Below are 54,592 nucleotides of genomic sequence, written 5' to 3'. Positions count from 1 at the left end.
TTCTTTTCTGTAATGCAAAGGGTCCGTTTCTTTTTTTGTTTTTCTTCGTCTTCCCCCCCCCCCCCGGATTTTGTAGAATATTAAAAGAAATTCTCTCTCATTCAATAAAAAAAAGAAAGAAAGAGAATAATATTCTCTGGGTTTTGGTCCATTTGTTTAATAAAATTGGGCTCAATCCCAATTTACAAGGCATGGTTTCCATCATTTTCTCGGACTTTCTGTTTTTCTTTTATGGAGCCAACAAGAAGAAGCTTTTGTTTAACATTTTTGGGTTCAGAGCCTATTCTGTCACTGATTGATATTTAAAGTGTTATTTCAATACAGTAAACGAGTAAATTATTTGAAAAAGATAGGGTAAGTATAAGTTTATTTTCAGACGTACAATAATTTGTTTACAGTGTTCATGTAATTTGTTAGGTTGAGATGATGAATTTTAATAAAAAAGTTATTTAAATTCGACGACGAATTATAATAAAATATATTCTTTATTAAAATTTATCACATCGAAATATTTTTTCATGTGATTTTCAGTTCTTGTATTAGGTATAGTTTTATCTTTTGGTTAATGTAGAGGTTGTATTGAACTTTCGGCAAATCCTAATGTTGTATTGGCATTCTAAGGTGATTGAATGGCCCCGTCACTATACTGAGTATATTTTGTACATGGAGTCGACCATTGATTCCTGATGAACTTCTTCAAACGTCCCTTGGTACCTTGAACACAGTTAGGGCCATTTAATGATATCGCTTGTAACCCTGGTATAATGATAATCTGGTTTGGTGGCTATAAGCCATCTTTTCTGCAGCTTGTTAAACTTCCTCGATCGCCAAATGTTGATGATATTTTGACAAGGTACCTTGAATACAGGTCCAAGAAGGATGGCACGTAAGTTTACTTTTAAATTCGTTAACACCTTCAAACGGTCGTGATTAATTATAGGGTAAACTAGGCATTTAGTACCTAAACTATAAATTTTGGTCCGTTTTAGTACCTAAACTTTTATTTTTTTCTAAATCATATCTAATGTTTAGTTTTTTTTTCATTTTAGTACCCGCCATTAAAAATTTGACGCGTTTAGTACCTAAACTATCAGTTTTGTACATTTTAGAACTTAAACTTTTCATTTTTTCTAAATCATATCTTTGTGAATGTTATCTTTTTGGCTTTGCAGTTAAGTTTCCTGAGCTATTGGCTTAGGTGAAAATTGAATTGGAAACATTAACCCACCTGCAACAGAAGTTGATGGATTTTCACAAGTATCAACCTCTCCTCCTTGAATTCATCTTATACTATTTATGGACCATTTAATCTTTTAAACTCTGGTTCAAAATCAATGAACGATAGGTCGAAGTTTGCATCATTATCATCAACTATTTTAGTCGAAAGCATATAATGTTAGTCGAATAACTGCATCTCGAGCCAAGATCACATAGATTGTATAATCATCACCATAAATCTTGTTGGAATATGTAACAATAATTGTTGTTTAGAACACCCATTTTGTTTCAGTTTATATATATAGAATTGATTCAGAGCGTTTCTTATATGGAATGCAGGTTTCTACAGAAGAATGAGAGCATATTTTTTCTACCCACCTATGTCCCATCTATGGGATCGAAAGGTAAAGGGAACTACGACCGGATATCCAAAATTCGATTGATGATCGATCGGCTTTCAAGCTTGAATATGTTAGATTCTTTTCTCTCCCCAATTTGTTGATGGAAAAAATGATTTCAATGAGATTCGAAACATAAACTTTTAGGGAATTAAAACTAAACACCCAACCACCAAACTAGTTTAATAACTTGTTAAAAACTTAACAAAATATTATAAATCTTAAATAACATTTTGAATTTTTAATTTTTATAACACGTATTAATAGTCATCTCCTACCTTTCTTCCTCAACAAAACCCTAAAAATGGAAGCTTCCTCCCACCATCATCTTCTCCATTCTTCTGTTCCCTTACATCCACAACGACAAAAACTCAAACTTTCTCAGTTCATTCCAACGTCATTGTGATAAATGTTTGTATATATCTGTTTGCTATAGATACAGTTGTGTTTCTTGCGATTTCTAACTTGATTTTGCTTGTGCTTCTTCGACCAGTGGTGAGCTTCCTAAAGATGAAGAGCAGCTGAGGTTTAAAAATGGGAAGAAAAATACAATCCAGCATTATAGCCACGTTCACAAGCTAAGCTTCGTCAAATATAGGAAGATACATGGAGAATTCTTGGATTGTTTCTGGTGTGAAAAACATCTATCGGGAGTGTGCTACGGTTGTTTCGAAAAAAAGATTCAAGTTCTATCTTCATATTGAATGCAATGATAAGATACCAATGACACTTGCTCATCCTTTTCATCCTGGCCACACTCTTCGCTTGAAATATACCTACGCGGGTGAAAGATTTGCTAAACTTGGGTATATGTGCAGCTTTCACATTGGTATTGACTGTGCTAAACTCTTTCCCACCCTAAAACTTGCCAGCCACCCTCACCTTCTCACATTGGTATTGACTATGTTCTTTAGTTTCTCTGCAAAGCTTCCATTTTTTAACAATGACGTTGAAATAAACTGGGAAATTTTGAGTTTTTGTGGTTGTTGATGTAAGGAAAGGAAGAATGGAGAAGATGATGATGGGAGGAAGCTTCCATTTTTAGGGTTTTTGTTGAAGAAGAAATGAAGGAGACGACAATTAAGCTGTGTTTATAAAAATTCAAAATTCAAAATTATTATTTAAGTTTTATAATAGTTTTGTTAAGTTTTTAACAAGTTATTAAGCTAACTTGGTGGTTGGGTGTTTAACTTTTATTTTTAGAGGTCTATGGTTTGAATCTCATTGAAATCATTTTTTATATAAAAAAACGACGTTGTTTTGAGCATCAAAACGGCTGTGTCAAAATGACATCATTTTAGTGAGGGTGTACGTCATCGTCGTCATGGAATGGAGATGTCATGTCATCGTCCCGTTAATGGATTAACGACGGGGTGGTATAATTGTAATTAAACATAAACGTCAGTGTTAAAATTAACGAAATTGAAACGTTAATGGCATAAATGAGTCCGAGCTTAAACGTGAGTGATATTTCAAGTAGTTAACCCTAAAATTTTTATATGGGATTAACACAAATAAAATAGGTAAATAACCGATAAAAAATTAAATTGTCATATTATAACATCATTAAAAAATAAATTAACGGTTGAGTGACAAAAAACTCACATATAAATTTGAATCATTAAATTAAAAAAATAAATGTATAATAACTGAAATAAAAAATAATAAAATTCAATAAATAAATTTAATGCGTACTTATTCGAATCAAGTAGGGTGTACTTATTCGAATCAAGTAGGGTCGAATTTTAAATGTTATAAAAGGCAAGAGGATTGGATTAAAAGAATCTGTGGTTTAAGTTCCTTGTGCACAATTTGGTCTTCTTCACCATCATAGAACAAGCTTTATGCCCTATCAAACCCTCTAGTATCATATATTGGGTGTATATAATAAATATTTTAATGACGAAGAGGTTAAAGAAGAGATGGAGATTTAATGTTAATACGAAAAATAATTAATTAATTAAAAGTTTAAGATTACATTTAGTTATGATTAATAAAAAAAATTGCTGATATGTTTTGATATTATTAGTTGGGTTTATATCCTACGCGATGAGAATAGTTCATATCATAATTTCTTCTATTTTACAAATATTTACATAATTTAAGATTTGATAATTCAAATAAAAAGAGATTTGATATTTATTTTTGAGGGTAAACGCTTTGACTCTCTTCTATGTATTTGACGCATACGATGTCAAATTCAAAAGTTCAAAACGTGGAATCTCAGGTGGCCACAGGAGTTCCCACTTTACGTGTTTGACGACTGTTTGAACAGTATAGTCCCTTGCCTTTGCATTTGTCCTGATCAGGACGGTAAATGAGACTATACCAATATAAAGTTAGTCAGTTAAAATTTGATAAATATTCGATTCGAATTCTTAATAAGTTGACTTTCATTTCAAAGTTTTTAAGTCGAGTTGGCTTCGATAATACTCAAGCTCGACTCATCTCATTTACAACCTTAATCTTGATAGCTAACGAAGATTAATATTGTTATTATCTAAAAATTCCAAACAAACACGAATCAACCAACTTTAATAATTAAGAGATTCGTTATTATCTCTTAAGGTTTTAAGGTCGAACACCTCATATGCGGTATATGATCACTTATTATCAAATAGTATAAATTTTTTGAATATATAATATATATTATATTTACTTCAGATTTAACAAAAAAAAAAGTTACAAACAAATCATTCAATTAAAATATTATTATAAACAACTATCATTAAAATTGAAACGGACATCTAATGTATCTTATTATAATAACATTTTGTTCCCTAAAATTTATACATTTTATCATTTTTCTTAAGTCGAAATAATTTAATAAAATTTAACTATTTATATTTAAAAATTCTAATAATTTACTTTTTTACGATGTAATCAAACCAAGCGAAGTCCATTAGATTAAAACAGTGGTTAGATGACAGCATTTTATAATAAAGCATCCACAAGTTATATTAAAATATTATTATAACATAAAAGCAATATTGCATTTCTGAAAGATCAAATACAAAATTGATAAAAAAATTAAATATTTAAAGTTTAAATTTATTAAACTATTTCATATTAAGATCAAATTAATAAAAAAATATAAATTTTAAAGACTAAACTTATTATATCATGTTATGTGGTTTTTCGTTTAATATCAAATGATGAGACGACATATTTATAATAATATATTAATTAAATAACATGATTATAATTTTTATTTTAAAAAATTGGCTCATTTTTTGTCAAATCCATGACTAAAAGACATTGGGCGTGGTCTAACCCAATATTTTTAAAAATAATGTGTAATATAATCATTTTATCCATTAAAAATATTTTTTATTTACTTATCAATATATTATATATTAAATGATTAATTAAGATCAAATATTGTCTAATTCTTCTTACCTCAATTTACTCTATTCATTACTTCAAAAATTTTAACTTAATCTTATCTAAAAATCTAATACATATCCAGCTAAATAACTTATTTACACTTTAAAATTATTTTGGGTAAAGTATATAAATGATCTCCCGATTGTAAGATAATACTTTATTGAGTCTCTTAGTTATTAAAAGTTACAAAATGATCCCCCTACTATAGAGAGTTACTTTGTTGAGTTCCTCAACGATTAAAAGTTACAAAATGACCGCCTCCGCTATTCATTATGATCCAAACACGTCATTTTCCATTAAAATTTTGATGGCAATCCAAGTTGTAATTCAACTTGCTAACTTATATATATGATAAAATATGATCTCATAATTTCAAACGACTATCATATATCAGTCAACATGTTAACGTTCAAATCAAACGACTGTTAATTTTTTAAAGAAGAAGGACGAGTAGTTGAGTGACCATCTTGTAACTTTTACTAGTCGAGGGTTCAACAAAGTAACTCCCTATACTTGGGGATTAACTATTAATAATCAAGAGACTCAATAAAATAATATCCTATAATCAGAGGATTATTTACGTATTTTGACCAATTATTTTTCAAAAAAAGCTTTTAACTGTTAATCGAATCGAGGCTTAACAACTTTACTTTTCTAGCGTATTGGACCACCAATTAAGTTGTTCGAACCACATTGTTTGACCGTTGATTGCATCTATTTCATCTAGAAACTATACATGTACACGTATAAGACACTTATGAAATACTAATCATTAGGATGGTATTCCAAACAAGTACCAATATTTTGTTTTTTTAACATTAAAACCAAAATTATAAAAAAAAATATAGCTGTTACAACTATCGTATTGAATCATATAACTTTAAATTAATGAGTCACTTTCAAGAATTAAAAGTAGAAGGGTTAAATTTTTAAAAGCGTGAAGAGTATAGCGACCAATAATATAATTAACCCAAGAAAATAGCACGCGCAAAGGAAGAAGATGATTGGGGGATGTAATTAAAATAATGGGTTTAGTCGGCCGTAGCGGTTGCGACGAGGACAAGCATCCCCCCCCTTTGACGGGGCCAAATTCATGAACCCTACGTTTCAACCCTTTTGTTTTTCTGCCTTATAATTTCCCATCTGAATCAACATTTTCCCCAAACCTAATCTTTCTTCTTCTTTTCTCTGAGAAAACGGTCCAAAGAGAAGAGTCTAATCCGAGGTGCTGTTTGTACCGGTGGCGCGTATACTGCACCCGCTGCAATGGGCCAATCTCCTTCCGCTGCTTTAGATAGGGAGAACTCCTTCAGCGATCGATTCGGCTTTTCCACTTCTAGTTTTGTTTCCAGCGATGGATTTTCCGATGAGTTTGTGGAGAATCGGGATTACACAGCTGAGATTCCCGATGACTGTTTAGCTTATGCTTTTCAATTCCTCGGTCCCGGAGATCGGAACCGTTGTTCGCTCGTCTGTAAGCGGTGGCTTCGCGTTGACGGTTGGAGCCGCCACCGATTGTCTCTCAACGCCCAATCTGAGATCGTCGCTTCTTTGTCTTCTCTCTTCACGCGCTTCGATTCCGTAACGAAACTCAGTCTGCGTTGTAGCCGTAAATCTATCAGCTTAAACGATGACGCTTTGGTGATGATCTCAATCCGTTGCCGAAACCTTGAACGGTTAAAGCTGCGCGGTTGTCGTGAAATCAGCGACGAAGGGATGTTGGCTTTTGCTCAAAATTCTAAGAATCTGAGGAAGATTTCTTGCAGTTCTTGTATGTTCGGCGCCAGAGGCTTGAACGCCGTCCTTGATTATTGCACGAATTTAGAAGAGTTATCGGTGAAAAGGCTCAGAGGGATCAACGATGGAGCTGAGGCTATCGGGCCGGGAGCGGCGGCTTCTTCACTGAAAACGATTTGCTTGAAAGAGCTCGTTAACGGTCAGTCCTTTGAACCGCTTGTTGTTGGAGCTAAAAACCTTAAAGCTTTGAAAATTATTCATTGTTTGGGTGATTGGGACAGAATCCTTCAATTAATTGGGAATCAAAATCGATACAAAAAGGAAAATTTAGATCCTAGTAACTATGATAGCAACGGTAACAGTGATCAGTTGATGGAAATTCACCTTGAGAGGCTTCAAGTAAGTGATATAGGCCTATCTGCTATTTCCAAATGTACCAGAATTGAGAGTTTGCATATTGTGAAAAACCCCAGATTGTTCGAATTATGGGCTTGTTTGTGTAGCTGAACACTGTAAGTTGTTAAAGAAGCTTCATGTTGATGGGTGGAGGACTAATAGGATTGGAGATGAGGGTTTGGCTGCTGTTGCCAAACATTGTCCTAATTTAGAAGAACTCGTTTTGATTGGTGTCAATGCTACTTATTTGAGCTTGGAAGCCATTGCTTCTAATTGCTCAAAACTCGAAAGATTAGCTCTTTGCGGAAGTGGGAGTATTGGTAATACAGAGATTGCATGCATTGCAGCAAAATGTATGGCCTTGAAGAAACTTTGCATCAAGGGGTGTCCTATTTCGGACATCGCCATTGAAGCATTGGGTTCTGGTTGTCCCAGTTTGGTGAAAATTAAGTTGAGGAAATGTAAAGGAGTGAGTTGCGAGGCCGGTGAATGGTTGCGCGAACAAAGGGGGATCTCTAGTGATCAATATGGATGCTTGTGAGATAGATGGTGGTTTCGAGGCTAGTGTCACCAATGGTGGAATTCCTGAAGCCGGGCCGGATTACCCACAGGTAACCACCGGAGATGCTTCGACGAGCAGCAACGGCAGGTTAGGACTGTTAAGGTCAAAATTTGGGCTTTTTGCTAGTAGGAACATAGTGGCATGCACATTTAGGAGGTGGTCTAATGGTGATGATATTTTCAATAGCAACTTGTGAATGATCTTTTGAAGAGTTGGAACAATACTCTTTTCTCCGATCATAATGCAACTTGTAAATTTGCGAGATGAATCATTATTTTAAAATGCTTTTTGTACTTCTTGATTTACAATTTTTTCTTGGGAATTTGGAAAACCATTGGGGAAACAATTGCCCAAGTGTTTTCTAATTATTGCTTGCTTATAGTTGTATTGATTCATCTCCCCTTTGCTAAAACTCTGTTAAATGGCTATGTTCTTGATTTTGTTGAATCACTAGTTTGTGACCCCATGCCATGCAATTGATTTTTGAGTGGCGAATTTCAGGAAGGAAATTCATTTGTTTTGGAATCTTCATGGCTTCAAAGTTTAAGCAGCCTTTGCCAATTTTGTGTTTAGCTTTGTTGCATTAAACCAAACTTTGAAAGAAATTTGCCAACCAAGACTTCACTTTGGAACTCGATTCAAATATACTCAAATCAGTTTGTATCTAATAAGTTATAGATTTGAAGCCTAAATGAGCAAATAATTCAACTTTTGAGGACCGTATATTACATTTACATGCATTTAAATGCATAATTTTGGTGCACTAGTCCGATACACTCGTTCTGTTCTGCTCGACGACTAATCAAACCCATTATGTGGATTCAATAGATAAAAGGGAATTTTGTTTTTCCTAGAGGTTATGAGTTCGAACAGTTGCATCTATATGATGTTTGTGCGTTGTCAACGATTAAGAAATGCGTGTTGAATATCAGTTAAAAAATAGCTAAATCTGTTTCAGTCCTGCAAATCAAATCAGAAACGAAATTTGAACAATCAGTCTTCATCTCAAGCTTCATCACTGCTATTTCAGACATTATGAAGTCAAAAGTACTATCAGAGGATGAAATGTTTGGCCTGAAAATTCCAAATCAAAACTATTACATTACAAAGTTTGTTTTTACTTTGCTAACTAAATGTTCTCCGTAAACAGCTTTTCCGAACTTCCGAGTTCCACCACTCCTCTGTATGCATACTTCCAAAGGCTCCATCGCTGCCTCATAATTCGGCTGTTCGGAAAAGCACAGAAAAAAAAGAGAATATTCAGGAAGGACAAACACGACAGAAGATAGAAGGCAACTTGTAAATATTAACCTCGTAAAAATATGCTACACAGACGCGGTATGTAGGAGATGTATTGATAACTCGGTGTAGAGTTGAGTCGTATAAACCATTAGATAGTATCTGCAGTTACACCAAACATTTTAGTAGGATATAATCCAAAATGGAAATACAGACATTTGAAACCGCTTTTAGCATTGCGTTAATGTACCTTCAACATATCACCAATGTGCAGACAAATGTTCCGGGAATCGGAGGAGCTGAGATCCACTCACCGGATTGGTTTCTCACCTGCATAATTTGTTTAGAAAAACTGTTGTTGAAATAAAGTAACGGGATTTAAAACAGCAATATAACACCAGCATAAACTATTAGGCCTCCAGAAAGAAAGGATTATCCCCAAGACAAGAAAAGGGTTTCACATTTGGTTAACAAAGAGAACATGGAGAAAAATAAAGTTAGCAATGCTTTGGTCATACAAGATAAACTTGCCAACTATATCTGTGATAATTTTCAGAATCATAAACGAAGAAATGCCCAGAGCTAAAATAGAAGAGAGAAGCGGCTAAACGTGATGTTGGTTTACACTTCTCTTCCAATAAAACAATCCGCGAGAACTGATCAGTTTTGTCGATTTCTTAAAACCAGGAACTATGAGGATCATACCTGAAGTGCAGTGATATTTTCATCTTGATTCACCAATGTTAACAAACCTGTTGAAATATTGTACAACTTAGGATGCTGTTTTAAAATTAAATCTTTTAAACCGCTTATCTCAAGTTAAAAGGGTACTTCACCATAGTCCGTGTGTGCACCGCTGAATTGTTTGGCCCCAAAGACAGAGACAGAAGCAAATGAGAACAAGGACATACCAAAATGGAAGTAATTAAGCAAAAGGAAAAATCAGCTGCATTCACATTCTATTACCATCCAATGTCAGTTTCAGGTTTACATTTTCCGTTTGCAGTTGATGCTCCCGGATAACCAATAAGACGCATCACCCAAAATGCATCACTACCTCTTTCCCCTTCGAATTCATCTGGTGATCCACCCAATGCAAGAGCAATTCCCCGCATAATTTTTCTTGACAGTTCTGTCATTACCAAGAATCCAAAAGCTGCCATGAATTTCCAGCCAAGTAAAATTATTAAAGGAGAACACAAATTTGTAAAACACGAGCATGCCTGTACAGTGACGGATATACTCCTCCATCAGTTCTTTGAAGCTTGGAGGATTATGTGGCCTGTCAAAACGATAGAATATCAATTCCGAAACTCAACCTCCAAACCTTCAGATCAGCCACTATATGCAAAAATGTTGGTACATATGTTCCCATGCATGGAAAATCTATAATCATTGTAGGATGTATAAACCATTTTGCAATGACTTAATCCAATCAATTAATTATCAAGCATTGCCAATCATTAACGGCAAAACACATAGCAAATTCCAAGTCCTTGTATGAAAAAAAAATCTTTAACATTGTGCTAAGGCCCTTTGAAGGTCCTTCCAAAGTTCATCAATCTCAATGTCATTTGATAATATTTACGGCTGCATTGCACAAAAATTTTGTAATATGTATATGGTTGAGAAACGACCAAGTCTTTAAACGTACCATTGATTGCATCCTTCCATGGGTTTGCCAAGATCTCCATATATCCCTTGTTTTAATTCTTTATAGCACTGTAATCCAAAGCACCACACAAATCAGTGTCTTATATACCGAAGCAGACATAACGTGCTACTTATGAGAATACTTCCCTATAATGCATCTGTCAAAGTTAATCCCGAATAGAAAGGAAAATGACTATATAATTGAGATAGTTAAAAGCATTATATAACATCATAAAAAGTAAAACCACTTTTTTGGGACTGCACTAAGATAGTTCATGCAAAGATCCTCTCCAAGTGTTCGAAGTATCCGCGACACTATCTAAGAGTGAATAATGTGTTGTTAACTAAATCTTTGATTGAAACTTCAGATATTTTAAATTGAATACGATGATAAATATCCCTTTAGAAAATGGTGAATAATAATTAATCAAAAAAAAAGATGATTTGAACAAATGTAAACTTTAAAATAAGTTGAAAGTCCATTACTCTCTCTTTTATATAAAGTAGCGGATAGAATCCTTTCAGTAATGATCGATTGGTACTGGCAACATGGTACCAGTGGAGAACTTATTGAAGGTATATTCCAATCAAAACATTTTAGGTTAAACAGAACATAAAAATTCCCACTGGCACCTTGCAATAGCAATGCAATGCAATGTAAATGAAATGGAGGAACGAAAAGTATCTACAAGTAACACCCACATCAATAGCTTCATGCATATCAGGCACGCCTTTGGTAATGTTTTCTCCAATTCTCTGGTATCCCCTGCATTCGAGTGTCACCTTACAAGGTCAACGAGATTCATATACACTAATCAATAATCTTAAACAACATTTATACACAGATTTCACTTCACCAAACAGACCTGTATCCAGCTGCAGGTGTCAACTTGATCTTGAGTTTTTCTTCGTACGGAAGATCAAAGAATTTGCGTGTTACATTTCTAACCTCTTTCACCATAGTCTCAGGGATTCCATGTCCCTTCTGATGAATCCGAAGGTGTACAAATCGAAGGGGAAAAAATACAGTGATAAGTTGGGCTACCATTGAGATATATAGAAAACTTCAGTAAGATACCAGAAACTTCAATTAAAAAACCTAAATCCTTCTTAGTTTCTAGCTTTTATCTAGCTCTTTTCAATTCAAAAAAAAAACCCCTAAATCCTTTAACTATTAGTGAAATACCAATGTAAACCTATTTTGCTTCGACTTTTTTCTTTCTTTAAGAAGCCGAGTTTAACATCCATATACGGATATGAGTGTAGAGATATGACCCTCCAAGGGTTCCATATATTTCGAAAAACTTTGAAAAAAATCGAACATGTTTCAACCAAGTTTAGCATCATATATGTAAAACTCCCTTTGGAAGAACAAAGAAAATGAAAAAAACCAAAGTGAGAATTTTACCGCATAGAAGAACCCAGCCTCACGGCAAGCCTTATCTAATTGCTTAACAACTTCACATACACCAGGGTCTTGAGCCATTTTTGGATCATCGCATTTGGCCAACAAAGGAGCAATATCTACATAACAATTTATAAAAAAGCAATAAAAATCTAACAGATAATCACAGTTTATGAAGATCCAAATTTTTAAAAGCACAAACTTCATCGATATATTTTAATTCCACGAACAAATTCAACTGTTTCGTTGCCCATTTTCCTTGTGCTTTTGGCTTAAATTAATCAAACCCTTTTTGAAACCCAGACCCAACATTCAAATTGATGATTCAGAAATTTCAATCAACCTTAGAACTTGAATTTGAATCATAACATCGAGAAAGCCAAAAGATTTCTGAAAGTAAAGCTTTTATCGATCAATCAAATAGATTAAAAAGATAAGTTTCGAGGAAAGGGAAATCATGGGATAATATAAATTTACCGATAATTGGGATGGATTTGAAGTCGGTGGCCATGCCGTCGATGATCTTCTTTTGTTCTTCACCTATGCTTTTTACTAAGGAATGTCACTCGGACTATAAAGATTCCATGAATAATTATGGAGAATTTAAAATTTATATTTTAGTTGATTTTATGACATGAAACACGAGAAACCTGTCATGTTTTTTTTTTGTATCTTTGTAAAGGAATCGGCACTCAAACTAGTTTTTAATTCTTATATAATTTTACTAGTTTTTAATTATAGTTTAATATATTTTAGTAATCTTTTTCTTAATCTTTTTCTAGATAAAGAGAATCATAGCTACTGATATTTATAGACTTTCGATGCAGATTTTTTTATTGATCTTTTTCTAAATCTGTAATTCTACATGATTTCATTGTTTGTTATTTTTCTGACGCCTAATTTCTTTGTTTTTTTTCATGACGATCCGTTGGTTATCGAATATCTATGCTGGATGGGATTGTCATCAAGGGGATATCGTTTTTTCATTTGTCCGTTTTGGATCATATTCAGGTTTTTCTCCTCCATGTTTAGTGCTCGAGACTGTTGGAGTAATTTGTTTCTGTAAGTCGTTGCTTCAATTGTTTATGCTTTTGTTTATCAAGCTATCACTAATTGATCATCGTTATATTTTATTTATGATAATCACGATTATATTTGTTCAGTCAATATTTTGTATTCGACAATACATTATTGATGATATTTTCGACAAATGAATATATCATAGATCTACTTTCAAAAAAAAAATTTAGTTTTAAAAATTATTTTTTAATTTTTAATGATATTAATAATAAGGGTAAATTATATAATAGTCTCCAAACTTTTAGAGCATTTGAATTTTGATCACCCAACTTTTGAAACATGCAATACAATCATTAAACTTTTAATTCGTTTTCAATAAGATCCTTGTCATACCTTCCGTTAGTTTTTACTGATTTGACACTTAACTACCGTTAACTCCCTCTCTTTCTTCCTTCTCCTCCATTAAAACATCTTCTTTCACTCTTTTCCTTACTTGTTTCCTTATCTCTCCTTCATTAACTCCTCCACAAACCCCATGAGATTTCATATAAATAGTTTTTCCTGATGTGCCCATTTCCTTCTCAAACCCCAAAAGAATGATCTCTTTCATTTTACTGAGATTTAAGATTATTTTGGAATATTTTTAAATTTGTTTTTGGGTGTTGTGGTATTAATTTTTTTGGGTGTTTGGTTGCTGATAAAGTTTTGAAAAATCGAGAAAGATTGAATCTTTAAGTATTTTGAGAGCTCCAAATTGAATATATTTCTTCTTCTTTGTGGTTACTTATTTAATTTGAATGAATATGTGATTTAATGCTTTGTTTGTGTAAACAGTTCATGAATGATAATTTAAAGTAACTTATGCTTGATTGAACTGGAAATTTGAAGTCTATTGTTGTTGGCAATATAATTGAATCCTCTCTTGATGTTTCATATTAATGTTGAAAAGGTTTCCAATGTTATTTCTCCCTTTGCGATGGTTATTAGAGGAGGATGTGGTTTTGATTATTAAGTAGAAACTCATTCGGTGTTTGTAAAAGATGAAAGAATTTGTTTTAGAGGAGGAGGAGGAAGAAGACAGAGAGGGAGAGAGAGGAGTTAACAGAAGGTAATGGAAGAGACCTTAGTAAAAATGAATTAAAAGTTTGATGACTGTATTACAAGTTTTAAAGGTTAGGTGACAAAAATACAAGCACCCCCAATAATTGTAATATCTAATGTTTTAGACAATAAAAAGTTATTGTAGATCGATAAGAGTCGATCATAAAAAAATAGTACGAGGAATATTGTTTTGAGTTTTAGGGTTTGTTTGTTTGGGGGAAAACCAAATACATAATTGGTTTTCCCTGAAATCCCGTGTTTGTTTCACGTAATTTGTTTTCCGGAAAATGTTTTCCAGTGTTTGATTGGAGGAAAACTAATTGCTCAACGTAAAACATTTTCCTGGTTAACAGAATTTCCTTTGTATTTTCTGGAAAATGACTTACGGTCTGATTTTCCGTAAGTCATTTTTCCGAACTTTTCACTTCAAATAATAAATACTCAAAATAATTTTATTTTATGAATTTAATATTAATAAAATATTTTAATATCATTTTAATCAAAATATTAATTATTAAAATATTTAAAATATATTTATTAATATTTATAATAATATAGTATTATATTTTTAATATTATAATAAAATAATCAATTATATTATAATAATATAAGATATTATATTTTTATTTTAATGATATATACTAAATTATTAATAAAATTTATATTATTTATTAATTCATAGAAATAATATTATTAAATTATTAATTATTAATAATTAATAATATTATTTATATATTTAATATTAATATAATAATCTAATAATATTTTAATAAAGATATTTAAAATATACAAATTAATATTTTTAAAATATAATATAACACTATTACTTTAATAAATAATTAATATAATTTATAATATTTTTTATTTCAATAAAATATACCAATATTAATATTTTTATTAATAAAATTATAAAAATAATATTTAATAATAAATAAATTATGTTAATATTTTAAAAATAATAATATTAAGTATTATGATAAATAATATTATTTATTGTATTTAATATTTGTAATAAATAATTTTTAAAAAACTCATCAACTAGTAAAAAAAATGTTTAAACATCTTCCAAACATCGTAAAACGTTTTCCAGATGTTTTTCAAAAAAATATAATTCATTTTACGGAAAACATTTTCCAAAAAATATAATTCATTTTCCAGAATTCAAATTTCATTAATTTATTTTCCAGAATTCAATTTCCAGAAAATCAATTACAGCCAAACAAACAGACCCTTAATATCATATTTAAAGTATGTTGTATAGTTTTAATATCATAACTAGAGTATATTGTATAATTAGAGTTGATTTCGTGAGAAATTATCCACAAAAACAAATAAAGCATCCAAATTTAATCTGAATGTCCATAATAGGGAAGATTAACAAGATTTCTAATAAGATACATCTTGATCAGTCACGACGGTAAATCCAACCCTGAGAAAACATAAATAAACATATTTAAAAAATATTTTTTAAATAATGACGGGTAGAAATCAAAAAATAAATGCCTAAAATTTATTTTTTAAAATAATGGTTATGTAAAAAAAATAAAATTTTTCTTTAACATATTAAATTAAATTTCAATTTTTTTTCTCTAAATAAAAGGGATTTTAGTGTATCCGTCCTTAAATGTTAGTATGAAATGAACGTGAATGGTGGTGAAGGTGGTTCACGTGAGGCGTACAGCAGCGTTGATATCACGCTTGAATAGAGAACCGCAAATTGACTCGCCTTTTAAGCCCAAAATGCTGAATAATAGTTTTCTTTTTATATATATATAAAAGCAACATGTGGAATAAGTTTGATTGGTCAAAATATTTATTTCTGTTCTCTTATAATTTTTAGCTCATAAATTTTAGATATATTCTTCGCTCTTTTTTTAGATTTTTTCTCTTATTTTTTTAAAATAGGATTAAGATTAAAATTAAAAAATTTATAATTTTTTTTTGTGGAATTGAGTCTCTCATTCCTGATCAAATGTGGACCGTACATTTTCCACTTTGAGTCAACTTTGTATGACGAATCCCATACAAGGGCATAACCGTAATTAATTAGAAATAATAAGGATAAACTACATGGGTGTGGTCACTATAGTTTTTGTCTGTCTTGTTTTGGTCACCCATTTAAAAAATAATGATTTGATCACTTATATTATCAGTCTATATTATTTTGATCACTAAATCATTAACTCTCGTTAGTTTGATGGTGTGATATGTTAACAAAAATATTGACTTTAAATTTAAACAACAAAAATTTCAAAATTTTATTTTTTTTAACAATTTTAAAAATTTTATGAATCCTTTTTCCATCTAACTCTAATCTTCTTTTAGTCACTATTTGCAATGTCATTGACAAAAAAGAAATTTTAAGGAGGTTGAGAGTTATGTCGGTAACCATGAGTCCAACTACTAACCTCTCAAGTACACCAACAACTATAACTGACCTCACACTTCTAGAAACCCAATAAATAACTTTGTTGTGGGTTTTGTTAGGAATGAAATAACGTTTGCGAGTTTACAGTCAAGTGAATGAAATAAATTTGTACAATATTGTTAGATCTTCTCGATTTGGTTCGAGGATGATAATAATGATAAGAGTGCAACGATTAGTAGCAGAGAAAAAGAACAATGTAAGTCAAGAACAAGTGAGTGTTGACACCAGTTTGTGTTGGGTTCACTAGTGAGTTGAGCAGTCAATTGTAAGAAGTTTTTAAGGGAGGGAGAATGAAGATCGGGATATAACCGTTGAGGTTCGGATTCTAGAGTTTAAATATTGAGAAAGGTGGCGAGTGGGGTGCAACCAAAGTTGTTGCCATGGGTAAGGTTTGTTGTAGTTGTTGGTGCCTTAGCGGGTCGACAACTAAAGACGATGATTACAAGCGATAATAATAATTGATTTAGGCTTAGGGTTTGCTTGTTAATATGTTACATCATCAGACTAATGATAAAAAATAAGAAAGACCGATAGTATAAGTGATTATAATGTTAGTTTTTTTAAAATTGATGATTAAAATAGGATAGAATAAAAATAAAAGTGACTTGTGTAGTTTACCTAATAATAAATATATTTTTTCTTTTTAAAAAAGAAAGGATGTTTATTAATAAGATTACAAATGAATTATTAAATTTCAAAAAGTTATAAATGAATCACTTCATTTATCGATTATAACAAATATGTCACTTTATCGTTAAACGTGTAACAAATGTTTAAATTTTAGTTGCAATTCAGTCACTCTATTTATTAATCATAAATATTTTTGTTCACTTAATTGTGGCTAAAAAGTTAACTTATGTTATAATTGATAAATAAAGTGACTTATTTGTTACAATCGCTAAATAAAGTGAACCGTTTATAATTTATTAAATGTTAGTGATCCATTTATAATCTCACTGACAATAGAGTGACTTATGGTGTATTTACGTAAAACCAAATTATCTTCTTTCGACAACGAAGAGAAAAACGAAATCGAAAAGCGAAATTCCATCGCAGTTTCCGATTTTTTGATAGTAAAGTTAAGATTTTTTTTAATATAAACCAATTATTTAAGAACGAGAACGAGGAGAAATCGTTAATCGTTGCAGTGAGAGTTATTTAGTGAGAGAAATAGATTAGATAGAAACAGAGAGATGTCGGGTGGAATAGCGCGTGGTCGACTCGCCGAGGAACGGAAGGCATGGAGGAAGAACCATCCTCATGTTCGTACTCTTTCTTTTTTTTTCTTTTTGTGTTTTTCAAAATTTAATGGTTCGGATTTGTCTGAATATTTGTGTACGTTAGGGTTTTGTTGCGAGGCCGGAGACGATGCCGGATGGAACGGTGAATTTGATGGTGTGGAATTGCACCATCCCTGGTAAAGCAGGGGTAGGTCAAATGATTGATATTTTTCTATTTGTTGATTAGGTTCGCTGTATGATTTTTATTGCTTTGATATTTTCTAGTTGTTTTCAGTATTGTTTATATTTCGTAAATTGGGCATTAATTTGAACTGGAATTAGAGGTGAAGCTGAGTTGATGTATTTGAATTGAACCCAGATGTGATGATTTGAACGGCAAAACAAGGACGGCGAATATTTTCTCAAAATGTTTCAGAAAAAATGGTTTTTTTTTATAAAAGGGAAAAGAAGAAAAGATTTAGGCTTTAATGAGAGCAAATTTTTGTTATTTAAAATGCATTCAAGGAATCTTTTCTGTGAGCTTTACATGATTTATAGGTAGTGTTGTGAACTAACACAGGTGGACACTGAGGCTAGACGGTCTATTAATTATCGATATTGTTATGATCTCGACTTAGTATTGTTATCTTCATTTCAGTGAGCCTTATGTTAGTTGGCGTATTTTGTAGCTTCTGATTAATACCTTACTATTTTGCATTAAATTTAAATAATTGCATTTGTTTTTAGTTTTCATCCGGCTCTTTACCCTTTCCCCTTTCCGAAAGCTGCTCTGAATTATTCTTACGGTTCTGCTTCCTTTTTATTTCAGGAGTTCTAATGGTTGGTGAGGCTCTAGCTCACTCCATTTTAATTGCAATAGCATAGAAGCACACATACACCTTTTTAACACAAAATACCTCTTATGATAGTACATTTTTGGCTGTTCTTATTTAGCAGCTCACTTTATTGTTTATAAGCTGTCCTCTAGTAATTATTCATTAATCAACTTGGGGTGCATTTTTGATTAAACTCGGGTCTCATTTTTCGTTATCATTGCACGCTAATGTAGATTATTTGCATTATTGATCGGGGAATAATTAGCTCACTGCCTGCTAAGGCAACAGCAATTTCAATAAGTAGCATTGTACTTCAGACAGTTGCTTTTAGAAATTTAAGTCTTGAGGATATCTGGCTGTTTGTATGTTGCAAATTGAGAACTAACCAGTTTGGGTTGCAAGTTTTAGGTTTTGCTTTGCAGCATTGGTGGTTTTATGTTACTCGGGGAGTGACAGCTATGTGGTATTTATTTTGTTCTTGTAATGATTTCGTGCCTCTGAAATTGTATTGGCTGTTGGTTTCATTATTCACCATAGTTTATCGATCTTCTAGCATGACAGCCTTGATCTTATTTCTGGGTGTTTCTATTTCCAAGCTCTGTTTTGTCTTTAAATATATTGAACAATTTTGAAGGTGATATATGGTTGCTTTCAGTTTTATCCCGAGCATCTTATCAGTAGTATTAGAATGCTTCTTCCTTAAAAAAAACATAACCTTTTAGAAAGTCAAAACCATTTCAATATAGAGTGGTGAGCAAGGGACATTGAAAGTGGATTTGCATGTTTCGATCAATGGTTTGTGTTCCTTTTAAAGTTTGGATGGGCTTAGTTCCTTGCATTATCTACGTTGCAGACTGATTGGGAAGGTGGTTTCTACCCACTCACACTCCACTTCAGTGAAGACTATCCGAGCAAACCTCCAAAGTGTAAATTTCCACAAGGCTTTTTCCACCCAAATGTTTACCCATCCGGTACTGTTTGCCTTTCAATCCTCAACGAGGACAGTGTAAGGATCGTCTCCTTTTCATCGATTGTTTACATGTTTGGATCGGTGATATTCCATCCGTCTGGTCCTGACATATCACGCCATTGTGTTGTACGTAGGGTTGGAGACCAGCCATTACTGTGAAGCAGATCCTTGTCGGAATCCAGGATTTGCTGGATGCGCCAAATCCGGCTGACCCTGCTCAAACCGAAGGCTATCACCTGTTCATTCAGGTATGCTTCTTAAGCTTAGATTCTCAGAGAATGAATAAATCAAGCACACACTAATGTCTGCTGCGTTGGACAAACTGGATGTTGGTAATATTGGGTCTAAATGTTTAAAAAGTTTTTGGGAATCACAATATGTTTTCGTCCTGCAGGATGCTAATGAATATAAGAGAAGGGTTCATCTGCAGGCGAAGCAATACCCACCTCTCATCTAGTGTCACTAAATACCGGATTTTCCTCAATGCTGCCGATAGAATGCCGGCTCATTTCGTCTTGTATAATTTTAAATTATGCTTTTGCTAGGGAAAAATGCCTTTCGAGTATCGGCAATTGTGAGTTGGCCTTTCTATATGAACTGTGTGAACCAGCATTTGTACTCATCAAATTTGAAACAATTGGGATGCTTATATACTATACAAGTGGACTTCATAACTGTATGAACTCTACGAACCAGCATTTGTACTCATCAAATTTGAAACAATTGGGATGTTTCTACACTATACAAGTGGACTTTATAACTGTATGAACCAGCATTTGTACTCATTTGAGCATATTTGAAAATGTCAGATCATTATTTGATCAAACTCAAAAATATTAGGTCCTTATTCGAACAAATTTAAAAACATAGACCATATTCGAACGTTTCAAAAATATTGACTAAGAAACCCCTAAAAGTTGGGCCATTGAGTTTGACCATGTCGGGGCTCACTCCATGGCTTGAATTCCAACTTTGGGCTGAAGGTTTCTGTATAGGGCTTTGTGGCTCATTCTTAATCGAAATTTATACTGAACTTTAAAAAATAAGGATAAACTATGTGTTTAGTTATCTAATTATTTATGTGGTTTCATTTTGGTCACTCAAGTATATTTTTTTTAAAATCATATTTTACGTTATGTTTTAATTTTATTAGCTATCTCAAAAGTTTCGAGTTTAAATACCAACTACTACAGGGTATTTGAGCATTCATTGTCAAATAATTGAAAGTCTTTATAACAAATAATATCACTTGTAATCGTCCTAGATTAATAAAAAAAAATTAAATCTCATTAAATAGAGATATCTTTGAATTGTTTTAATTCAGTTTGTATTCCATTCATAATATTTAGTGATTTTTTTTTGTGTGGGTTGAATGTACAAACTTTGTAGTTACCAATTTCGTATACTTGCCACCCTTTGGGGTGGGGGGGGGGGGAAGTCATGGCATTAAAAAGACCTAGCATATGTAGGACGGTATTAGTATGGTCTAATTAATGGTTTTGTTTATAGCAGCTTTATCAAAGGGATTGTTAATCAATAGTCCCTAATTATTCAGCAGTAGCTTTGGTTAATGTTGACTTTACCACGAAATTAATGAGCACATTAGTGACGAATTCCATATGTATACGCAACTATTAAAATGAATTATAAGGTCCAAATATGTCATTGACGTTGTTGTTTCATTAAACTATCACAATCAGAGCGAATTGCCTTTTTCTGGGAATGTTTTTAAAATGAACAGCAACGACGGGAACAGATTTCTAGCGACGATTTTTTAGTTATCGCTATTTAGAGGCGTGTGTTATAAATGGCGTCGCTAACAAAGATGCGTATCAACCGGATGGGCACGAGGCGTGGTGGGTCAGTTTTTTGGCCGCTCCTACTCCGATATATATGTAAAACCAGACCCCATCTCATCCTAAGGAATTTTGAGTTTTTTCCCGCCCTGAACCCGTCCCGTTTTTTAGACTAAAACCTCAACCCAACCTAAACCAAATATATTAATATTTTAAAATAATATATATTATAATAATATATTATATTTTAAACAGTTAAATTATTTTAATAATATAAATATAAAAAAATTTAAAATAATAATAATAATTGGGTCGGGTCGGTGATTTTTCACCTGAAACATGGCCCCACCCTGCCCCAAAATTTTTTACTACATAACCCACCTCGAGCCCCGAAAATTCAAAGAAAAAAACACCACCCCTATCAGGTCGGGGCCAGTCGAGTTTGCGTATTTTGACCATCCCTATATCAACCTCCAATCATGGAGTTTGATTTTAAGTTTTACGGTGATTGTTGTTATTTTTTAGGTATTAAGTTCGAATATTGTCTATGTAAGAGTATGAGTATTTATTGTCAAAATGATTGATGATCTTTGAACACATTACTTTTGTAAAAATAAATGTCCATATTATATCATAAGTTAACTTTATGTGTCTAATAATTATTTTCTAAAAATAAATGTCTAATGTTTCTAGCTTTACATTTTTTTAATGTATACCATTGAACTTTCAATTTTGTCAATTATATCACTTAACTTTGATTTTTGTTTTAATTATACAGGGGTTGCTAAATCATTAATAGCCAGGTCAAAATGATGTCGTTTTGTTGAGGTGTCTACGTCGGCAATCGTTAACCACGTCATCGTTTTGTTAACGATTTAATAGTTCAATGGTATATTTTAAACGGAGATCAAAGTTCGGTGCAATAATTGACAAAATTAAAAGTTTATTAATATAAACGATATAAGACCTAAAATTCAGTGGTATCTGATGTAGTTTACCCTAAAGATTATACGAGAAAAATGTGATAAGGGGACCCTTTTTTATGGTGTTCTTGAATACTTAAGTGATATTAAATTGAAGCAGTTGTTTTAAATATATACATTCAAATAAAAATTATTAAAAATTACATTTAGAGAAACTATGTTAATAAATGGTTATTGGTGAAGCAGTAAATTAGCGGACCCTTTTTTCCCATATGTAATGGGATAAGGGGAGGTATGATAGTAGGCTGCCCCCAACGACAGGTTGAGTGCAGCTTCCGTGGAGACCTCCGAATTATGGAATGCCCTCCGTGGGACTCGATCCCACGACCACAAGATTTATTATATCTAAATATTTATAAAATTATGAAAAGATAAAATTATATTTATAATCATATTTATTACAATTTAAAATAAGAGTATGATCGTAATTTTCAAATAACTCTCTGTCTTTCAAAAAATATGTTTGTCTAAATTAATTTGCGACTCCAAATTCAGACACATTCTCAATTACAATTTTAATAAATATGAATGAAGTACTAAGGAATATACATATTTAAAAAAAAAAAAATTCCGGGTGATAAGTGTGTATATCATTAATTTCATTTCTATGCCTTTTTGTTTGTTTTAAATTGAATTGATTTCAAATAGACCAACATACAGCGATGGATCTAGGCGGGGCGATTGCTCTTTAAAAATTTAAAATTATTATATATTTTCAGATTTTATTTATGTATTTTTTATTAAAAATTTGTTTTCACCTCCTTAAAATTCTATAAGTTCAAGTTTATCTTCCTGAAATTTTATAAATTCAATTTTGTCCCTACATAAAATCATGCATCTGTCCGAATCCTCTCCTATTCCTCAATTATCACCTTCTAAAAATAAAATTGCCAGAAAATCTGGCATTTTCAAGAGAAATAGCAAGCGAGTTGCTGAATGTGTTTTAGTTTGCACGCGCAAGAGGCAGAAGAAGATGGCAGCTTCTGAATCTGGTTCTCTTGTGAGTGGATGTGTTTCACCTACAGATATGAAACTCAGGTTTAGACCACGAAAGCAAAATGAAGATTCAACGTATTCTTCACATACGGATGTAAAATCTTTAAACACAGAAAGGTCTAGTAGGAAAGACTGGTCGTTAAAAGGAGTGCAAGGAGAAGTTCCCCCTAGTGAAACTGTTAATGATCTGGCTCTGACTAGTAGTAATGATTGCCTGGGAAGAGAAGAGTTTGTGGATGAAAATTTAGGTAAACAAGAACTAACTGATGATAAATCTTGGAAAGCTATTGAAAAAGGTCTTTTTGAGAAAGGTGTGGAGATTTTTAGCAGGAACAGGTTAGTTTATGAAGGTTACCACTTTGGATTTTAATGAATTGCTTTTCATACTAACTAGATAGAATCTGCATTGCATTTGAATGAATGAATTTGATGACATCTTCCACCTGCTTATTGTTAATTATCCGCTAAAGAATCCAATAGCATCAAATTCATTTGTTCGAATTTCCACCTTAAACTATGAATCTTGCCACAAGTGTTTCTTAAAAGTTGCAGTTATGTTTATTTCCTTCCCCTCATTTTCTCAAAATTCATACAATAATCAAGATTCATAGTTTAAGAGTTACTTTATGTAGTTTGTGGATCACCCTCTCTTTGCAAGTAACGCCATTTTTTTTGGTTGCATTTTGTTTGCAGTAATAGCTTTTGGGTTTCCTTCCTGTGTTGGTTCTGTGTACTTATGGTTTACTCTTTGTTATACAGCTGTTTGATTGCTAGAAATCTTTTAAACGGTTTGAAGACATGTTGGGAGGTTTTCCAATACATGACCGGCACTGACAATAAACTGACTTGCCATGCAGCCAATGGTGTTCTATCTCTTCTTGAAGGGTGTTCTAAATATGACCTTAATGGAGCTATGGTCAGTAATTTTGTTTATCTTTGGAGGTTCTGACATGAGAACCTTTTTGCTAAACTATATAATTCTACCATTTTTTGTCACCTAGTTCCAATTGTCTTCCTTTTATTTTCTTTTAATACCTCTAGGGAACCAATGAAGTAAGACGGAGATCAAGATTCCTACGAAGAAGGGGTAGAGTCCGTCGTTTGAAATATACCTGGAAAGCAGCTGCATATCACTCAATCAGGAAAAGGATTACCGAGAGGAAAGATCAGCCATGCCGGCAGTATAATCCATGTAGTTGTCAAACAGCTTGTGGAAAGCAATGTTCTTGCGTTTTAAATGGAACATGCTCTGAAAAATACTGCGGGTGAGCTATTATTTTTCAAGCTGAAGTGTGTTAAAATATGTCATCAATACATTCTTCTGCCCTTACCAATTTTTTATTCTTTGGATGTCTTAGATCTTGTCATCTTGATAGATTCATGGTGAAAAATGTGCATTGATGATGATGTTGATCCATTTATTCTGTGTACTAATATTTGCTTGTTTATCTAGATGTCCTAAGAGTTGCAAGAATCGATTTAGAGGTTGTCATTGTGCTAAAAGTCAATGCCGAAGCCGCCAGTGTCCATGTTTTGCTGCAGACAGGGAATGTGATCCAGATGTTTCTATAAATTGTTGGGTTAGGTGAGCTCTGACTTTGATTTTTTTCTTTCTTCCTGTTAGAAGCTTCATATCGCTTCTAGCATCTGATCCTTTGAAATTGGCTTCTGCAGTTGTGGTGATGGCATTAGTAGTCTTGGGGTTCCACCACAAAGAGGTGACAATTATGAATGCAGAAATATGAAGCTTCTTCTAAAACAACAACAAAGGGTAATGATGTTTTCTACTCTGCATTTAATTACTCGGATATGTGCGGGTTTGTAAATATGCTTCAAACTGTTTTTAAGAAACAGTGCCCATCATTTTTATACTTAATTTGACAGTAGACTGTATCTAATCGACACCAGCAGATTATGGTAGTGAATATTCATATCTTTGTTCTGACAAGGCTTTTCTGATGCGTGTACAGGTCTTGGTTGGAAGATCAGTTGTTTCTGGATGGGGAGCTATGCCAAGGTAGACTATATTCACCTCATGCTAGAAAGACCGTATCAGTATTTGTTGGAGGTCCACATGGTTGTTTTTGCAATTTTTTCATTTCGGTCTGTTAAACCACTTTCAGTTGAGTGGTGGTTAGCTGTTAAGCAGTTAATTGGTTGTGTATAACCGATTGTACAGCTGTGTATTACAGCCATTAAATAGCAGCTCAACTTGTATAAATCAGTATGATTCATGTGAATAGAAAATCTCTCTTCTTTCTGCTTCTCTTGCTAAGTTTCTTCCATAGTTAACATGGTATCATTCGCCATTAGATCCTGAATAAGCTTTTGCTGTGCGCTGTTCTTTCTTATTCTTTGTCCTTCTGGTTCTAGGCTGCTTTCGAAGAAAAGTTATGGTGCAAGGCTTGATCATGACAGCTGAGGATGAGCAAATAACAGAAGCAAGCTCTCATACCTTTGCTAATAAAAGAATCAATGTCTGCCTAACCGACTCAAACTATCTTCTTTGGAAGCAACAAGTAATTCTCACAATCAGAGGGCTCGGACTCGAAGGCTTTCTTGATGATTCCATGGTGGTTCCAACAAAACTAATGGTTAATGATGCTGGTGAGCAGGTTGTTAATCCAGCTTTTCTACGGTATGTCAAGCAAGATAGTTCCTTGGCTTCTTGGCTTCTTTCCACCGTTAGTACCAACATTCTTCCTCAATTGGTTGGTGCTGAATCTACGGCTGCTGTCTGGAATGCCATCACCAAACTGTATTCGAAGTTATCCACCACAAAAATAATGGCCCTGCATTGTCGCCTTAGATCAATGAAGAAAGGCACTCAATCTATGAGAGACTACACCATGTCCATTAAAGAAATTTGTGACCTCTTAGCCACATGTGGCAATCCTATTTCAGACATTGATCACATCGCCACCATCCTTAATGGTCTTCCAGCCGAGTATGAGCCAACAGTGGCTGCGATTACTGCGAGCAGAGAATCATTTGTTCTTGACAGTGTGGTATCGGTTCTCATTGATGCTGAGTCCCGCCTTGATGACTCCTCAAGATTCCCAATAGGGGTCAATTTCACACGCTACAACACCAGTCAGAACTCGGACTCTCAACAATACAAGAATCGTGGGTCTGCAAAGTCTAACAATACTGCTAGTAACAAGTATAAGGGGAGACCCAAACAGCAATGTCAACTATGTGGAAAGTTAGGTCATCTAGTTGACAGGTGCTGGCACAGGCTTGACCAGAACTTCAAAGGTGTAACTGCTCAGCAAAGTTCCTCGTCTAGTGTCATACAGGCGAACGTGTGCTCATGTTTTCCTCATGCAACTGACTGTCATTACAGTCCTTTTATAAACACCAATACAGAAGATGAAGATTCAGCTGACACCGAGCCACATGACAATGCACAAGTCAATGCATTGATGGCCAATGGTCCTTTGAACCATGCTAAATGGTTTCCTGATTCAGGAGCCACTCACCATGTGACTGGCACTACTTTTGCACTCTCGAGCAAACAAGCCTACACCGGCAGTGGTAAGGTGCATCTAGGAGATGGTTCCACTATTTCAATTGCACACATTGGTTCAAATATTTTAAAAACTGACTCTAGGGATCTCTTGCTTGATCACATTCTGCATGTTCCAAACATTAATAAAAATCTCTTGTCAGTTTCGAGATTCACTCAAGCTAATTCAGTTTTCTTTGAGTTTCACAAAAATACTTGTTATGTTAAGGATGAGAGTACAGGAGTCGTGCTGGTAGAAGGGAAGCTTGATGGAGGACTGTACAGCTTTGACTGTCAAACCATGCATGATACAGCAACACTAAATAACACTGTTGCAAAAAGTGCCAACGAATACTGGTTGTGGCACAAAAGATTGGGGCATCCAGCAGCTGAGGTGGTTATGACAGCTCTCAACAAAAGGCTAAGTGTAGATAAGAGTGAGGTTTGTGCAGCCTGTCAGATGGGAAAATGCAAAACTCAGCCCTTTCCTATGTCACAGACTGTTTACAAACAGCCATTTGAATTAGTAGAGGTTGATGTATGGGGCCCTGCTCCTATTGTCTCTAGTGGTTTCAGATACTTTGTGAGCTTTGTAGACTTGTATTCGAGAAACAGCTGGGTCTATCTCTTAAAGAATAAAAGTGAGGTTGCTGTCTCCTTTGAAATATTTGCTGCCTTAGTCTCAAATCAATTCAAAACAACCATCCTTGCATTGCAAACTGACAATGGAGGTGAGTTTCGTTTTCTTGAAGCTGTCTCACATAAACTTGGCACTAAACTCAAGAAGTCATGTCCACATACCTCACAACAAAATGGGGTAGTGGAAAGGAAACACAGGCATATAGTTGAAACTGCCCTAACTTTGCTTGCTCAAGCCTCAATGCCCCTAAATTTTTGGTCTCATGCAGTTCTTAGTGCAGTATACCTCATCAACAGAATGCCCTCTAAGATTCTTGGCAATATTTCTCCCTATCAGAAGCTGTATGACAAGCCTCCTGACTACAGTTTCCTCAAAACATTTGGCTGCCAATGCTTCCCCAATCTCAGGGTGTTCAATGCACACAAGTTAGATTTTCGGTCCAAGGCTTGTGTTTTTCTCGGATATTCACCATTGCACCATGGTTATCAGTGCATGGATGAACATGGCAGGATCTATGTGTCCAAAAGTGTAGTGTTTAATGAACACATTTTTCCGTTTGCTCACAAAACGGCAAGTCATAAGAAAGATGGTGATACAACAGTTCGGTCAAGGTCTGTTCCAGTTGTTAGCAGCCCACATGAGCAAACCAGGGCTGTGCCATGGTCAGGTATTAATACTGATGTCAACTCTGGACAAGGAATAGAAGCAAGCAGTACTAGTCCATCTGCAGCAACAGGAAATGAACTGTACATGCATTCTGGAGAGCACTCAGCGAATAATGGACCTGATTCTTCTGCTCATGAATCTACTGCTAATGTCTCCTCACGGCAAGAACAGTCTGTCTCTACTGGGCAAGTTCAATGCCAAGAAACTGTCCCAGAAACTAGGGTGAGCAACACTCATACCATGACAACTCGTAGCAAGCATGGCATTTTTAAACCAAAAATATATTCAGTTCAATGCAAAGCTGTTCCTAGTGACATTCGAACTGCTCTTGAAGATGATGATTGGAGGATGGCTGTAATGACTGAATATAATGCTCTTATTAGCAACAGTACATGGGACATTGTGGAGTTGCCAGCTGGCAGGAAAGCTATTGGCTGCAAATGGCTTTTCAAGGTAAAGAAGAATGCTGATGGCTCAGTTGAAAGGTTGAAAGCTAGACTGGTTGCCAAGGGGTATTCTCAAATACCAGGCTATGATTTTATGGAAACTTTTAGTCCTGTGGTTCGTTTCTTCACAGTAAACATACTGATCTCACTGGCTGTTACATGTCAGTGGCAAATCAGACAGGTGGATGTCAACAACGCATTTCTAAAAGGCGACCTAAGCGAGGACATATACATGCAGCAGGTTCCTGGTTTTGAAGAACAGTCCAGTGATGGTGTTGTTTTGGTGTGCAAGCTTAAGAAGGCTCTATATGGACTGAGACAAGCCCCAAGAAACTGGTTTCTTAAACTAAGAGACTTCTTGCTTAGCTTACGGTTCAAACATTCGAGAGCAGATTCCTCGTTGTTTATTCGTCAAGAAGATCATGAAGTGGTGTACATGGTCGTGTATGTGGATGATATTCTCATCACAGGTAGTTCGCAACTCCAAGTAGATCGGATAGTTCATGCTCTGCATGAGAAATTCTCTCTAAAGGACCTTGGGCAGCTCGCGTATTTCCTTGGCATAGAAGTACACCGATCGGATAATGGCCTGTTCCTCAGCCAAAAGAAATTTATTACAGAATTGCTACATAAGAATCAAATGCTTAGTGCGAATTCAGCCTCCACTCCCATGGCAACTACAACCAAACTCAGTAAGAATGATGGGGAAGTGTTAAACAAGCCTCAACAGTACAGAAGTGTGGTTGGGGCACTGCAGTACATCTGTCATACAAGGCCAGATATCTCATTTGTAGTTAACAAAGCTGCACAGTTCTTGCAAGAGCCCACTGAGGTTCATTGGCTTGCAGTCAAGCGTATCTTGAGATACTTACGAGGAACACTGGAAACTGGCCTCTGGTTTTCAACTCAAGCACAAAAGCTGGTGACTCTCACTGCTTTTTCGACTCTGATTGGGAGGAGATGCTGATGACAGAAGGTCGATCTCTGGTTACTGTGTGTACAATGGAAACCACCTGCTGGCATGGAGCTCGAAAAAGCAACGAGCAGTGTCCAGGTCTACTGCAGAAGCTGAGTACAGGAGCCTTGCAGATGCTACTTCTGAAGTTGTATGGATCAAGGCTGTGCTACAAGAGATGCATATTGCACTTCCTGAAGAACCTAAGGTGTGGTGCGACAATACAAGTGCAGTAGCTATGGCTGCAAACCCCATATTACATGCTAAAAGCAAGCATATCGAGCTAGACCTGCATTTTGTGCGAGAGAAGGTGGCAGCACATGAAGTGCAGATCAATTATGTGCCAACCAGCAGCCAAGTAGCAGACATATTAACAAAGCCTCTTCCCTTGGCCAAATTTGACCTGTTTAAGAGTAAATTGTGTGTGTTTGAGTTGAAGGAAGTGTGTAAGAAGCAGGGTGAATGTTAAACCACTTTCAGTTGAGTGGTGGTTAGCTGTTAAGCAGTTAATTGGTTGTGTATAACCGATTGTACAGCTGTGTATTACAGCCATTAAATAGCAGCTCAACTTGTATAAATCAGTATGATTCATGTGAATAGAAAATCTCTCTTCTTTCTGCTTCTCTTGCTAAGTTTCTTCCATAGTTAACACGGTCTCGAGCCGAACAACTGTCTCGCAGGTAATTATGGTTGCAGGTGATCACCAAGTCGGTATATTTGCCAAAGAACGAATAAATGCAGGAGAGGAACTATTCTACGACTACCGTTACGAGCCAGACAGAGCTCCTGCCTGGGCTAGAAAACCCGATGCATCTGGGTCCAAGAAAGAGGATGGCGCTCCGTCAAGCGGACGAGCTAAGAAACTTGCCTAACCTTACTATTTATTTACATCCTACATTCAATTTTTTGCCATTCTTTCACAGGTAATACTTGGAAAGATCATTCTCATTTCGCATTGATAGGCCGATAGGAAGAATGAATGTTGTCATGTTGTTATTGGGGATGCCATCGTTGTCATTTCCACTCTTCTAATTCATGTTTATTCCAGACTTAATTGACTGTTTTGTGTTCACAATCATTGAAAGAACTCACCTAGGGGTGTAAACGAGCCGAGTCGAGTTCGAGTATTGATGAGCTCGACTCGAAAACTCTGAAATAGAGCTCGACTCGACTCGAAAACTCGCGAGCTTAAAATTTTCAAGCTCGACTCGAACTTGAAATCCTGATCTAAAGCTCGTGAGCAGCTCAAAAAGGCTCGAAATAAAAAAAAATTTTAAACTTAACTCGATTGAAGCCTCAAACTCGAACTTAAACTTTAAATAAATGAAAATCTTACTGTATTTTTTATTAAAAAATCAATACATAAATGTTAATATTATTAATAATTTATTTTTTAAAAATAAAATGTTAATATATTATATTTTCGAGCTGCTCACGAGCTTTTCGATTCGAATATCAAGTAGCTCGTTAAGAACTTGAGTCGAGCTCGAGTTGGAGTCGAGTCCATTCGATCCGAGTATTTATCGAGCCTTGACCGAGTATATCTCGAGTAGTTCGTGATCTGTCTCGTCTCATTTACAGTCCTAAACTCACCTGTTAACATTTTAAATTTCTGTGAATCACATATGTCCTCATCTGACATGACCTCAAACCTTTCTTCCAATATTTAACCTCGTTTATGAGATAAATCATTTTTACATCTATGTTTTTTTTGGGGGAGAATCATTTCATGGCTCGGCTCAACATGTCATTTATAATCTCAATGAATCATATCCATTAATTTTAAAATAAATTTTTAAATAACTACTTATTTTTATTTATATGTAGAAAGAGGTGAAGATATATCTTGAAAAAAAATAAAATAAAAAAATATTATTAGTTGAGATTACTAACGAACGTGGTGAGTGAGGTTCATATAATAATTTTTCTTGGAAAGGGGAGGGGCAATGTTCAAACTAGACTGATGTTAATGTTATTGAATTACTAAAACAGTGGAACTACCGTCTAATCAAGACGTTTTATTTGAACGAATAGAGGTTCGTGCGGCACTAAGATGTACGATATGCATTTTTTTTTGATAAATTAAATTTTATATCTAAAGAGCAGAGAAAATTGATTTAAAAATACAATATGTTCTTACAAAAATCAATACTTATACATCAATATACAATAGAACAGGACATCAACGTTCAATACCCCATTGAATATAAAGAGAACTATTGACATGGTCATTTCTATTATTTTCACTACCCCTAAATTGAATAACAACAGAATCTTTAATAGCTAGTAGTAAGACATTAACATTTCTTTAACGTCATTGGTAGATTCTTTTATTCCTCTACTCCCAGATAGTGTAGATGAAAGTAGTCCAAACAAACTTCATGATGGTAGTTAACAATGAATTTCCTTTCCGGGTAGCGCAAGCCCACGAAATGTGAGTACTCCACGAACAAGATCCTCTGCAAATGCCATTAAGGTTCAAAATAGAGCTCCATACCGAATTTGCAAAAGAACATTGGAGAAATAAGTGATCCCTAGTTTCCATAGCCTTATTACCAAATATATTATCAATTAAAATTCAAATTGAATAGTTTAAGGTAATTATAAGATAATATTTATTCAAAATCTTTCTTACTCATTGATAATGTACATATCCTCGTAGATAAAGTTTTTTGAATATGAGATCTTTAAAAAGAATTGGAATTATTTAATGGGTTTCAAATCCAATATACGTATATGTCATATTGTGTCAAACAAGAATCTAGCAAGCTAAATGTATAATTTTAAAGACAAGTGATCATTATTATTAACTAACAATTTAATTTATCTTTTACTAAATTTTATGACATTTAAGATAATAATTTTAATCGAACTCGATTTTTGGTTAATTTATCTTTTACTAAATTTTATCAAATTCAAGACAATAATCTTAGTCCAACTCGATTTTTGGAGTATAGTTATGTGTACATTAGGATTGTCATCTCGTCTATCCTGAGATAAGCTTGTATTAATCATTAGGGTTCTAATTTCAAATACATTATCTTTTACTAAATGCATGTTGGAGACACGTAAATTCACGAGCAGGGCCAAATTGAGTGACGATTGTAGCACACATGTATTAGCATTGAGTTCAACCACTCAATAAATACATATCTACAAGGTTATGTTTAAACATTAGAAAAATGATGTATCTAGATTGTGGGATTTAAGAAGCTCATTAGGGTTTTCAACTCTCACATTTTGTAGACGTGTGGAATTTCAAAAATTCAAATATAACCTTTCGAAAATGCATTTATTGGGTGATTAAATATAAGACTAATACACGTACTCTTTCGTGTGCTCGTGCCATTACGTATCAATGACATGCACCACACGTATTTTATCTTTTTAGACAAAGTTCATAAACCTTTTCCATACTTTGTTTTTTTCCTTTCATTTCAACCTAACTCGATTGATTTCTATAGAAGTCAATAAAACGCTTCTTACAAAATATATCTTCATTCACATAAGCAGAAGACGTTATATGCAAAACACACTTTTATTTACGCCACGAAAGAAAATACTAATCCTGAAATAGTCAATTTCATGTGTTGAAGACAACCCCCTCTTCTGGAAGCTCATAGGTAAAGCATAATGTTGAAATGTAGCGATGGAACTCCAGCTTCCTATCGGTTGGCCTGCCTTGTTCCAAAGTCAAATGTGGAAACAAGCGTAAGTTTCAGACATTGTTTGGGTTCACACACCTTCAAATATTAATCAAAGTTGTTCCCAGACTTTGACTTTTCATAATACAACACACGGATTGGTCAACTGAATATAACTCTAAAATGTTCCAAGAAATTATCAATACTTCATGCTTGATTTTCTAGAAAAGCTAAGTTTCAATATATTTGTTAAGAAATGAATTGTACAAGAATAAATAATATCATTTATGCTAATAAATAAATAAAGTAATGGGCTGTACAATGTGTGACCACCTAAGTAGCCAATCACAACTCTTGATCACCAAATAAGAAAAAGAAATGTCGGTCCACCTAAATGTTTTCTAATTAATTTTACAAATTTTGATCAAGGCATCTTCTTCTACCTCAAGCTGATCCAGCTGCCGCAAACACTCCAGTTAGGCGCCTCATCGCAAGCCAATTCTCCAATCCGATCCAAAGCTAATGAAATACTGCTTGAATTTTCCGATTCATCAGTTGAAACCCAATCTGAAAAATCGAAAGGACATCTCGGGGATTCCGAGAATTCTTCGAAGCAACATTGTGAAGTTGTTTCATCGTCATCGCCGGCAGCCATGAAAGGATGGTTCAGGAGCATCTCAGTCGTCCATCTCTTGCTTGGATCTCTAGAAAAACACTTTCTCAGAAAATCTTTTCCTTCCTCGGATAATTCCCCGGGAATCCCAGGCAATTCATCGCCGACTCCGATTTTAATCAACAAATCCGCCATGTTCGACCCCGGTTTCAAATTCCAAGCTGTTTTTCCGGTAAACATCTCGACAACGACGCACCCGAGGGCCCAAATATCCACCGGAAAATCATAAACGTTTCCACTGATGGACTCCGGCGCCATGTTCAGAGGCGTCCCCCTGATTTCGAACTTCCCCTGTTTCTCACCGTTCCTCTTCGCCAATCCAAAATCAGCCAACTTGACGTCACCGTTACCGAACAAAAGAGCATTTTGAAGCTTAACATCGCAATGAACAAACCCTTTGGAATGAACAAAGTTTAGCCCTCTTAGTATCGATTTAGCGAATCTTTTAACATCGGATTCCGTCAACCGCCCGCAGTTTCGTCTAACGTAATCGGCCAAGCTCCCTTTATCAGCATACTCCAAGAACAAATTGTAAAACTTCCCAGAATTCTCGTCGCCGAGACATCGGATGATTTCCGGGGAAGAACCGAGTTGATCCAGCACTTGTTTCTCGTGCCTGAGTGAAGCCGAGTTATGAGTTTGGCAACGCTTGACGACCATTAATGGAGATTTGGAAAGCCCTGTTTTTGGTAACACCAAATTCACAGTGCCGAAACTCCCATGTCCAATCATTTCTCCCGGAACCCACTCCATGGATTCACCTCAAGAAATCGAAGCCTTTCAAGTGATTTGATTCTTCGAGAGAAAGAAAAAGAGAATGCAAATGAGAGCAAACAGAGGTGACAGAATTATGGTGGCGCTAAGTGCTTATATATAAATGTGGGATTTTATTTACTTGGTGGGCGTTCAACTCTAGTGTACGCTAAGAAAGCTCCTATATGAGCACGTGATAGGCAAAGATGTTTTATTTTTATTTAATTAGTTTGATTTTCCCCCTAAATTTAAATATCAAATATTACAACTTCAGATAACCAGTTTTGAAACGTGGTCCATATGGCCGATCCATAAGATTTTAATATCTAGGCATGTAAACGAATCGAACACACACGATCGGAGGAATATTTATGTTCGTTCATTTAATAAATAAACGAACACGAATATAAATGAACAAAATTTTTTTGTTCATGTTCGTTCATTAAGGAATATAACTTGTTCATGTTCGTTCATTTATGTTCGTTCATTTAAATAATAAACGAACATAAACGAACAACACAAACAAACAAAAAACTTATTCGAACACAACAAACGAATGTAAAAAAAAGTAAACAACAAGAATAACAACTTAAAATTCATTAATATAACCTGCAACTTTAGAGTTAATTAACTTTAGAGTTAATTTGTTTGAATACGACAAAAACATACATAAATCATAAATAAACTATATGAACATAATAAAGTCTTAAAGTTAATTTGTTCAACAAGACAATCTTTTTGAAATCCAAACAACTTCAATAATCTTCGTAAAAAATTCAATTTGCCCTCTGTTCGAACATAAATGAACGAACATAAACGAACGAACATATAATCGAACGTTCACGAACGTAAATGAACGAACGAGCCCTTTGTTCATGCTCGTTCATTTAATTAAACGAACGCAAAATCTTGTTCATGTTCGTTCATTTAATAAATTAACGAACATAAACGAACTTCCCGCCGCACGGTTCATGAACGATTCGCTGAACGTTCAGTTCATTTACAGACCTATCAATATCATTTTGTATGATATAAATATCTTAAAATTTATATAATATATAATTGGTTAAACATGATGATAAAATAAAATTATCATGCGAGTTTCATGAGATCCTCGTCGTTGCATTTAAAAAACCCTGTTCCTTTAGTAAAATAAAAAAATTGAAGCCAAACTAGTGGTATATCCTAATTCGAACTTTTTTAATAAAAGAAAATCATGAATAAGGCCAAACTGTGTGATTGAGCTATCCTACATTCAACTTGTTTTATTTTCGTAAAAACAAGAGAGTTTTTATTTAGCCAAAAAAAAAAATAACGTGATCCTCGTATTAAATTTTTTCAATATGTCTCTTCAATTTAGAAAAGAAATTAAATATAATTCTTTGATCGTTATTTTACGTCGTTGATCATTACGATGTCGATGTAACAATTCATTGTACTGATGTGACGATCTATGGTGCTGACGTGACAGTTCATCTGTCATATCTGAGTAACAATTTAATTCATTTGTCATGTTATCAACTATCGTGGACTGTCAATCAATACCGTCATATCAATACTGTGAATTATCACATCAATACTGTAATGATCATGACAAAAGACATTGGTCAAAAGTCTATATCAAATTTATTTTCATAATTGAAGGACAATATTAAAAAATAATAATACGAGAATCACATAAAAATTTTAAACCGTAAGAATCTCTTATATTTTTTCGTCTTTTATTTATAATAATAATCGAAAACCAAGAAATTCGAATCGCTGTCAAAACGTGAATTTTCGTAGGAGAAAAGGGAGAAAATTGGTAATGAAAGAGCGGTTGTCGGTTATTAGATAAGGCGACGTCAGCCAAAAAGATAGACCGAACCGTCGCTGTAATACGACGATGTGACCGAGTTCTGACGACGGTAAAATGCAGCATGCAATGCACCGAGTGGAGTTTTGGTCAAACATATTATATAAAGAAATATAGGTTGTTTTTAGTGGGGGCTGCTGCCTAATCCCTCTGAGCTCATGCAAATGCAGCCCTCCAACTCTAAAAGGTTCATGGAATCTTAGCCACCACAGCCCACAGCCTAGCCGCCCTCATGGATAGACCTTCAAGTGTGAAACTTCCAAAGTTGAAAGGTTTGAATTCCAAATTGTATTCTAATTTTGTTACACCTTAGTCAAATGTTATTTGTATATCATTTTCTGACTGGTTTACTGACCTACCAAGATTAATTTTATTGTGAGTTAATTATATCCTTTAATCTATCGATCCACAAATAATCATAACGATAAACTAAAAGAATTGATAAAATACTCTCTCCCATTCATCACTCTTCTATCTTCTTAGGAAGATAAGACACCGTCACACCGACCTATAATTAATCGAACAAATAAGAAATAATGATTCATTTATAACCATCACAACTCATTTATTTTCATCAACAAATATCGTCTATAGCCACCGAATCACATTTATTCCATTAACAATTTTTTTAAAATAATTTAGGATGTTTATAAGTGGTATTATATGTTGTAATAAAGACTGTTAATCATTTGACAATAAAAACTCAAACTGTTATTCAAACATGAGACCTCTAAAATAATAACAATTTTTTTAACCACTAAAATAAATTGGTACGTGCATTCCATCAATAAATTTAATTAAATGTAACTTTCTCAAATCATATAAATAGAGTTGCTTAGATGATAGATTCATTCACTTGACGAATTGATTTCTTTGAACAAACTGTAATTATTCAAACCAATAATAAATAAATAATTAAGCTTAGATTTTTAGTCTTGTTGCGACAGAAAAGTGCAATATAAATAAGTTGTATTTGTCCCAACTTTGGTTGGCGTCCAAAGTTGAAACTTCAAACAAATGACAGTTGACAAGTGCAATGTTTATGGATAAAATGCTAAGATTTTCATGATTATCTCTAAACAATATAAACATTAGTTTAATTATACCCAAAAGCAAATTTAGAATTTTTACTACTGGGGGATCTGACACTATGTTTCAAATCTTGGGTTTTTTCTTTCAATAGGGCAAGGAGGGGGAAAATTGAGAAAATAGGCAGGTAGAGGTATATTTTGGGAAAATAATATTATTTTATTTTTTTTCCGTGATTGGATTTTTTAAAAATTATATATATTTTAAAAAATGAAACTAGTCTTGATGAGTTGACGAGTTCCAACTGTTATATTGATATATCACTGAAAAGTTAAGAATATTGTAATAAATTTTGTTTAAAAGAACAACAAACCATAAACATTAAATTAAACCATAAAACATTACATTAAGAAGATAAAAACAATGAACCATGAATATTACATTAAGAAGATAAAACAAAAAACCTAATACATTACTTTAAAGACATAAATACAACTAACCTTACACACACCATAAACAGTAAATAAAATCATAAACATAGCAGTCAAACCCAAATACCACAACCCCAAATGATGTCTAGGAGGTAGCAGTTTCATGTGGTCATGTATTGCAGAATGCTCCGTGAGGTTGGGCACATTCACTAACACCCAGTCAACCCCAAATGTAACAACCCCACACGCCTCACTATCATCATCCAGTTGTAATGTATGACAAACTATGATGCCATGAGGAATCCAGAGATTCATGATATGTCTGATATATATACAGTCCACTAGGGTACCTTCGTCGACAGATCGACGGAGTTGGCAGTTGGGTTCCAGTTTGAAACTAAAAAGGATGCCTAACTAAAATAAATGAGTTACGTGTCAAAGCTCATATATAATTTCATGTGGTAGAGTCTGATCAAAACACATATTTTGTTAGGTGTACAAACCACAATGTCGGCTATAGGTGGAGGATACATGTTTCATACTTACAGTGGAAGATGTTGTGGGAAGTCACAATGTTTCACGGCCAGCACAGTTGTACGTTGAGCTCATTGTGATGTCATATGTTCACACGCCAAGCTTTTGGTGGAGAAAAATCCAAGGATCCCAGTTTCAATGATAATGACATCAATCTGGAATACATTTGGTTATATTTCTTTTTACTACAAGTCGTGGATGGCGAAAAGGAAAGCTATGACACTATTATGCGGTGATTGAGATCAACTGTATAATGAGTTTCCACATTTGTTGCACGCAATAGAATTTTTCATCCCAAGAACCATTGTTCAATCTTATACTTGTATTGTGACCATATTTGATAGACATGTTATCCTAGGGAAAGAGTTTTCGGAGGCTTGTTTTGGGCTTTCAAGTTATCCATTAAAGGTTTTTTTTATTGCAAACAAATGGTTTAAGTGGATGAGATTTTTCTGTATACGAACACATTCTTATGATAGTTGTTGCACAAGATAATGACAGAAACATTTTCCCCATTGCCTTTGCCATTGTTAAAAATGAGTTAGAGGAAATGTGGAATTTCTTTATGTCCAACTTGCATTAGAATTTCTTTTTGTCCAACTTGCATTCCCATATTGTCACTCAAGATGGGATCAGACCGTTCACTTGGGTTGTTGGCCACGATTGACGTATTGAGAAGTAAGTGGTCACCTCCCCATGCATTTATGGTGTATTGCATACGTCATATTGCTTCCAATGTTATGACGAGGTTTAAGAACAATAATATCATCAAGAAAGAGATTATCAATATAGGTAACTTATTCTTTTTTTGTTCATTTATGTTCTTCATTTATTATTATTCTTAAATCCAATTTTTATCAGGATATGCTTTACTACAACCGAACATCTATGCAAGCTGGAAAATCTGAGGAATTTTGGAGAAGATGTTTATAACTCTACAGCTGAAATACATTAGGAGAGATGGTCACAAGTGGTGGTGAGCGTTTGATCGAATCGAGTCAAAAAAAATTTGAGTTATTCGAGTTGAGGAATTGGTTTTATAAAATCGAGTCAAGTCAAATTTTCGAGTTTCTATTTAAATTTAATTATAAATATTTATAATATTATGAAATTATTTAATTCTAATTTAAATGATATTTTATAATCATATACAATACATGTATTTTTTTTGTATTTTTTCATATGTGATTTACATATACTATATAAAGTCGAGGGACTCAACTCAAACTTCGACTTAAACTTGAAAATCAATCTACTAAATACTAAAAAATTCTAGTTATTTGAGTTTGTATTTTACAACTCGATTTGAATTTGAAAATTTTTCGAGTCAAGTTGAGTTTATGAAATTACAATTCAAACTCAATTCGAGTCGAGTTTTTTATGAAAATCGAGTCAAGTAAAAAATTTATTTTTCGAGTCGAGTCAAGTTTTGCTCACCCTTAATCACAATCTGTTGAAACATTTTAATATTTCGATATAACAAATTAAGTTAAATGGATTTTAAGATTTTCCAAAATGATTTTCTAAGTATATTCGATATAACTATTCGAATATCAAAACATTACTCCAAATATTTCAAAAATCATTTTTGATCCTTACTTAAGTGTAAAATTAAGTTTTAATCATAAAACAATTTCAAAATATTTTACAAAGTATTTCGAACCAATTCAAAGCCAAAAATTCCAGAATACTCAGAGGGAACCGATTCCCCCCCCATAGGAGGAACCGATTCCCCCCTGAATGGTTTGGCTCCGAGATTTCCAGAATGCTCGGAGGGAACCGATTCCCCCCAAGGGGGGTACCGATTCCCCCCTGTTCAACGGTCGAAATATTTGAATTTTACACTTAGGGAACCGATTCCCTATGATAGGGAACCGATTCCCCCCACTGTCCAAGCTGTTTTATTAAATGTTTTCACACTAAAACGGCTATAATATCTTCTCTAATTATCCCCAACGTTCAGAAGTGATTCAAGGTATATTTAAGCAAGCTTAGAAGCCATTGATCAACAACAAGAAACATCAAGCAACTAGAATCAAGAGAGAATCAAAGAGAAAGCATCAAACCTCAAGTTTGAGCATTTCAAGCCCATTTTCATTCAATATTCATTTTGCTTTCAAGAACACTTTTTGTGCTCAATTGTATTCATCTTTGAGTGTTCTTTTCTTTGTTCTAGAATTGTGCAAACATCTTACCTTGTGAGGTTTTCTTGTAAGTTTGCAAATTTGTAATCTTCTCTTTGAGAAAAGAGTGTTCTCAAGAGTTGGGGTATACTCTTGAGGGAATTGTAAGGTTATCTCTTTGGCCTCAAAAGAAAGAACAAATTAGTGAATTTGTTGGAAAATCCTTAGTGTGGATAGCTAAGGTAGTGGACGTAGACTTTGTTTGAGAAAGTCGAACCACTGTAAATCGCTGTGCAATTGCTTTCAATTTTCTGCAAAAGCTTCCACAAAATTTTTATTGCCAATTCACCCCCCTCTTGGCCAATTTCGTCATTCGATTAACTCAACAATTGGTATCAGAGCCTAACTCATTTGAAGGTTTAATCGCCTCTTGAGTCGATCCGGGAAGAGTTACATCGATTACAAAGTCATCAATGGCCTCCACTTCAAACTTCGACTCCGGTCTTGATTCGATGCCCGTCACAAGCCTCCTTTCTTCAATGGAGCTAACTATGCCTATTGGAAGAATAGAATGATGTACTTCATTCAAGCAAGTGACATGGGAGCATGGAATGCTGTAGAAGAAGGATACATCAAACCTCTCACTCATCCAAGGTTGTGGAGTGAAGGAGAGACAAGAATGTTCCAGCTCAACTCCAAAGCCACCATATTATTTTTTGTGCTCTTGGACCAGATGAATACGGAAGAGTTTCATCGTGTACAACCGCCAAAGAAATATGGGACAAACTTCAAGTCACACATGAAGGTACAGATGAGGTAAAGAAATCAAAATTAGTATTCTAACGCATAGCTATGAAAATTTCAGGATGAAACCAAATGAAGACATCAAGCTATGACGGATAGATTTTCAACGATTGTCAATGGTCTCAAATCATATGGAGAGATCATCTCAAATGAAAAGCTTGTGAGGAAGTTAGTCTACTCCCTCCCAAAATCATGGCAATCAAAGAAGACGGCAATCATCGAGTCTAAGGACCTATCGTCCTTAACTCTTGAAGAACTTATCGGTTCACTCCTCACTCATGAGATGATGCTTGAAGATGAGTGGACCTTGATAAAGTTGAAGAGACACCAAGGAGAAGGAGAGAAGAAAAAACATTGGAGTTGCTCTCAAATCCACAAAAGATGAGAGTGATTCTAATGATGATGATGACGAGGAAATGGCATTGTTTGCCAAACGGTTCAGAAAAATGATGAGACCTTACCAAGGAAGAAAATTCAAACGAAACGAAGGCCTCAAAAATGAACCAAAAGAGAAGGACCCAATCATTTGCTATGAATGCAAAAAGCCGGGGCATGTCAAATATGATTGCCCACAATTGAGAAAAAGGGTCAATCAAAGAATAAGCACAAGGCTCATGTGGCTACATGGAGCGATGAAGAAGGTTCCGATGAAGAGGAACAAGAAGTAGCAAACTTGTGCTTGATGGCATTCGGGGAAGATTCTAAGGTAACCTCTAACTCATCTGATTTTGATGATTTATCTTATGATGAGCTATTAGAGGAATATAATGGGTTGGCTTCGGATTATGAGAAATTATTTTTAAAATATAAAATGATGTTTCAAAATTGAAAAATGAAATAAACTCATATCCAAAACCAACAATGATCTTGAAAGTAAAATTAAAGATTTGCAAATCAAACTAGAAGAGTTTGAAAAGAAAAATTTAGATTTGCAAAATTTACTTTCAAAGGTCAATGATGATCATCAAAAGAAAATTGATGATCTTAAAATCTCTTTTGAAAAGTTGGAACAAAACGTTTTGAAAAAGGAGAAATTCAAAATCCAACTTTGTTAGAAAGATTTTAGAAACTACAATCATAGAAATCCTCAACGAACCCTAAATGGTAAAATATTTAGAAGTATATGGGTTCCTAAAGGACTCATTACTACTAAAGATAAAGATATCCTACAAAAATGGATACCTAAGGGAACTAGGATTTTGGAAACTAATGAATATGGACCCAAAGAATTTGGGTACCAAAAATCAAAAATTAATCTATGTTTGTAGGGAAAGGAGCATTGCTACAAGGCACGGGAAACAAATTCAACTCATGGTACCTTGATAGTGGATGCTCAAGACATATGACCGGAGACAAAAGCCGGTTCATTGAGCTTAACGCCAAAATGGAGGAGAAGTGACTTTTGGAGACAATTCAAAAGGTCACATTGAAGGTATTGGTACAATAGGTAATACCTCTTCCATACAAATTAAAAATGTTTTATATGTGAATGGATTAAAGCATAATCTATTGAGTATTAGTCAATTATGCGATAAAGGATTCAATGTCTTATTTGAAATTAATGGTTGTAAAGTCATTGACATTGCATCTAATCGGATTATGCTTGTTGGTCATAGAATAGGAAACATTTACATGGTGCATTTAGATTCTATTGATATGACTAATTTATGCCTAGTTGCTAAGGATGAGCATGATAGTTGGTTATGGCATAGGAGACTAGGTCATGCTAGTATGAGTGTTTTGCAACGGCTAATTCAAGGTGATTTAGTTCGAGGGTTGCCTAAGCTTAAATTTGATAATGATAAATCTGTGATGCTTGTGCTAAAGGAAAACAAAAACGAGTTTCTTTTAAATCTATTAATGATGTATCAACTAGTAGAGTATTACAATTGATCCATTTAGATCTTTTTGGGCCAACTAGAACTACTAGCTTGGGAGGAAAACAATATGCATTTGTCTTGGTAGATGACTATTCTAGATACACTTGGGTTCTATTCTTAAGTACTAAAGATGAAGCATTAGAAAATTTCATCACATTTTCAAAAATAATCCAAATGAAAAAGGTTACTCTATCACTAGTGTTAGAAGTGATCATGGAACTGAATTTGAAAATCTTGGATTTATTGAGTTTTGTAATTCTAACGGTATTAGCCACAATTTTTCAGCACCTAGAACCCCTCAACAAAATGGAGTTGTTGAGAGGAAAAATCGAACTTTAGAAGAAATGGCTAGAACCATGCTTTGTGAAAATAATTTGCCAAAATATTTTTGGGCGGAAGCCACAAATACCGCTTGTTATGTTGTAAATCGAGTAATGATTAGGCCAATTTTAAAGAAAACTCCATATGAAATTCTCAAAAATAAAAAGCCTAACATTAGCTATTTTCATCCTTTTGGATGTAAATGTTTTGTTTTAAACAACGGTAAAGAAAATCTTGGTAATTTGATGCTAAAAGTGATGAAGGAATTTTTCTGGGTTATTCCTTAAATTCTAAAGCTTATCGTGTATTTAATAAAAGAACTTAGTTGTAGAAGAGTCTATACATGTTGTTTTCGATGATAATCCCCTTCCGAGGAAGGATTCTTCTGTTAATGATGATGTAGGTATTGTACAAGCAAATGACGTTAGACATTACGTTGGAGAATCATCATCAAAGGAAGAAACAAAAGATGAGGAAACTCATGATCCCCTCGAGAATCCAACCATTGAAGAAAGGGAAGTATCTTTTCCAAGAGAGTACAACTATGTCAAGGATGGTGAAATTATAGGTGATCTATCAAAAGGGGTAACTACTCGATCTTCTCTTAGAAATATCTGTAATTATGTTGCATTTATTTCATGCATAGAGCCTAAGAACATCAAAGAAGCATTAAAAGATGAACATTGGATTATGGCTATGCAAGAAGAATTAAATCAATTTGAGAGAAGTAAAGTATGGACATTAGTTGAAAGGCCTAGTGATAAATCTACTGTAGGTACTAGATGGGTTTTTAGAAATAAACTTGATGAAAGTGGTAATATAGTGAGGAACAAGGCTAGACTTGTTGCTCAAGGCTATACTCAAGAAGAAGGCATAGACTATGATGAAACATACGCTCCCGTAGCTAGGATGGAAGCAATTAGAATGTTATTAGCATTTGCATGTTTCAATGAATTTAAATTATATCAAATGGATGTTAAAAGTGCATTTTTAAATGGTTTTATAAAAGAAGAAGTGTACGTGGAACAACCTCCAGGTTTTGAAGATTCAAATTTTCCGGATCATGTTTTAAAATTGACAAAAGCTCTTTATGGTTTAAAACAAGCTCCTAGAGCTTGGTATGAAAGATTGTCAAATTTTTTAATTGAAAAAGGTTTTTTAAAAGGAAAGGTTGACACTACATTGTTTTTAAGAGAAAAGGTAAAGATTTATTAGTAGTTCAAATTTATGTTGATGATATAATATTTGGTTCTACTAATGATGTTCTTTGTCAAGAATTTTCTAAGCTAATGCAAAGTGAATTTGAGATGAGCATGATGGGGGAGCTCTCATTTTTCTTGGGACTCCAAATCAAGCAAAGAAAAGATGGCATCTTCATTAATCAAGCTAAGTACGTCAAAGATATGCTCAAGAAGTTTGGACTGGAAAATGGGAAACCTCATAACACTCCAATGAGCTCTTCAACAAAGCTTGACTTAGATGAGGAGGTAAATGTGTAGATGTTAAATTATATAGGTCAATGATTGGCTCTTTGCTTTATCTAACTGCAAGTAGACCGGACATTATGTTTAGTGTTTGCTTATGTGCTAGATTTCAATCATGTCCTAAGGAATCACATTTACTAGCTGTTAAGAGAATCTTTAGATACCTTAAGGACACTCCTAGTTTAGGACTTTGGTATCCTAGAGACTCTAGTTTTAGCTTGCATGCTTTTTCTGATGCGGATTATGGAGGATGCAAATTAGATAGGAAAAGCACCTCCGGTACTTGCCAATTCCTTGGAAATATGCTGATTTCTTGGTTTTCAAAGAAACAAAATTGTGTTGCATTATCTACCACTGAAGCTGAATACATTTCAGCTGGTAGTTGTTGTGCACAAGTTTTATGGATGAAACAACAACTTTTTGATTATGGAATTGAAATATGTACTATTCCTATCAAGTGTGACAATACTAGTGCTATTTGTCTCACTAAAAATCCCATCCAACACTCTAGAACTAAGCACATTGAAATAAGACATCACTTCATTAGAGACCATGTCACTAAGGAAGATGTAGTTCTAGAATTTGTTGATACTTTGCACCAATTAGCGGATATCTTTACAAACCCTTAGACAAGGAAAGATTTTGGACACTTAGGAGAGAATTAGGTTTAACTGACCTATCTTCACTTAGTGTTTAAAATAATTTTAGCACTTTTAATAATACTGAAAAATGCTTACTATAATAATTTTTGATTGCATTCTTGCTATTAATTAGGGGGAGTTTGTGATTTTTAGTGAAAATTAATTTTATGTTCAAAAATCGATTAAAGATTAATTTAATTGTTTGAACATAATTAATTTTTTGATATATGAGTTGCCAATACCACTAGAAAAGATTAATTTAGCATTTTGTGCTTAAAAAAATCGGATTTTAGCATTTTGGTGCAGAGGGAATCGATTCCCCCCTTGAGGGAACCGATTCCTCCTTTGAAGGGGAACCGATTCCCCCCACAGGGGAATCGATACCCCCCTGGGGTTCTGTTAAAATCGAACAGAAAACCCCAAAATCCCAAACCCTCTTTTTATTATTTCTTCCGCCGTTTTCACCCTCTAAACCCCTCAAATCTCCATTTTTACCTCAAATCAACGATATTAATCGGAATTTGCTTCATAAATCATCTTCCAAACCTGTTGGAATCATTAAAATCGTGCAAACAACATCTAAATCCACTCAATCTTCATATTTCAAGGTAAATTTTTCTAAACTCTTTATTTCATTATTTTTGAACATAGGATTAGTTTCAATTAGTTCTAGGTTGAAATAGTGATCGGGCATTGATTATTTAGTGATTAGAAACTAGATGTTACAACTAATTTCATCAAAAACACAAGAATTTTTCAAATTTTTTTTTAAATTTTCGAAATAAAAAAAAAAAATGTTATTTTTCAAATTATTGTGTTTTGATCAAATTATATTGTTATTATGAAAAACTATACATATATTGTTTCTCAAAACCATATTTTTCAAAAGTTTTTCAAAAACTTTGCCCATTAGGATTGTTTTAGAGAATCTTGAAATATTGAGGACTCATTTGAGTTTTGGGATTAATTGAATTGCATACACTTGTTTTAAAATTGCAGGTTATTATATCTATTCCGATTTCCTTCACCATGTCAAATCCTAAACGTCCTAGGTCTTCATCTAGTCGTTCTAGTCGTCAACCAAATCCACCTCAAATCCTCCTTCTATTCCAATTTCTAATCCCAATCCCACTGATCCTAACTTGACTATCCAAAATTCGTGTTTCAATCATCCTGGGTCTAGAAATCACCGATATTGGTATTATCATATTTCGATTCTTACAAAATCCGGGAAGAACGTATTCCTTCTCGTCAAGCTATGTTAGCTATCGATTTTAAATATCTTCCCATTTTACAAGAATGGAAATTTGATAAACTATTTGATCTTGAACCCATCGTTTACCATCAACTTGTTCGTATATTCTACTCTAATGCTGTATGTGTTAAAAACCAAGCTGAAACAGAAACTATAGGAATTCGTTCCTACCTCCTAGGACAATTCTTATATATTGACCCAGCATATATAGCCAATACATTTGGATTAGATAATGATGGTATCTCGAATGAAAAACAAATTTTAGGTTCTCGTTACAAAAGAAGAGATAGTGCGAGTGTCTTAGACCTACATGAGCGTTTTCTTCATCTAATGATTTCTTGGTGGTTTCGACCATCCGGAGGTCGTTATTCTACTCTTAGAGCTTTGGATCTTTGGTGGTTACATTGTTTCGAAAACCGTATTAAAATTAACCTACCTCAGATTATTTTTGCTGAAATTGTTGAAACCGTAAATCTTGTTCCTAACAAGAAACACTGTTCATCTCTAGTTTACGGTTGCTTTTTGAGTAATCTGTTTTCCAAAGCTGGGCTTAGAGTAAGTCTAGATGCCGTTTTTCCTCTTAAGAAACAAATAAATCTTCTTTCCTTAACGAGAGCGGGATGGGTAAAGGACAAGAAACCGGTGAATGGGTTCGTTCTTCTACTCCGGGAGCTAGTTCTTCACAACCTCCACCCGAAGCTGACGAAGATCCCGAGTTTGAACAATTAATGAGGGATATTGATGAAGTTGAAGAAGAACCTGATCAGCCCGAAGAGCAGCCCGAGGAGCAAGCACAACAAACGCATCAAATGCCTCCATATTTTCAATCCTTTATGGAGACATTCGATTACCGATACGCTACCATGGACTCGCGTTTTTCCTCTATAGAGTCTCATTTATCCACAATGGGAGCTCAACAATTAGAGATTCTTCGGGAGATGCGTGCAAACAATGAATCAACCAACGCTCGTATCAATGAACTCACACACGAGATGGCCGCCATGCGAGCCCGTTTTCCTCCTACCGATCCGGATGCTTGATTTTATGTTTAGTTTTAAAACTTTGAACAAAATGAATATTGTTTCAACATTTTGATATGTTTGATTTTGTGGATTGTTGGATTTTGGATATATGAATGGTGTGAACTTATATGTTTGGTGTGTTTTATTTTTGCATCATTTACATTATCATTAGCAATATGACCAATTTTGCCATATCACATTATTTATGAATATTGATTTATGAAACTAATGGCTAACCTCTCTTTTGATTATGATCTTAGCAGCTTAAGCTTATAATTAATAAATCAATTGTCTAAATGATTTACAAACCTTGTTTTACAATGAATTTTTGATTTAACAAAAAGGGGAGAAGAATAAGTGTTAAAGTAAGGGGGAGTAATTTCTAATTTCAAAACTTGATTTCAAAAATCTTAAAATTACTAAAATGTTTTGTTATATCAAAAAGGGGGAGATTGTTGAAACATTTTAATATTTCGATATAACAAATTAAGTTAAATGGATTTTAAGATTTTCCAAAATGATTTTCTAAGTATATTCGATATAACTATTCGAATATCAAAACATTACTCCAAATATTTCAAAAATCATTTTTGATCCTTACTTAAGTGTAAAATTAAGTTTTAATCATAAAACAATTTCAAAATATTTTACAAAGTATTTCGAACCAATTCAAAGCCAAAAATTCCAGAATACTCAGAGGGAACCGATTCCCCCCCCATAGGAGGAACCGATTCCCCCTGAATGGTTTGGCTCCGAGATTTCCAGAATGCTCGGAGGGAACCGATTCCCCCCAAGGGGGTACCGATTCCCCCCTGTTCAACGGTCGAAATATTTGAATTTTACACTTAGGGAACCGATTCCCTATGATAGGGAACCGATTCCCCCCACTGTCCAAGCTGTTTTATTAAATGTTTTCACACTAAAACGGCTATAATATCTTCTCTAATTATCCCCAACGTTCAGAAGTGATTCAAGGTATATTTAAGCAAGCTTAGAAGCCATTGATCAACAACAAGAAACATCAAGCAACTAGAATCAAGAGAGAATCAAAGAGAAAGCATCAAACCTCAAGTTTGAGCATTTCAAGCCCATTTTCATTCAATATTCATTTTGCTTTCAAGAACACTTTTTGTGCTCAATTGTATTCATCTTTGAGTGTTCTTTTCTTTGTTCTAGAATTGTGCAAACATCTTACCTTGTGAGGTTTTCTTGTAAGTTTGCAAATTTGTAATCTTCTCTTTGAGAAAAGAGTGTTCTCAAGAGTTGGGGTATACTCTTGAGGGAATTGTAAGGTTATCTCTTTGGCCTCAAAAGAAAGAACAAATTAGTGAATTTGTTGGAAAATCCTTAGTGTGGATAGCTAAGGTAGTGGACGTAGACTTTGTTTGAGAAAGTCGAACCACTGTAAATCGCTGTGCAATTGCTTTCAATTTTCTGCAAAAAGCTTCCACAAAATTTTTATTGCCAATTCACCCCCCTCTTGGCCAATTTCGTCATTCGATTAACTCAACACAATCATATGATGATCAGGGCTGACGTATGATCATATGACAATCAATCTTGTCGAATGTATCAATCCAGTGCTTAAAGGGACTAGACATCTTCCGGTACTGAGTACTGTTCAGGAGACTTACTTCAAATTGGGTAAAGTATGGACAAACAAAGGTGCACAATTAGAGACAATGATCAACGATGGCAAAAAATGGACTCTAAATCTAGACAAAATAATGAACAAAAATCAAACACATGCAACATCAATTTTTGTTCGTAATTTTGCCCGACTCGATTCTGATTACATTGTCTAAGCACTTGTTCGACCACATAAGGGTGAGAATTCTGCCACCTACACCGATAATCTTAATAAAAATATGGTGTGATTGTGGTTGATTTCAAGCCTTTAGATGCCCATGCGCTCACGCTGTTGCTTTATGTATGCATGTTAATGTAGACCCATACTCATACGCTGATGATTGTTATAGCCTGCATACTATGTGCAACATATGCAGTTGCGAGTTTAAGTATCTCCCAAACGATGCTTATTGGCCACCAACAATTTCTAAAGAATGATTGCCAAATCCACAATTAAGAAGGAAATTGAAGGGTCATCGTGAATCTAGTCGGATTAATACTGATATAGATGATCCTCAACGAGAGCAATGTCTGCCAAAGCTTTGTGTCCACTACAGAGGTGAAGGGTACAATAGGAAGCACTGCCCACATCTTCCAGAATATCGATCGGGTCGATAAAACCTTTGTAATTCTATTATCATATTATCTGATGTACCTATTTTGGATAATTTATGAATATCAATAATCATCTTTATTTTTAACTTTTCATATATAATTGCAAACTATTCATAAATACCATTTAACTAAACACAAATTCATACATATATTTAGAACATTTTTTCAACAAAATAAACAAATTTTCCTCTTCTTCTTCCTCTCAATTTTACACTATTTTTTTTTCATTTCTCTCTATAAGTCGTTTACTGCGTCGGATTGGTAAGTCTTCATTCTCTTCTTATTTTCTTTTTCTTTTTCTCATTCTTTTTAATCTCCTTATGTTGATCAAGTATCGAGTTTATTGATTTTTTACCCACTCCTCATTTGCATATGATCTTGATTCTGAATCTTCAATGTCAGAGTAATCATAACCAAAATTATCGTTCACGTTTTTTTTAAATATTCTTCCCACGAATGCATGATTTGATTCACATATATAACTCTATCAACTCACCCACTCCTATTTATAGTGAAAATTTATCAAAATGATCGTTGGAGCTTGTCACGCCCACATGACTAGTTTCAACGGCTATAAACGACCAGTTTTCAAACGTTTATAAACGACTATATATTCAAAACCAAAGGAACTCGTCATGTCGAGGTGACGAATTCCAAAAAAATAATTAAATATTTAAACTGACCATTCGGTCGAATATAATAATAATATCTGGTGAAACTCATCCCTTACTGTAAAAAACGTCATATATCCCAAAATAAAAGCATCTGTGTCCTATTTTCCCTAGTAGGGCAAAAAAAAAACCCTTCAAATCTTAATGCGGTTCAGCCCATGATTGTTTTTAGATGCCTTTGCACGTATGGCCATATTAACTTTAACAGTAGTAAAATAAAACCAATTTATTGTGATGATTTTAATTATTATCATAAAATCTTAATTATGTATTTAATATATGAGTTTCTCATTTCCCCGCTTGAATGGATCAAATGGTATTTGTTCAAGTGGGAGACTCACCCACCAAAATATATGAGTCTCCCTTTCTTTTATTTTAATTAAGTGAAATATTTTCAAAATATAAACAAATTATTTAATTGCTTAATAGATCATTAAAGTGTAAAAATTCAATTGCTTAACGGACATGGACTCATGGAGTAAAAGAAATGAGGGTTGGCTCTGACCAATTTAAAATATCAGAATTTGGGGTTCATTTGTTTCGAACCAGGGATGGCCACAAAAATATATATTTTGGTGCGAATTTAAGAATTTATATTAAGAATTTTAAGGGGTATAGTGTTATAAAATTTTTGAGGTGCGAAATTAGATAATTAATAATTTAAGGGGTGAGACCGCACCACCAACCAGTTATGTCCATCCCTGTTTCGACCTTTTAGTTTGAAATCTCTTTTTCTCTTTTCCATTTTATTATTTCTTTATATTTGAAATTATATGTTATTTTATTTACTAAGTCTTGTTTTTTTAAATGAAAATACACATATAATTAAAAAATCATAAATACTAATATTTTAAAATATATCATTTTAGAATCTTAATATTTTTCTATAAAAAATATTAAGATTCTATTTTTTTTTTAGAAAAAATAACTTTTTATTCAAATAAACTCTGAATTTATGTGTATTGGGTTTGCTTTGAAATGATAGTACGTATTTATCTAAAAAAAACTCTGAATTTATCGCATTTAAATTTAACACATTAAGAAAAAAAATAGACGAGACACAAATCAATGGATTTTAATATTTTCATAGATATAAAATTAAATACTATCTTCTCGAATGAATGAACATTCACGAGCCGGGTGTTGACGTAAGTGGTTGAAATTCAAGAATTTGAACTCGATGGGTAATCTATAAATTCCTACGTAAATCTCAATTGAATTTTAGGTTTACTCTGAACCTAAACTAGAGTCTCACCCTTAACCTAAACTTTATTATAAAAAAATGATCATGCAGTATTTTACAAAAATATTATTTTCATAAAAGTGAAACGTAATGTTTGGCACCAGTGCTATCAATATACTAAAAAAATATACAAGAATAATAAATATTAAATACTTTATGGAAATATTTTCAATAAATGGAAATGAAATCTGTTATTACTTAATTAGAAATTATTATTTGGCACCAGTGCTATCAATATATGGGGGGAAATCCGAATATTATATATCATCTCATAATGTACTCTTATCTATATTTCCAATTAAAAAATTGCCAATATAAATATCATGTATTATACTATACTTCTCACCGTCATTCATACTTTTACTTTAAATATAAAATGGGTGATAAAATTAAGTCAATTTTATTTTTTATGATTTCGTCTATGTTTGTCATAATGTCTAAAGCACGAAGGTGTGATCATCTAAATGGGTTCAACAGCTTGAAAAGCAATGTGGGAATGAAGTTATCAACTGTCCGAAGATCTAATCTTCTTTATGATCCTTCTGATGTTAAAAATATCGTTGTGAAGAGACAAGTACCGAGTGTATTAGATCTTCTTCACAATAAACCTCTCAGTCCTCCTACATCTAATGAGTTCGCCGTGAAGAGACCAACACCTGGAGGACCAGATCCTCTTCACAATGATCCTCGCAACCCTCTTCCCTCTAATGAGTTCGTGGTGAAGAGACTAACCCCTGGAGGTCCATATCCTCTTACCAATAAACCTCTCAGTCCTCCTGCCTCTAATGAGTTCGTCGTGAAAAAACTAACACCTGGAGGTCCATATCCTCTTCACAATGATCCTCGCAGCCCTCCTGCCTCTAATGAGTTCGTCGTGAAGAGGTTAACACCTGGAGGACCATATCCTCTGCACAACGACCCTCGCAACCCTCCTGCCTCTAATGAGTTCGTCGTGAAAAGACTAACACCTGGAGGTCCAGATCCTCTTCACAACGACCCTCGCAGCCCTCCTGCCTCTAATGAGTTCGTCGTGAAAAGACTAACACCTGGAGGACCAGATCCTCTTCACAACGACCCTCGCAGCCCTCCTGCCTCTAATGAGTTCGTCGTGAAAAGACTAACACCTGGAGGACCAGATCCTCTTCACAACGACCCTCGCAGTCCTCCTGCCTCTAATGAGTTCGACATGAAGAGACTAACACCTGGAGGTCCAGATCCTCTTCACAAAGACCCTCGCAACCCTCCTGCCTCTAATGAGTTCGTCGTGAAAAGACTAACACCTGGAGGACCAGATCCTCTTCACAACGACCCTCGCAGCCCTCCTGCCTCTAATGATTTCGTCGTGAAAAGACTAACACCTGGAGGACCAGATCCTCTTCACAACGACCCTCGCAGTCCTCCTATCTCTAATGAGTTCGTCGTGAAAATACTACCTCTTGGAGGACAAAATTCTATTCACAATAAACCTTTCAATCCTCCAAATTTTAACGAGTTGATTACGAAGAAATAAACACCAGAAGGATCAAATCATCTTTTCAATGTTCCTGTTTCGCTTAGCGTTCATAATGTCATTAGTAGTCTATCATTAATGTACTAGTTCATAAATCCTTCTAAAGAATAAAGTATTTTTATACATTTTTATAGAAAGAGCAAATTACTAAAAAGTCATTCTTTTAAAGAAGCGGAAAAGGAGTGCTTTCGAATAATTCTGTCAATAAGGATTGATCATTACAAATTTAATGTTTAATACAATTAGATGGTTCATTGAATTTACCTTTTCATTATCAAACATTTTTAATTTGATAAACATGATACTCGCATAGGATAATTTTATTGAATAATAATTTTAAAAGAGTTAGAAATAATTTTCGAAACGTTTAAAAACATTATTCGTACTTATGGTAAAAAAAACTTTAGGTATCAAATAGAGATAAAATAGTTGGGAGCTGGTATGACATGTTCTAATTGGTCAAATTATTAATGTTTAAATTTTTAAATAAAATATGGGTAAATTACTCATTTAGTATATGAAATGTCAGTTTTTTTATCCGTTTTAGTGCTTAAATTTTTATTTATTTTAAAAAAAATCATATTTAACATTTATTTTATTTTAGAAACAAAACAAAGTATAAACTCCCAAAGGGAGCGCTTACCAAGATTCAACCCTGGAACACTTAAGGGAAGGAGAAGCGCTAAACCATCTGAGTTAAGGCACACAATTAGGGATGGGCAGGGATCTAAACTCGACGAGTTTTGATCCGAACCGATCCGATTGGGTCGGGGTTTTAAAAAAAATAAAAGGTGATGTTCGGGTCGGGTCAGATTCGGGTTTAGGGAGAAAAATGCTCAACCCGACCCGACCCAAAATTTTTTTTCCTTATATATTTAGGAATAATTACAATAATACCCCTTTATATATAAAGTT

At 34.0% G+C, this 54,592-nt stretch overlaps 6 protein-coding genes and 1 pseudogene across 6 annotated transcripts; 5 read left to right on the top strand and 2 right to left on the bottom strand.

Moving 5' to 3' along the window:
* The first annotated feature begins 6,098 nt into the window (after positions 1-6,098).
* On the top strand, positions 6,099-8,036 carry LOC120137719 (F-box protein SKIP2-like). Its single transcript, XM_039153415.1, is given in 3 exon segments — positions 6,099-7,202; positions 7,204-7,644; positions 7,646-8,036. Coding segments are annotated over 3 exon segments (1,623 nt in total). The 5' UTR covers positions 6,099-6,269; the 3' UTR covers positions 7,895-8,036.
* A 661-nt stretch (positions 8,037-8,697) lies between these two features.
* On the bottom strand, positions 8,698-12,617 carry LOC120137720 (annotated as a pseudogene).
* Positions 12,618-17,575: 4,958 nt separating this feature from the next.
* Positions 17,576-20,121, top strand: LOC120137721 (SUMO-conjugating enzyme SCE1-like). Its single transcript, XM_039153416.1, has 5 exons — positions 17,576-17,806; positions 17,889-17,972; positions 19,454-19,606; positions 19,705-19,818; positions 19,965-20,121. Exons 1-5 carry the CDS (start codon positions 17,738-17,740, stop codon positions 20,025-20,027), a joined length of 483 nt encoding a protein of 160 aa, XP_039009347.1. The 5' UTR covers positions 17,576-17,737; the 3' UTR covers positions 20,028-20,121.
* Positions 20,122-23,181: 3,060 nt separating this feature from the next.
* Positions 23,182-24,949, top strand: LOC120137792 (histone-lysine N-methyltransferase CLF-like). Its single transcript, XM_039153453.1, has 4 exons — positions 23,182-23,681; positions 24,105-24,261; positions 24,387-24,610; positions 24,799-24,949. Exons 1-4 carry the CDS (start codon positions 23,182-23,184, stop codon positions 24,932-24,934), a joined length of 1,017 nt encoding a protein of 338 aa, XP_039009384.1. The 3' UTR covers positions 24,935-24,949.
* Positions 24,950-25,061: 112 nt separating this feature from the next.
* LOC120137722 (histone-lysine N-methyltransferase CLF-like) lies at positions 25,062-30,579 on the top strand. Its single transcript, XM_039153417.1, has 3 exons — positions 25,062-25,116; positions 25,316-25,362; positions 30,241-30,579. The coding sequence occupies exons 1-3, from the start codon at positions 25,077-25,079 to the stop codon at positions 30,430-30,432; spliced, it is 279 nt and encodes a 92-aa protein (XP_039009348.1). The 5' UTR covers positions 25,062-25,076; the 3' UTR covers positions 30,433-30,579.
* Positions 30,580-33,579: 3,000 nt separating this feature from the next.
* Positions 33,580-34,738, bottom strand: LOC120137849 (mitogen-activated protein kinase kinase kinase 17-like). Its single transcript, XM_039153496.1, has one exon. It carries the CDS (start codon positions 34,628-34,630, stop codon positions 33,644-33,646), a length of 987 nt encoding a protein of 328 aa, XP_039009427.1. The 5' UTR covers positions 34,631-34,738; the 3' UTR covers positions 33,580-33,643.
* A 17,862-nt stretch (positions 34,739-52,600) lies between these two features.
* Positions 52,601-53,677, top strand: LOC120137791 (proline-rich extensin-like protein EPR1). Its single transcript, XM_039153452.1, has one exon. It carries the CDS (start codon positions 52,601-52,603, stop codon positions 53,675-53,677), a length of 1,077 nt encoding a protein of 358 aa, XP_039009383.1.
* The last annotated feature ends 915 nt before the right edge of the window (positions 53,678-54,592 follow it).

This window comes from Hibiscus syriacus, unplaced genomic scaffold, assembly GCF_006381635.1.
Source record: "Hibiscus syriacus cultivar Baekdansim isolate YM2019G1 unplaced genomic scaffold, ASM638163v2 tig00110676_pilon, whole genome shotgun sequence".
In the NCBI taxonomy this organism is placed as follows: Eukaryota; Viridiplantae; Streptophyta; class Magnoliopsida; order Malvales; family Malvaceae; genus Hibiscus; species Hibiscus syriacus.
Note: the sequence above shows the minus strand (reverse complement) of the source record. Positions and strands in the feature narration are given on the sequence as shown.

Bases quoted from the DNA above. Each gene is read 5' to 3' on its own strand.
- LOC120137721 (XM_039153416.1), top strand. From the start codon at position 17,738: ATGTCGGGTGGAATAGCGCGTGGTCGACTCGCCGAGGAACGGAAGGCA. The intron at 17,807-17,888 runs GTTCGTACTCTT...TGTGTACGTTAG, and splicing joins GGAGGAAGAACCATCCTCAT to GGTTTTGTTGCGAGGCCGGA. The intron at 19,819-19,964 runs GTATGCTTCTTA...TTCGTCCTGCAG, and splicing joins GCTATCACCTGTTCATTCAG to GATGCTAATGAATATAAGAG.
- LOC120137792 (XM_039153453.1), top strand. From the start codon at position 23,182: ATGCATCTGTCCGAATCCTCTCCTATTCCTCAATTATCACCTTCTAAA. The intron at 23,682-24,104 runs GTTAGTTTATGA...TTTGTTATACAG, and splicing joins GAGATTTTTAGCAGGAACAG to CTGTTTGATTGCTAGAAATC. The intron at 24,262-24,386 runs GTCAGTAATTTT...TAATACCTCTAG, and splicing joins ATGACCTTAATGGAGCTATG to GGAACCAATGAAGTAAGACG.
- LOC120137722 (XM_039153417.1), top strand. From the start codon at position 25,077: ATGCAGAAATATGAAGCTTCTTCTAAAACAACAACAAAGG. The intron at 25,117-25,315 runs GTAATGATGTTT...ATGCGTGTACAG, and splicing joins TTCTAAAACAACAACAAAGG to GTCTTGGTTGGAAGATCAGT. The intron at 25,363-30,240 runs GTAGACTATATT...ACTGTCTCGCAG, and splicing joins GGATGGGGAGCTATGCCAAG to GTAATTATGGTTGCAGGTGA.
- LOC120137791 (XM_039153452.1), top strand. From the start codon at position 52,601: ATGTCTAAAGCACGAAGGTGTGATCATCTAAATGGGTTCAACAGCTTG.
- LOC120137849 (XM_039153496.1), bottom strand. From the start codon at position 34,630: ATGGAGTGGGTTCCGGGAGAAATGATTGGACATGGGAGTTTCGGCACT.